The sequence below is a fragment of the Chamaea fasciata genome, unplaced genomic scaffold (genome assembly GCF_029207755.1).
Source record: "Chamaea fasciata isolate MVZ Bird 193981 ecotype frontalis unplaced genomic scaffold, bChaFas1.0.hap1 SCAF_3, whole genome shotgun sequence".
Taxonomy (NCBI): Eukaryota; Metazoa; Chordata; class Aves; order Passeriformes; family Sylviidae; genus Chamaea; species Chamaea fasciata.
This window is the reverse complement of record NW_027094088.1, coordinates 9,769,835-9,841,923: the sequence shown is the minus strand read 5'-3', so window position 1 is coordinate 9,841,923 and position 72,089 is coordinate 9,769,835. Positions and strand designations below refer to the sequence as shown.

Genomic DNA, 72,089 nt, shown 5'->3' with positions numbered 1-72,089 from the left:
GGGAGCTGCTGCCCTCAGGCCTTGGGCTCCCTGCAGAGCGGGTTCAGGCCTCAGGTGGGCATGAGGAGAAGGATTGATCCTGAGAGCCACCTCCCGGCTGGATAGGCTGCAGTGGGGTGACCATCAGCCTGCTGGGGGTCAGGCTGGAGAGAAGGGTCGGTGCTGGATGAGGATCACCCATGGGACTGTGAAGGGTGCCAGCACTGGGCATCGGCTGCAGGGTGCTCTGAGGAGAGTCCAGTGCTCACAGCTGGTTCCACAGCAGCGGGCCTGTCCAGCTCCAGAGGCTGTGAGAGCCTGCAGAACTGAGCCCTTTTGAGTGCTTGACCTGTGGGAACCCTCCTACAGCACATGGTGTCCTGTCCTCATGAACAGTGTCAACTCTAACAAACAAGGAAGACCCCACATTCAGTACAGGAGTTAGAGGAATGTTCTGTGGGATGTGCTGTGAGAATATCTGCTGCTCGTACACGTGGTAAAAAAAATACAGGGTTGAATTGGGGTTTGACAGCATTCTTATAAACAGAACTTCGGAGGAGGAGGTTTGTGACATGACCTTTGCAGCAGCCGATGGGCTGATTATCTCAGCAGCCCATCAAAGCCTCACCACCACTGCCTCCTCCACATCCTTCCCCAGGGCTTTGCTGACAGTGAGTTCTGCTGTAACTCGTGGCTTTCCACAAGCCATTTGGGGTGACAATTCAGAATCCCTTCTCTTCTCTCTGCTTGCGCCTGGCAGAGCCCGCAGAGCCTTGCACACCTTCCCCAGGCACCTCCCTGCTCCTGTGGGGCTGCAGGTGAGGCCACCTGGCACTGCCTGGGCACTGGGAGGGACACCTGGGCACCTCCTGGAGCCACGAAGCTGCCTGGCAGGAGGAAAGGGGAAGCGACATGGCTGCAGAGGGCTCACATCAGTCATCTCCATGCCCCAACACCCATGTCCATGGGAGAACAAGGGTTCTGGCACCTTGCACAGCATTAGGCAACATGAGAACATCTCTACCAGGATGAAATGTTTCCATGTTATCTAACTAGATGTGACTTAAGAAATAAGTTAGAGCAGTACAGTTATAATGCACTCATGCTGTAACTAACGATTTTTGTCAATCCGACAGGAAAAGGGGCAGTGTTGAAAGTAAGTTGCATTCCCAGCACTGCCTGTTCAGCACTCCTCCTGCACAAAAAGCCAGGAACGCCTTCTGCCAAGAGAAATGGAATCAAATAGCTCCAGACATCTGTGAGCCTTATAGTGGAGATTATTTTCCCAGAAATAAGACCATGTATTCCACAAAAAAGTATTGTGGCTTTTCACATGATAGGATACCAACAACAGAGCAGTGAAATCATAAATACAGTGATGGGGGAACTGCTTGCAGTAGAGTGTTAAATGGATTCATTTGGCCTCTTGGTTTTCCTTTGTTAATTCTTCATGAGCTGATTTGAACAAATACTACTTATTTGACTACTAATTCATGCAAAGATGTTTCTATCTATAGACTACTTGCAAATGATGCACTGCTACTGCTGCCTCACAGTGTAAACAGTCACATAAATTATATTTTATGAACTCTATTCCTAAACAGAAAATCACTGAAAACAAAGATGAAGCGCACAAGAAGTGTCACATCTCTCGTGACCAAACTCCTGACCAGGGGCTCAGTGAGAATTCTCAGTGCAGTTGTGCTCATGTATTCCCAGATTCTTGGTGCAAACACACTTTTGTATCAATACAACTGGCTGGAATGATTCCCGTTAACTTCCCAAATGATGAGGTTTTGGAGCATCACTTTCAAATAATATTACAATTGCTAATAGAATGTGAAGTTTGTGACTGCAGAATAAATCCTGCGCTATTAAAATAATATACAAAACTGACAGGATATTAAACTAGGTTTTCATGAAAACAATTCTCTGTGGTCTCCTGTGCGAGTTCCTCAGCTCAGAGCTTGATCAGACACTGCCATTGAGAGCAACCAAGAGCTAAGAGCTCACCCAGGGAGGAAAGCAAGGAGGCCAATCCAATTTCACCCCAAATGATTTTTGTTTGCTCTGTTTATTTGTGTTGTTTTTTTCCAACACTGCCAAACTCACATGACTTTGACGCAAAACTGCCAGAAGTTTTTTAATCTATGAGAGAGAAGCAGGAAAACTTAAACCAGTAAAAGGTCACAAAACCAGACACCAAAGGCTGAGTACAACCCAAAAAGGACTGGAACAGTCAACAAGCTGATCCTGTGTAGGTGATAAACTATTAGTAGATATAATAATTTAAAAGCTGGACTTCATAATTCTTCAGGTTTTGTCCCACAGACCTTTTGCAATTGCAAGGAATACTTGTGAAATACATTATCCATGGGAATATTCCATGTCTGTCTCTGTGTGGGGCTGTAATGCTTTCATCTCCTGCTGTACACAAGTAAACAAAAGAAATGAGGGCAGGTCGTGAAAGAGCAAGGAACAATCTCAGGCTTTACACTGACACATTGTTCAGACCTGTTATAAAACAGACTTCAAGAATGAGGGGGGCTTTGTAGCTGCAGCCTCCCTAAGCCCTGAACCCAGCCTTTGGAGATAAGGCAGAACCTGGGAAACTGGGATGCCCTAATTGTACTGCTGGGTGTAATTCATCCATCCTCTTAATTCACTTATATTGATGCCAGTCCCTGAGCAATAATCTCCAGACTCCACAGTCTCATATGCATAATTCAAGCACGTGATTAAGATGACTGGATATTTCCTGGGGAGAATACTTAGATTTAGTTCGGTACTGCTCAACTTTGCAACAGACAGAACTAGATTCTACCCATAATAAAACGAGTAACAAATTTTAGATTTTTTTTTTGGAGGGGGGAGCATATTCGTATCAGTATGACAGTAAAGCATTTATACTGCGGCTGATGAGGTTCTTGACCCATCAGTGAATGAACTGAATTTGAAATCTGATATAAAACATTCTTATTCTTCCTTATCCCTTTCTTTTAATAAGTGTAGAAGTTTTCCACTCCTGCTACAGTTTTGATCATCTATCTCTGTATTGCAAGGAAAATCTGTAACTTTTGCATTTGAATATTTTAATAAGCTTTTTGTCTTTTGAGAAAAGTTATTGCCTGTTTTCAACCATATTAATTCTTCATGTAAATACACCCAGGATTTCTTTTAAAATGTCCAAGAATTAAATCAATTACAGGTCTGGCCTAGGAAATTCTTTCAGGATCTGATACAGAGAGCATAGTAAACCAACAAACTTGAGAATTCTTTAAGGGGGTATAAACAACAAACTAAAAACTTGGTGGTTTATGCAACAGAGGACAGAGACACTGATGGAGAATTTCACCAACATGGTATGGTAAAAGTTATCAGCAACCCTACTGAGGGAAGCACAAAGTTAGGAGGATTCCCTTTGCAAGAATAAACAAGTGAAAATACCTATTCTATCTGTGTTTCAAGTTCTGCCTCTCACTCTGGTGGACAGGAGACATTTCCCTCTCACAGAACCTGTGAACCACAGAAAGTGCAATTTCACCATAATAAGAATTTTTAAACTATGGCAGATTCAGGCAAGAGCAGCAAATTTTCCAAAGGATTTACTTATGGAAGTCAAAGTCATTTATTTGGAGGACTGTGCATGTCTGCTCAGACTCCTGGCTGAACCTTGAGGCATTCTTTGATCTCCAGGGAAAGGCAGAAGAGGCCAGGGATCTGCACGAGCTGGGGGCTGAAGCCGTGCTGGAGCTTGGATATGTCACCCACACCCTGCACTCCTGGCAGAGCCCCTGTCACCTCCGTGGGGTCTGGGAGAGCTGGAATACAAACCTCTGCCTTACAAACTCCACCTGGGATTGCTGACTCTCCACCTGTCCCCTTGGACTGGGGGTTTTGGGTTCAACTGTTTGGTTTCCCTTACACATTGGAGTAAATCCCCACAGCACAGTGGCAGAGGTTTGTCCCTCTGCTCCGAGCCGTGCTTCACAGTTCCGCGTCATTCTGAGTCAGTAAAAGTACCAATTCACTTGAGACTTTCACAGGCGTCACGCTGACCCAAAGCAATCCCTTCAAAATTCTGTGAGCATTTGCAGCACCTTTATTATTCAGCATTTTTGAGCTGCTAAATCTGGGAACAGCTGTGGATAGATGCTTGGAGGATTAGGCTGTATTTTGCTAATAAGACCTGACTGCAGCATCTCAGGAAACAGTGAAAGTCATTCTATAAATAGTGAAGGTTTCTGTTACAAAATGCTTTTACATATATTAAATCAAGATGCTGTAATTAAAGTAACCATTTCAGAGGAACAGATAATAAGGAAAAAGTCATTATTAATCTCTTACCTCGTGTGGCTCTGGGAAAAGAATCTGATTGAGTCAAGCTAAAAATGCTCAGCAATTGAAACAAAATAGTTATATTTTCATTGGTTTAAAATAAATTACTGGTAGAGAAAATGATAAGGAAATCATACAAGTCTATTAGTAATACACACTGCTACAGGTCTTTAAGGCTTTTCTAAGCATATGACAGTGTTTTCATAATCACGATCAAAATAGCTGGTTAAGTGAGTGATGCAATTTAAATTACAGAATTAAAATGTTTCAACCATTTTCCTGAAGATTTGGAACGGCTCCTTAAAGCATCTGAAGTGTCAGTGGAGTGCCAGGATTCTCTCCAGTCAGTGATTGTCTGCTGTTTGCAATCAGTCTCCACTTTGTCACTCTGCTTCCAATAAAATATTAATGTAATCAGATGAAATTATCCCCCTTCCAGCCCCACGTGTGCTTTGGAGTCAGTGTTGTCTTTGCTACTGCTCAAAGTGGGTTCACAGGGCTCCAAGGGAAACAAGAGATGCTGAGAGATCAAAAGGTGACAATTTAAAAATGATACTCGAAGCAGCATTTTTAAATACATCATGGCATTATAAAGTACAGAGTCACTCTGTCCTAGGACACAATTCCTGAGATCCCAGAGGCTTTCTGGTGATGAAGAATATTTGAGATCCCCATTATATTGTTGCTTTTGTCCAAGCAGGGCTTCAGTTGACAGCAAAAAAGCTGGAAACCACGAACATCAGAAATCTGTAAAGAAATTAAGTTACTTTAACAGCACAGTGGTGTAATTAGTCACAATTAGTGGAGCTATAAATTGTAAGTGATTAAAAATGAGGCTTAGATAAAGACAGTGAATTTGGCTAAAAATGTTCCCGTTAGAAAGATTTGACCTTCTTACCCATTAAATCTGAACATTAATCTACAGATGAAAATCAAGTTACAATTGAACAGAGACAATTACATTTCAATTCTGGTTGACAGTAAGCTCAGGTTTCAAATCTAATACAGTTATTTTGTGACCTCGGGCACCTCATCTAAAGTCTTTTCCATCTCTAAATGAAGATAATACTTCCCTGCCTTTGTGAAGAGCTTTGAAACCTTGGCTGAATTGTTATTATTTATGCGTACAGCCCTGAAAGCATAACTCAACAGGATGGCTGTGTGTGCACATCTGAGCCTGGATGGCATTGTGAGCAAAATATTTACTCTCTCTGCACCCAAATAAATTTTGCTGGAAATACTGCAGCAGATGACTACTAACACTTCGCTTGCCTGCTTGTTTTTCCAAGAGAACCCTAAATTAAGCTCTGGATCCTTCCAAAATGTATGTATTTGACTTCCATCACAGAAATCAATCCACTGAAATCCATGGGACTGGTCACATGCTTCTGTTCAGGCTTAAGTGCACAGGAGAAGCACAATCACAACTTAAGGGAGCACCAAATATCAAATCCATTTTTAATCCATGCAAAGTCATCCCACACTCTGAAGCATTTGTCCTCACATATCCCAGTTTGTCACACTCCCACTGATGTCTTTGGATCAATGTCTGATTAACTTCATTGACAGATGAAATACACAGATTTTTCATTCACTACAGATTCTGACTGTCCTCTAAAGAATTGCCTGATCTCATCCTCTGGGCTTTTAAAGAGTTCAATAATAAGAAAAGGAATTAGGTGTTGAGTATTGGCAGGGTTTGATAGATACAAATTAGTCGTGATGACATCAGTGAATATGTTGTCTAATTAAAAAGAGAAAGAAAGAAAGATTGGAAAATAAAGATTGGAAATGTATAAGCACATAAGAAAGAGCTCTCTTTCAGCCTCTAGCCTAAGAAGTTATTAAATTACCTCCCCTCAAGCTTAGGAGCACTTCCCTGTTTCCAAGGGACAGCTCTACCTGGATTACCCTCCGTGAGTGAGGGAAGGTGATGGCAATTCAGCAGTGGAGCACAGGGAAGGAGAGCATATCCAGGGTGTCACCGGGCAGTGTGACAGTACAGTCACGGGATCAGCACATTTGTGGAGCTGCACAAACACCCGGAGAGGCCTTTTGGTGAGGCACATTCCAGTGATGGAAGGAAGTCCCTCAGCACTTTCTCTCACGCTGGAGATGGTGTGAGCAACAGCTCCAAAAATCTCGGGGACAAGCTGTGGCAAGATTAAACATGGGGGTTCTTTTCCTTTTGGATTTTCTGCTTGCACAGTCCAGGCGCTGCTTCCCACTCCAGCTACAGACATGGCTCACACAAAATCACCATTCCATGCGCCCTGCCAGGTAAACTGACTCAGCAGGTACCAGAGAGCCAGACTTGTAAAATGTGCTAATTCTCAAGCCCCTGACTCCCAGAGAAGCCAGGGAGCACAGCCCTAGTGCTGAAGTCCAGAAACACCTCTCTAGGTTGTTGTTCGCCGATACCTGCCTGAAGCTGGTGCACACTGACTTGTGTTGCAGCGGTCTGTGGTGAGACTTGTGCATTATCAGTTTTCACATTTTGGAAAGATTTTCCTGTCTCCTAAACTGCCTGTGCCATTCTGAAAACAAGTATGAGAAGGTGTGCCTGCAATATATCCTGCATCACCACTGTTTGCTTGCTGTGGCAATAAGGGTTGGCACACAAATATCAGCCATCTCTGGGAGTGAGGCATTTTTCTCACCTCCTAAGAAGGGGATGGAATATCCCCTCCTCTCATGAAAGTGTTTGTTCTTTCATATTCTTAAGCCTTCTATGTTCTGTTTTGTAGCCAGCAGCCCAAAAAATCCCAAAAGGAGTCTTCAGAAGTCAAATAAAAGCCAATGTGTATGTGAAGGTTGCGCGCACGCTCACCAGGAGCAGCTGTATTTCTGCATTGCAGCTGAAATCAAGATTATGCTTCGGGTTTCCTCTGCAAGCCCCCAGGGAGAACGTCGCTCACAGAGATGCAAAATTAGAAGTTCAAGTACAATGGATTTCTTGCTCATTGGGTACGAAGGCCACAAACAACATGACTGCACTTGCATGCAATAAATAGAAGTGTTTTCATTTAACGATGACTCTGCTGTTACCAAGAACACCTTTAAAGCTTTCAAAATATATTTGCAAGATTTCCTCTTCTGCACTGCATAAGCAAAAAGCAATGCAGAGCAAATCAGTAACTTGCTGGAGCTCAGAGTGGAGCCAACATCATCTCTGGCAGAACCTTCCATCACTTACAAGGAGTGAATGACACACAGGCAAAATTAAAAGTATTACCTAGGGGGAAAAGACCTAAAAAGTAACCCAGGACTACAGGAAAAGCCATAACTGTGTCAAAACAACAAGGCTGAAGGGAAATAAAAACATGCAATAGAAGCCCAACTCTAAAAATTGATTTTTTCAGTTTTTTCAGTTTCTTAAACTTCTCTGAAAGCTAGAGGAAAGCTGAGAGTGAAAGAGGGATGTGACGCACCTTCAGCTTTCAGTCTGAACTGCCTGCAATGTATGGCCTGCTGAATTTGCCACGTTTATCGAAAACTGGTGTTCTAAGCTCATGACAAAAATCATATGCATTATTATGAGTCTGATGGAAAATCATCAATCACATTCCAGAGGGCTATATTAAAGTATAAATATGCCTAAAAATATATATAGGTCAATGTTGGAGGTTTTTTTGGTTGTGTTTTATCCATGTGTGTGTGTGTGTGCCAATATGTGAGGAAATACATGGTCTAACTTCAGAACTATTCCATTTTTTTCAGAGCCATGACAGAATGTCCTACATGGCTTCTAGCTTTGTTTATCTGGAAGTTATAGCAACATAAATAAGACAACATTCAAAGCTTGGTAGCTGTGGCCAGATTCCAGATTTTCATCAGTTAAATGAAGGAATGCAAACTTTGCCTTTCTTTTTTTTTTTTTTTTTTTTTTTTTTTTCCCCTGGTGTTGTTTGTTCAACAGGAAATAAGATGAGAAGAGGTAGCGAAAATGGGTGCAGAACCCTGCTCTTTTCTTTTCCACAGGAAAAAAAATATTACTGAATATGCAAGTTGAATTGCATGACTCCAATTATTTGGTGTCTAAATCTCATCTATTTTCTTCTGTAGACTGATTTAATGGAAGAACAGCTCCCCTGGGATCATTCCCAGGCATCCAAATGTGTCTCTGGGTCACAGCAAAGAGCACTTAGGCAGGGTGCTTAAGTTACAGGGGCTATCATCAGGCAGAGCACTGAGAGCCTCATTCTGGCAGTCTGCTGAGATGCCGAAATCTCAAAGTTAAGCCTGTGGTGTTAAGTACATTGCAGTCCAGGACAAGCAACGCTGTGCAGCCTGAGGCACCTATAGGGAAACAACCTGATACATCTCTTTCTATGAATTTTGAGCACTGGTACGTCCTAGGCCTGTGCACTGCGGACCGTGAGAAGCAGAAATATTTGACTTTTGGGTATTTAGCAGTGAGCTAGATGGAATATTTATGCTCTGGGTAAGGCAGACATTTGCTCACAGTTGCTGAGCATATGACTGTACTTTCCACTTGTGCAGCAGGTGAATTACCTGTGAAACCAATTCAGACCAGCTCCCTGCAGCCATGCAAGAATGTCAAAGTAAGTGATGCGCAGATGTTGTTTTCTCACCCAAACACCCACTGCCCCTCATACTCTGTCTCCCTTCTCACACATAGCTTTTTTACTGTGTTTCCCTCAAAGTCTTTTATCCCAATTATCCCTGCCTCTGTCCTTTACTCTTCACAGGCTATTTGAGAACCTATTTCTATTTTAAACAGGATAACAGTTACCCAAGGTGCACCTTACCTGAGTATAATCCATGTGCTCCCATTTACTAATAGATTGCAGCTACACTCCTGCAGGAAGTAAAGAAAATACCCCAAACATCCACATAACAACGAGGAGCTTCTTTGACTGTTTCAGTCTACTGACTATTGTCAATAACATTACTGTTAGTCTTAATTTATAACTAACCTCAACTAATATAAAATTATACCATTAGAGAGACAACATCCTAAATAATAGCTATACAAAAGGTCCCACTTCATCCCTAAAATGCAGGGAGTTAGGAATATTTAAGAACCATAACAAGGATAAAACAAAAACAGGAATCTCCAAATTGTCAGGAAAAAAAAGAAAAAAGGCTGGCAGGTGATAATGTGTAAAAACTTTCTAAGGTTAACAATATAGTGAAAGAGATTTCTGGCATACTTCAAAATGTAGCAATGTTATTTGAGATGAATGAAGGTGAAAGATTGTGTTGCTTTCTCTGAAGTCACACTGTTTGTCTAAGGAGTGGTGCATTTTGTGTTCAAAGACCTCTGTAATCCCCTCCCTCCTCATGTGGCTCTGTGCAGGCCATCAGAGGCAGGGTGGCTTCTGCAGGTCAGTTGTAAAGTCTCTGACAGCAAGAGAAGACTGGAGTTCAGGTGAAGCTGTGCAGTTATGCTTTAGACCCTCTCAGCATCCACGTTTGGGTGAAACTCTGGTGTCAGGGCAGGCCCCCTCTGTGAAGCCACACAAGAAAAAGCAAACTTAGACTTAGCAAACCATTTCTGCAGAAGACTGCTTTATTTTACAGCAGCATCAGGATTCCCAGGGGATAGCACAGTGGGGCCATATGTTCAGCTGCAAAGGCATATGTTGGATACTTTATGAACATAAAGTCAGAATCCCTCAGTTGTGCCTCAGGAGAAGGGTTGCAATGGCCCAAGAAATGTATCCTGAAGTGCACTGAAATGACTCATTTATCACGTCTTTCTCCTACACCAAAATCACTCAGAAAGAAGCAGCAAACAGCAGTAAATGAAAAAAAAAACCCTGTTTCTAGAAACTGATTTTAAGCCATGGGTTCATTGCCTTTGCAGGTAAGGAGATGCTGTGTTCAGGCTGTGAATGGAAGCTCCAGGGGATTTCACAAATTATTGACAGGGGGAAGGAAGACAGAGAGCTCAGTCAGACTCAGAAATGCTCCAGGTATTTCCTGTACCAGGTATTTGTCTGGCCAAAAATAAAACAAAATGAAGCAAAACAAAGCACGAAAATAACCGGTAGGGCAACTCCCCCTCTTCAATAGAGCGTCAATGTTTTTGCCACCACAGTGAACCTGACCCTGTTTTCCCAGTCCTGCTGTCCCCAGCTATTCCATTACACACACATAACAATCCACCCAGGGGGCTGAAAATGGTGGCACACAGCTGGAAAAGCACTTCTTCTAGTATATTCTTTGCCCCTAATGCATATTTCACCTGATGGTCAGAATCCGCACTGGCCTGGCCTCGCCTAATAAGGATGAGGGAAAGGAGAGCACTGTCAGTCAAGGGCTCCTCTGGCTGGCTACCTCTGAGTGTTTATTGAAGGAATCACTAAATCTGTCTACAAGTACCTTTCCCCGAGAAATAACTGCCTGCTTGTGGTGCTCAAATAAATATCTTTTATTGCCCGTGTGCAAGTCCTGGTTTTATGGAGAATCAGGGAGATCGAGGATTAATTACAGGACCCATGGTATGTGCTTTGGAAAAACGAAGCCTCCCAAAATAAAACCAGGCCAAGCAGAGCTGCTGTGCTCAGGACTTTGCAGTTTCCATCCCAGAAATCCACCAGCCCAGCTGTCTGCACAATGTATGGAGGCACAAAGTATGGGAATCCCATGGACTGGTCACTGATAATTCCTAGCCTGGATTTGTAGGCAGCTGAGGTTTAGATCAGTTTAGCAAAACCACCAGCACATTACACTGCACAGAAGTAAGGGCTAAGATTTGAATGGCTCTGTCCAAGGAGACTTGAATAGGATGGGTATTGCAAACCAATAATTCCTCTCTGCATACACACAAATCTAATTTTTCCATGTTGGATTTAATTGAAAAAGGTTGTAATATAATCTTTAGAACAAGGCTTTATGGAATGACATGTTTACCGACATTGCCACGCTATTAAACTCTGCTCCCCTGAATGCAAAGTGAATTTTACCATTAAATTGAGAGAGACCATGATTTCACATTTGGCTCGTTTTTCATCCGTAGAGAATTTGGAGCTCACAAAAAAAGTTCTGATTTTACTCCTCTCCATTCACTACCAGTTCATTTTATGGCTATAGAAAATGGATCAAAGTCAGGTCATTAATTGCTCTTTTACAAAGAATGAAAAACCCATTAATTTTGAAATGAAGCCCACACTTTGAATGTTCTTGTGGTTTACACTAAAGATTGATCTGGTATCTATTTATTAGTGCAGTTCTATGTACTTTAACTAATGACTCTTTAGGTCTTCAGACTAATGGTTTCTTCATATGTTTCCATGCAGAAGTATTTGCCACTAACTTCAGAGAAAATTGGGTTGATGAAATAAATGTTTATCACACTGAAAGAGGAAAGTCAATGAGGAAAAAACCCTGCATAATTTAAAGGGCTCCACTAACATGAAAATACATGCTTTATCCAAATAGGTAAATAGATATTATTTCAGAAAAAAAGCTGAACATTTCTAACATTTTTGGCTGTTTAACAGATCCTTTAAATATTTTGTGTCATGCCCCATTTATCTTTTATTTTTATTTCCGGATAATCTGATATCAGTACGAGCCCCTGGCAATTGTTTCACCCTCATCCTCCCTGGCTGACCAAGTGGGCAGATGGGAAAAGTGGCAATATTTACTACATAAAAAAATGTGGCCCTGAAAATAGAAACTAAAATACCTTGGTTAACTTAAACAGAATGGTGGGAGTTGATTTCTGATTAATTGCAGTCAAGGGAATCATATCCAAGTGATGATGGATCACTGTGAATGTGGTGTGGGAACTGAGGGGGGTCACCTCCAGAGCCAGTTACTAATTTATAATATTTTAATGACTCATGTTTAGGCAATTCAACTAAAAGCAGTCAGTATATTAAACTTTTAAATGTAGATGCATTTAGGATGTGAACACACTTCAATTTCCACTTGGTGTGCACAACAACTTAATAACATCATTACACATAAAACATTGCTGTACATGAGGAGTAAGCTGTGGTACAGCAGAATTGGATTGCACATTTACCCTAATTATTTGATGAGATAACATTACACCAATTAACTATATATTTTTATTTCTCTTTCCACTGAACTGTGCTTGGAATTGAAACAACTTTGTATTGTTATCTCCTAAGCCTAACTTTCCACCAAGACAAAATAAGAGCTCCAATACAACTTGGAAAAAGACCACTTAACCACAAATCTAGCAGCTGGGATAACATGAAATTTTTCATTATCTGTGTAAAACAGTCAGAGAAAGCTATTCAGATGCTGAATGGAATTCCATTTCTTGCCTTCACGCCACCCTTAAGTCCATGGATTATCCTTTCATGAGTTCTGTGAGGCCCATTCAGTTTTTCCTCTGTTCTAAGGCCAGAGTCCAAAATGGACATGTTGAAGGACAGGTAACATTTCCATTAATCCTCTAACTCAGCCAGGTTACACTTCCTTGCCATAAAAATTGTTCTGGTTCCCTGTGGATACTAAAACAATTTGTTCGGAAGCTCATTGGAGGGTTGGTGCATCCCAGCTCTAAATGGAATGTGGCTGCACACGCTTACATGGCTGTGGGAGGCAGGAAAATGGGGGGAAAAAAGATCTGTATTTCTGTGCAATTTAGGACAGGGGAGAAATGAACACTGCCTGGTTTCATGAGGACAGAGAGGGTTTGAAGATGTTCTGTAGTTTGGCACTGTCCAGATCATCACCAACCAACCCTTCTTTTAATATGAAACCAAATTTACATGAAAATTGAAGAAACCTCACAATACTATCTTTGAAAACCAAGACAGGGTCAAATCCTATCTATAAGCACAAGCAGTATCAGTGAAGACTTTGTAGTCATTTAGTGGCTGTCTGTTATGATCAGTCAAAAACCACAGAAGAGAGTGTAATAGATGCATTGTATAAATTTGCGCATTAAAGTTGTATGTGGAAAATTATACACTGAAATCAAAAACCTGGAGTCTTGGAGACAATCCTAGGGCGTCTCCAAAATTCCAAAGTCTTCTTTGGTTTAGAGGTGCGACCACGACCTTTGCAACATAAAGAGTGGAGATAACGTTAAGATGGCTCATTAATCAAGGGTGGGCCACATTTTCACAGCTAGTCAAAAATCTGATATCGATCGAGATGGAAATCTAGCAGATGACTTCATCAAGTGCCCCAAAAGAAGATTCAGTGACTCTTTTTGGACTTCTTTTCAATTCTTCAGGAAATCCTTTCAAAACATCCCTTGGGGAGTGAAGAACATTGAAGCAGTCGTGCATTGCCTCCAGACAGAAAAACCGTATAAAATCTGTGCCCTGAGACTCCAAATTTGTGGGCAATACCAGAGAGCACCCTTGTTGCTGCCTGGTTATCCACCCAGCATTCAATTGATGTTGTCCTGATTTATCGTGGCGTTTCAAAATTGATTTTTGAAATTGCCAAATAAATCTTTGGATTTTGAATTGGCTCTTGATCACTTATGGCAAGAGAAAGGCATGATTTTAATCTTAGAGACATCTTTATACATTTCTTTAACAGATTTAAATATATTCTCCATTTCCACTGTAGCTTCATCTCTGCTTTCCTAATTTTTCCTTTCTTTGCTGAAAATCATCCCTCTGTTGCTGAGTGAAATCCTCACCTGCCTCAGCGAAATTCCCAACCATAATGCCTTAAACTCAGTCAATAAAAGTGAGTTTTACAGAAAATTTGGAGTAATGAGGTGCTGATAAAAATTCAGTGGTTTCAGTTTCCATGCAAATGGGCTCTAATATGCTGTACTACAGGTACAATCCTTCTGGCACTAATGAGGAGAGCTGGCCTGAATGCTAAATGGTCACACTGCACTTTGGGGCGGTTCCTGCCACTTTCCACAGCTGACTGCCACGATCATCCCATACAGCCAAGAACATCTTCTGGAAATTATGAAAATAGAGATGTTCCCAGCAAAACTGACCTCTGAGCCCTGGTTACTACAGGGACATGGAGCTGTTGGAGTGAACCCAGAAGAGATCACCAAGTTGATCAGAGGGATGGATCACCTCTGCTGTGAGGAAAGGCTGGGAAAATTAAGATCTTTTGGCCTGGAGAACAGAAGCTTTGTGGTGATCTAATTGCCCCTTCAAGTACCTGAAAGGAACTTACAGGAAAGATGGGGCAAGATATTTACAACAGCTTGAGTGACAGGAAAAGGGAGAATGGGTTCAAATTGAAAGAAAGTAGGTTTAGACCAGATTTTAGGAATTTTTTTTCCTGTGAGGGTGGTGAGGCCCTGGCACAGGTTTCCCAGAGAAGGTGTGGCTGCCCCAGTCCTGGAAGTGTCCAAGGCCAGGTTGGAACTGGATTATCTTCAAGGTCCCTTCCCACCCAAACTCTTCTGGGATTCTGTGACTCTGCTACTTACTGTTCAATAAGCTTTGGCAGCAGCAACAACAAATACAGCCAAGAAACGTCCTTTGGTCCTTACTGCTGTAAGTTATGTAGCTCTGCAAACAACAGAGGACAGAGTTTTCTCCCCAGACTGCACTATCCTTTACTCATCATACCCTGGAAATGTAACAGCACAGAAAAGCCATTCCTCTACTTGACTAGACTACAACATCTCTGCAGAGGAAAATGTCCTGCCCACAGAAACCAGCACCCAATGGTTATTCTCTACAGGGGTTGTGGGGAAGGTTTCACAGCCCATATCAACCCCCAAACTAATGCACACCTGCTTTTATTTTTTATTTATTTATTTTATTTTATTTTATTTTTTTTTTGGCTGCTTCATTTATCATTCTGGAATGGCCTTTTCCCTGGCTGCACTGAGGCTGGTGCCCACTCAGCAGTCAGACCTCCCCAAATATCTTTAAGTATATGAAGCCCAAACCCAACCACAGCTCTCTGCCTGCCTTTTGACACAGGATCAGTTAGAGGTATTAATATTCATTGACAAGAAAAAATAATTTAACTGGAATAATTACTTTAAAAATACCTTTTAGCAGAGCAGAATCATCTGTGGACCCTGCTTAACGTGACCATTTACCTTGCAGGTAATTTCTCATTAATAAAAAATAGATCTAATTGATATTTAATGGGAATTCTGGCAATGCTATTTGAAAGATACTTTTACCCACTGTTTTGCATTTAAAAGCACCCTGTTGCCAAACTCGTCTTTGATAGTCACTGATGGAATAAATCTTTTCAAATTCACTTTTTATCCCCTGGTTACACGGGAATGGACACAGGATGATGGCTGTGCACAGCTCAGCTGTACTTGCAGGCTTTGATGCTGTACTTTGGCTCAGATTTTTGATCTTTGATTCTCACTCCTGTTTTTTTCCCTGACTGCTTGTTAACAGCAGTGCCTGGGACAGTTTCTCTCGCTGGGGAAATCCACCCTGATGGAATGCTGCCTCTTCATTTGTGCTCTCCGTCCTTCAATCTGACCCTTTCCCATCTCACACTACAGAGAGTGTGTTGCCAGAATTGGCCTTCCAAAACCTGAAGTGATTTAATGTAGCATACAAAATGTGATCTATACAATTACATGTAAAATGGCGAAAATATTCAAGCACAGAGAATTTGCCTTGGAAGAGTTCCACAGAAAGAATTTTCTTTTAAAAACACTGGTTTTATTGCACCCAGGGGTAGCACAGGGGGGTTCCTGCTTCCCATTTCTTATGATGTGAGAGTTCTTCACACTGGGCTGCTGAGTTTCTGCAAGGCACTCGACAAAGCAACAGACGGAGAAAGGAAAAGAAAAGGTCTGAGACTTCTGGGGTGAATTTTACACCAAAGACAATCACAGGAGTGGATTTTGCTTAGCTGGGTTTTAGGCTGAATTTATAACGCCCTGAGTAACAACAGCCTGCTATGAATGGATATATCACATATTCACATTTCTTGGGAAAGGGAAGACATTAAGGTAGTTGCTGCTTCCTTCATAGTAATTTCCTATTTGAGATTGGGTCAACAGGCAGTATTAGAGATGGGGAAACGAGAAAACAAAACAAACACTCCCCCCCCTCCCCACCCAATTCACTGCCTGATTTTCCAAAACATCTACAAGGACCCAAGTCATCTGTTGTCCTGTTGACTACAAATTTAAATGGTATCATGAAGCTGACTGTCTCCAGGGAAATAAAAGGATGAAGGCTCAGCAGAATATGTGATGGTCTGAGCAAGATTCAGGCCAGCCAAACCCAAAGAATAAGAACAATCTCAATCTACCAACATCTGCAACTGCTGCTGTAAAAGGTAAAGTAATCTCTATGCCAAACAGGTGAGAAAAGGAAGGCAACCATCAGACAAAAATTCTGTGTGGCACTGCTTCTCCTCGGAGAAAAGCATGGAAAGGTGTGTTAGAGATGTTTCAACACCACCAAGATAAGGAGACATCAATGAGTTGCTTCTTCAAGTGTGGTCAAATGAACTAAGACATTTAAAGGAATCACAATTAACTTGTAAGCCATTAAGGAGAAAAATTTTCAATACTTTTGTTCTTCTAATGCTCCTCAAAGAAAATTTCCCTTTTTCTGTTGTTACTAAGGAAAGACATTTGGACTTGCTTTCAGGGCTTTCAGTGACTGAAGGAGCAGGAAAAGAAGCGGAATGGGAAGGATAACAAAAAGCAGGAATTCTGGACTTGGCGCCTCAGCCTTTGCCATCAAGGCAGCACCTGCCAGCACAGTGCTAATCCGTGTGTCAGGCCATGTCCTGGCTGCTGCTCTTCTCCCTGGTGACAAATGTCTTTACCCAGACAATTTCACAGCCATCTGTTAATTGGGCCAACACCACCACTCCACATGCCAAGGGAAGCCTCCACCTGGGTGTTCCAGGCCAAAGGATAATCGAGATGCCATTCCAAAGACATACCCCAAACAAGCCGGGTTTGAGAAGGGTGAGCCCTTCCGAGATCAGTTCCCCCAAACAGCACTAATGATCTTCTGAATAATGAATCAGGGCAGAGCAGCAGCTGGTGCAGAACCAGGAGTGAGTGGGAACAGTCAGTCTGGCTGCCGAATTAAAACCAACACGAACAAATCAACCAGCACCTTTTAAAAGGGTATGTTCTGCTTATGCTGATAGAGCTTCATGGCAAATGCCTGTTTTGGTTGTATCTAATAATTGCCTTGTGTAAGAGAAATATTTCTCTCTTATTTCATCTTTTAATGGCTGAAATATTACTATAAAGGTCCCAAAAAATCTGAAAAAGTAATTAGTGTTGGCTTTTGTTAGTTTTTTGTTAATTCTGGTGAAAATCTGATTGTATCACACTAAGAAAATGATGAAACATCCAGTCCAGCTTCTCGCAGGTCTCATAGCATGGGTGAGGCAAATATAGACTTGGATAAACCCACCAGAAGGGCTGAGGCACAACCCTTTCCATTAAATGTCATTTAGCCCAGGTCTGCTGCTTAGAAAGTCCTGTCTGGAACAAAGCAAGAGCATTTCCTCAATTTATATACCCAGGGAAGTTATCCTGAAAGTTAAGCACTGGGAATGGAGTCGGAGGTGTTCAGTATTTTTCTTACAGCTTCAGTTAGGGAAGACATCTCCAACCAAGCTTAAACACATTGAAATATTTCCCCCACCTAAATGGGATTCTGGGATTAATGCCTTTTGGGCTGTGTGCTCTCAGTAACACTGGGACTTTAAGCCAGAAAACACGGAATAGAGTGATGAGCTCAATGCTGCAAGAGCTCCCAGATCTCTGGTGCTTTGCAGCCATATGCTTTTTGTTCTGCTGCTGGTTGGGCAGAAGAATCACAGGAATTACTTGAAGGAAATTCACCTCTGGCACTCAAGGGGATCCTTTTAAAGCCAGCAGAAGGTGTCCCTGTGAGCTCAGTGCCTCTCTCAAGTTCTGAGAAGTCAGGAAAGGTGAGCAAGAGACTCCCTGGTTCTCCTGTACTGGGTTCAGCCAGAAGCCCAGAGCAGTGCTCAGGCAAGCACTGACCCACAGACCTCACTGAAAGTATTCACGCCTTTGCAAATTGAACATCATGAGAATATGTAGGTAAAAGTGCAATTTCTGACTACGGCCTGAGAGAAAAAAGAAAAACCCAAAATAAATAAAGATAGAATTTTCCTCTCCTTTGGCAAAAGTTTGAAAAACTCAAAACTTTAGATGTGCATTTTCCACTTCCAGATGCAAAAATGAATCTGCATGGTGCAAGCCCAACTCTGTGAGCTGAGTAAGAAGTTTCTTTATCTAAGGCAAGGTAAACAGAGTTTCTGTTGTCCATTCATTTATTCAGCTCTTATTCCCTGGGGCTAAACTACACCATCTCTCTTCTGTGCACAGCCCTGCTTCTTATTTTAGCAATTTGCTTATTGTTAGGCCCTGTACTGAGTTAACTCCTGGGAATCTGGAATTTTAGACCTCAGAAGATGCCATCATTCATTAGCCTTGATATCATCCACTAATCCAAACCCTATCTTTCATCTGCCTACAGGCGAGCCTAATACCACTCCATCACACCTTATCTACCTGAGTCCTATTTCCACTTTCACTGCAGCCAGAGTTGTACATGTCCTGCAGATAATGCCCTGTTTTCATTTAGAAGAATGAAAAATAGGATGAGGTGGAGGATGAAGATGCAGAGAGAATTACCATGAGGAGTTTGTGCTCTCCCTCATCATACCTTGGAGATTACAGGTGAGTGTGGAAGTGCCAAATGTTTGACACTCTTCCCTTTTGGAAGCAAGGTATTAAGCACATTTGTCATGTGCCATTAAGAAAAGCACCTAATTCAACTGCAGTGATGGAATGCAAATTGTTTTAGCGGCCACAGCCTCCCTGGAGTGGAGAAATGGCCCTGCAGGGGCCTCTTGCACCAAGTGCTCAGGAGGGCTCTGTCAAAGGAGGTTTACCTCCCCATCTGATGCTGTGTTGAGCTGACTTTTGAGTTAATATAAATTATTCATGGCCCTTTAATCAGTTGTTTATCCGACTTTGTCCTCTGCTTGATTTTGGTTCCAGCTTCCAGATTGCCTGGTGTCCCTCCAGTATAAATGATAAACTGATATTCCAGACATATTTGTCGTTATTTGAGTTCTGCTAACAAATTCATACATTTCAGCATTTTAGAATTAATATATCCCAGGGTTAAATTACAGGAATTACAATGGTTGTTTTATCATCTCAAAGAATACTCTGAATTCTTTGTGCTCCATTGGAGTTGTGAAATTATTTTGACATTTTTAAGTCCCAAGAGTTATTTCCAAGATACAATGAAATTGTTCGGTGGCTTCCTTTTGCCTTTTCTTTAGCTTTGCAGTTAGCAATAATTCTCTTTACTAAGTAATGCCCATTAGCTACATGCATAAACTCCTGAAAAGTATCCAAAAGAGAGTACAATCCACTGTTATAATCCTATCACAGCAAAAGTGTTTGGGAGTTCCTTTGCAAAATGCCTTAAAAAATTGTGTGCACAAGAATTTTCTGAGAGGCTTTAGGCAAAACGACTCCTCAAAGTATTCAATTCCTTTAAAAAAACCCAATTTAAAAATATTGTGAAATTATCCTACTTAATTAGATTTATTAGGCACAGAACCTAAGCACAAAGGAAGCATTTTCCAGGCAACTACAGAGAGCAGACCCCATTCCTCTTTGGAGTTTCCCTATCACAAAGGAGTTCAATGAACATGGATGGAGCTGTGACACCTGTACTACCCAAGGATCTGTCCCCAAAACATTACAGACGAATCCCTGACCCACACAGTTCTGCAGTTTAACACCCCACATTAACAGCTTCTGCTGCTTCCAAAGATTAGAAATGCCCAGAGAAAGTACCCGTGGTATGCATTAATCCCTGTGCTGCTCTCTAATCCCATCACAACTGCACTGCAATGTTGGAGTGGTTAATTGAGCAGTTACGGAGCGTGGAGTACAGTTAAATGAATAGGAGATGAAGAGATGAGAGAGTCCAGGAGTGCCACAGGGAAACAAAATAGATTGAGAGAGACACTGGGAGCTGCCGTGGTTAAGATTCATAAACCTTCAAATCTAGGCTGAGATGTCAGTTCTGAGGAAAAGGTAAACCCCAGAATAAGGGGGGTTTATCCTGATTATTTAACCCCACTGTGACATCCAGTTTAAAATGACCATCAGCCTAAGACATCCACCAAGAAGGTGAGGGGGAAAAGCACCAAGACACAGGAAAATCAATTGTGCTGAACCTCCTCCCTTATGACACCAAGCTTGGAACTCCCACATGCAGCAAAGCTGAATTTCTGTCTCCTGTTGTCCTGGGTTTGCCCAGAGGTCCTGACTGACAGAGAGGCACAGATTTCAAAGCAGTAGCTGGCAACTGGAAATGTCAGGAGAGAAGAACAGAAGAAAGAAGACAAGTTCCCAAATCAGAAAGCACTCTCAAGAGAGAAGACTCAAGAAATGAGTCATGGCTGGTTTTTGGCAATGAAGACAAGGAACATGTTAAAACCAAGCTGGAGACTGCTCCTTTCAGGGGGCACCTGACCCTGTCGGTTTGCACATGCCCTCACCACATCTCACTGACTGTCCTGCTGCAGAACAGAATCTGGGGAGGAGCAGAAAGCTGGAAGAAAAAGCAACCAAAACCTGGGAACTGCAACAGCCACAATGAACAGCTTCAGCAAAGCAACTAAAGCAAATGTTTACTTCCGTAAGTAAACCTAAGAGATTAAATGCTCTTGTTTCTTCCTCTGTCAGCCTGCTTTATACATTTCTCATGTAACACCTGACACTTGAGCAACAGTGAATTTAGTAACTAGCTCTCTTTGTTGATAGCTGTATCAGTCTGGATATGCAAATCATACATCATAATATTGAAATAGTCCCAGCATTTGTTACAACACCACTAAATGCAGGGCAATTCTCTCCTGTGCAGTCAGTCAAGCACAGCAGGGACGTGTTCAACAGCAGCCTGAGATGAGAATATGTGACTACAGGCAGCACTGCCTCAAGAGTTGAACCAGAGTCAGGTACCAGTGCCTGCTGCTGACACAGGGCAACCTCCAGTCAAGAACTTCGCCCTCTGGGTTTGAGCTCTTCCAGAAGTGCCTCAACAGTCACAGCTGCTTACAGGAAGAACATGCCAGGATTATGAAACTGGGCCTTCCTTCACCTTGGCCTCCCAGCCAGCCTAGTGTAAGACACAGGCTCCTCACACAGGTCAGGACCCTCACAAACCCCAGCATTTTTTTCTGAAATGAAAGTGTCAGAGCAAGACTTAGAAAAACTGTGCCCTTTGGTGCTCTTTGATCCTATCGAGAGTGAGACCTGCTCCAACCCTCTTCAGGAAGCTTCATCAACATGCAAGAAGAAATATGAGCTTTATTTCTCCATTTATAACACATTCCTTCACCAGAAACTCAAGGAATGAAAGCGAAGTGGAAAAATGTCTCCTGTGCACACCTCAATGTGTTTCTATCCGAACAGATGTCCTCCCTTTCTATCACCAAGCAAACACACTCTGGCATGACTCAACTAATGCACAAACATGATAAAACCTACTGGAAGCAAAACAATTGTGCTTTTCTTTGCTGATATTATTACATCTGCCAGATAGATGATAATGTTGAATGCAATGCTTTATTAATAAAAGCTGAGGTGGTGGCCTTTTTCAGTCATTAAAATTTCATGTTTGCAGCTGCTGATCACCTAACACTATCTTTCATGTTTTGCATTTTCCTTATATTTGACAATTCATTAGGCATTTGCCTGTGCTATTTCCCCAAGAATATTATGCATCAATTTTTGAAGTACTACAGATACATAACTGTATACATATAAAGTTTCTTGCCTATGAGTGATCTTGCTTTGATGGACATATTTAATCAAGACATTTTTACTTCCGCAGAACTGTGCACCCTAGAATTTCTCACATCACAGATATACTTTTATCACTCAGGCAAACATCCCCGACATGATACAGCACAGACTTCGAACTCCACTCAACACAGAGACACAAAATGGTCACCAGCGTCCTCTTCTCAACTGATTGAACAACCCCCAAATATTTAAAGCCATTATCCAGCCTGCAAGCCAGAAGTTTTCCTAATGGGGAAATCCTCCAGTTTCTTTCTCAAGATGACGTGTATTTTATGTATTGCGTTCATAAAAGGGCAGGTTTTAAAGGGATCTCAGGAATCCAAGGACAAGTGCTCCAGCACCAAATACAGCTCTCAATATATACTGCAGTATTGTACAATACTACACATTCACTCTCCAGTGGAAATTCCTGTCACTTCCACATCAGATATATTCCAAAAACTTCCCTATAAAACTAATCTGAATTCTAAGACAAAAACTAAATTAATTTTGCTTTTTATTACTTATTCTAAACTGATGGGGTTGGGGGACAAGCTTTTGCAAAGCTGCCACATCCAAAAAATGATCACTGAAATCCCATTTATGATAATTGTACAAGCAAAGGTGATTAGAATGTATGAAAACAAAGACTTTTGGGACCTGCCTCTTGTGCCAGGTCACCAGTAGCATGGTATCAGCACAGATTCATTGTCCAGCCCCTGCAGTAGCCAGAGAAGTAAGAGCAGCAATTACCTCCACAACACACACAGTTTCTTTCCCAAAATTGCACTGTCTCACTCAGTCCCTGCCTTAAAACTCAAGCAACTGTGCATGTAAGACCAGAGCAGGGTTTGTTGAAAGAATTAGAGCATCCTCCAGAGTGATGACTTCACTCTGACCTCTATGCAAAAATATCTTCCAAGAAAAGCCACAAAACCTGAACACCATTAAATTTATCAAGCACAGCCAATGAACCCATGAGGAAGAACAAGTACATTGGATAAAACTATCAGACATTAACGAGATGACAGTCCTTGTTTTGCTCTTGTGCCCTACAAAATATTTTGCAAAATACTATTTTTCCTCCTGAAAGTTGTCTGAAGGTAAAGTTAGAAGCCATCTCGGGCTATTCTCAAGTGATGTTCGAGAATAATCCTATTTGTTTTCAGCATCTGAACATGAACACACCTTCAATTAATCTGCTGTCCATACAGCCGGGTGAGGGGGTTTCAGCCCCTGTGTTTTAGGGGGCAAATACGCCTCTGGGTCACTTCTGAAGGATTCCACATCCCATCCAACATAGAGCACAACGTGCCAGGCATTCAGAGATTGCTCACTCCTGATTTTTCTTTTTGAAAGAATTAACAATTTCTTCTGTGCTCAATCAAACACTGCAATGCAGAATTGGAAGGAATGTCCTGGGTTCTGTGTGCTGCTATCATAATGATCTCATCACATCATATTTCTCCTCAGGGCATCACGTTAAAAATCACAAGGAACAGCTTTAAATGCTGAAACATTTTCTGAATATTAAATATTTTTAATACAATTTAAATTGTTTCTGAGATCCCTATAAATACATTTTTCCTTTTTAAAAAAATCCACCTGTTAATATCTGAGTGTTAAAGGCCAGGACTTCACAAGCAATTTAAGCTCTTGAATAACTGAAAGATTTCTCTATTAAATATTGAAAATTCCTTCCAAAGTACAAAATTGCAGACATTGTGAATTAGGATGGTAGAAGTAATACCCTCTCTTCCAAATTATCCTATTTTCCTTGTTCAGATGGTGCAATTTATTATGGAGTGAATAATTCATGAGTACTGTGAGACCTTGGCCAACCCTGCACAAAATCAGCTGTGAACAACACACTGTTTGAACCTTTGGCCCCTTTGCTGTGGTCGCCTTCGCTTCCCAGAATCCCTAGTTTACAGGCAGGCATGCTCTTCTCAAAGCCTAAATCACCAAAATTTGCGCAAGAACCTGCCTCCACACATTTGGCCCAGTAAAATAAGAATATATAACAGAAGCTATGCTCTGAGCTTTTAAAATGAATTATAGCTACTATTTCAAATATCTTGAAGGCACAAGAATCATTTTATCACTGGAAATTAGTGAGATGTAGATGTTCACTCCGAGGTTTTGTGCTTCCCCCCTCCCCCCCCCCCCCCCCCCCGCCAAATACCTTACTTTACAGAAAAATATTAAATACTTAAAAACATCCCACAAACCCTAATCCTCATACTCTGGTTTCAGGAATTCAGTGTATCTTTTTAACTCCTTAGAAAATAACAGCTCAAAGATACTTAATTCCCTGTACCTTAATCTTCGTTTTAGTCCAGAGGTAAGACAGGGAAAGGGCAAAAGGTGTGGAAGAACTTAAGACATTAATCACAATGGCAGCAACCACCTGAGTTCCACTCCAAGTCAAGAGAAATCTCACATATACCTCACATTTCTGACTCCTGACTGTGAGAAGCAAGCTAGATGGAGGAATGGAAAGCATGTGACTAAGGGAATACAGATTCATTTCAGACAGTGGTCTGAGAGATGTGAGGGAGCTAATCCATTGCTGCCTCCTTTTCCTAATATCAACATTAATTCCTAAATTTATCAGTGACTTTGGGAGTAATTTTTCTCTTTTCCACATGCTAGACCTCAGCAATGAAAAGCTGTAGCCATAGTAACCCTGATGCCAGGGAGAACTGTACATCCACTCAGGAAAAAAAAAAAAAAAAGTGGGTTTAAAATGAAACATCAGCACTGAAATGGCAAGGGCAGGGGAAAGGTATTTGCGGTGTGTTGCAAAAGCAAATGCATCCAAAGACCAATTCAGCATCGGTGCCAATAAAATGAGCACGTTGTGACATTCTGTGCTGCTGGCTTTTTATTTTTTCTATTTTTTAACAACTCAGGCAGTTATGGCAAAGAGGCCAAATGACCAAGAACATCACCTGTGATATCCTACCCCTGCTGACAACAGTGGTCCATCTCTGGGTGACTTTGTAGGGACAGGATTTGTCCACATTTTACCTCTGGAGAGAGTTTCTGAGCAGGATCAAGATGTCAGGACACTGAAAAAGCATCTACGGCAGTGCAAACTTCCTGTACCTCCATCCAGAGTGTATTCTGGATGTAGGAGACACAGCCATGCCACAGCTGTGATCCTAAATACTACCATCCTAAATTTGTTGTAGGAGAACCTTTCAAAATCACCTGGTAATAACAGTGTGGGTGAAGACCACAGCAACACTTCTCTCCTCCATGGGGTCCCTTTGGAAAGCAATGTCTGTGCATTTGGCATTTCAGTGAACTGACTGTGTTTTCTCACCTCATCACTGAGGTTTAACAGCACTAAACCCCAACTACAGAGTGACAGCAGCATTAGACATTTATTGGACAAGTCCTCCTCTACCCACTTTCCACACCATCGTGCCCAGCAGAGGAGATGCAGAAGAGAGGCCCCAGTTATGTGAGGAATTCCATTATGCACACAATTTCCCACAACGCCCATAAACTCAGGTACTTCCTGGGGAAAGCTCTGAGTTGGCAGCAAGAGCAACATCAGTGTCTGGGTGTTCTCACAGGGAAGGGAAGCACAAGCTGGTGAGGCACAGAGGCACAGAGCCACTTAGCAGCTTCTCCAGTGGCACCAGTGACCCGACAAGAGCGGCTTCGGGAGCTCATCCATGCCATGAAGAGCCACATCTGAACCTGATTTGTCAAGAGCCCATACAGATGGAACTGCTCACGGCTGCCATCCAAATTCAGCATGGCTTTTCAACCAGCAACCCCAAAATCAAAATCAAAGCTCAGGGACACCTGCAGTGATGCCCAGCGTGGCACTGGCTTCTCCCTGCCTTTATCTTAGAGTTCTTGAGAATATATCCGGATTTCTTTTACAGCATTTCTTTTGCATATTCCCTGCTGGAGCAAATGATAGCACTATAAATGCCTCAAAAAGCATTTAATTTAGATTTAATAGGGCAGTAAAAAAATCTATGGGTTCTAAAAGAACACTTAGATCAGTTTAATGAGTACATGGGATAAATCTGGGCAAGAAATATTCCATCAAGACAACACAGTGCCAGGTTTGGAGTTCATTACCTGGGAGATATACTTGCTTACTTTACATTTGTAATTACATTTGCAATAAAAGTTGCAGCCTAACTGAATCTCAAACCCCTGTTTTTTGATGTGATTTAGCAAATGGAAATGAAGAAAACCCAGGAGCACTTCATCAGCTTGTAGTCATCGTGGACATTTAGTGAAAATCAGCCCCTGAAGCTCCTGCTCTTGGCACAGCCGGAATGCTCCCGCTCGCCAGAGTCATTTCCAGGAGTTGCCCCATTGAGGATGAGCTTTTATCAGCAACCCAACCATGCAAAACCTACCCTGGCTCTGTCTCCCCCTCCACCTCCCTTTTCCTTTTGTTTTTATAGCACTCTTCCTTTTTAACCCATCTGCAGTAATCACAGCTCTGGATCAACTCAGCTTTTAATCTGGCTTTTATTCAGCTTGGAGGTGTCTTCAATGCCCCTTTCTTGATCCTGGGGGCTGCGTCTGGGCCTCATCCATCCCACCCGTTTGTGCAGGGGTGCAGCCAAACCTTCTCTCTCTCCTTTGCAACAGAGCTGAGCAAACAAGGGCAATGACAAAAAAGATTCTAAAGCCTCACACCCTCAATCCTTCCAGGAAAGAGAATGGATGGAGCAGCACAGAAAGATGGGAGCAGGGTCAGACAAGCCTTGCCTTCTCTCATCTGAGGCAGCAATAGGCCCCCTCTCAAGACTGCACTTGAAAATTCTTCTTTTAAACTGTGCTTGCTGACACAGCTAATGAATGCATTAAGGGCCTTATTAGGGAAGATGGATTTTGAAATGTACACCTTTGCATGTGGTTACTTTGCCTATGAAGTTCAATTAGCAGTACCTACTTCAGAGAGACCATGGAAGGTGCATTTATAATTAATTTATGTCCTGCATTTTAAGGTACTCAGAGGAAAGGTATCCTAGGGGCACAGTATTACTATTACTGGCATGTTTCTGCACTGGCTTGTAAATATCTGTCCTACTTCTCTTTACTTTTCCTTTATTTTCAATGAAATTATCATAGTTTGGAAAAAATCAAATGCTAATTGTACGGAACCTTTGGAAAGAAAATAAATAAGCTTGGAAATTAGATTTTGTATCATAATTGAGCATATTTATTTCAGGCAATAGTACATTTAAGGCAGAAGAAAATGGGAATATAAAAATATTTATGTGGATGTCTGCCACATAACAGTTACTTGCAAGAAGAGGAACAATAAATATTTAATAGAAATGCAAATATAAAGCCATCCAAGAAGCAACTTTTGCCACAATTTTACAGGGAAAGACCAAGTGGAGCTGGGATAACACCCTAAACTTCCTCCAAGGATCTGGGCCTTCAGCATTTCACCCCCCTTACCTAGAAAGGATTGAGCTGAATTACATATGTTTTGGAAAACTTCAGCAGTCTTCATCCATCAGTTCACCACAGGAGATGCAGTTACTGCCTGTTGCTCCAGCCAGTGCTGCCTGAAAAGCTCTCCTCACATGGGAAATCCAATAGTATGGCTCCTGCTTCCAGCTCCAGGAATTCTCTGCTTGGCCATCTGGGTGCTGGCAGGTGGTGGCACCTGCAGGAAGCAGAGCCTGGCACAGTGGCACCAGCAGGGACAGAAAATTGGGTTGTTGCCTCAGACTCTGGCAGCAGCTCTGGAGGAGTTGTACCCAACAGCAGCTGAAAGGACCTCAAGACTATGTCACATTGTTTTCTTATCTCTTGGATGTGTTTGGATACATGTGATCCAAATGAATGGGTTCTCTGTAATAACTAGATATTGCAACCTACTTAACTGATCCTATCACCAAGCACCTAACAGGAAGCATAAATCATTTTACTCCCTGCTTTCTTAGTAAAACAAACCCGCTTTTTCTTGTTTAGATCCATAGAGAATCTTCAGTTAGAGAAATCTGCATGAAACACCAATTAGGATTTGTTCTGGGATGCCTCATCTTCCTGTGCTGTAGCAGCACCTTTCTTCTAGAAATGAAGATTAATACAGTGTAACTTGGTAGGCAAAGCCAGAGCCATCAGCCTGTGGTCATTTGCTCAGACTGCAGGATTAAAGTCGAAAAAATGATTTAAACACATCTGGCTGGGAGTACTGGATTGTTAGGGTTCCAACTGCTTGGCTGAACCACTGTTGTGAGGAGCAAAGGTGGGCAGGGCTCATCCTCATTCACAAAGTTACTATAGGGTGGACTCAGTAGGTTTCTTTGTTTTCTTCTGGAAAAACAAATCAGAAATGGAGTTAAAACTCCTATATTTGTGGTACCATATCTCTGCCAAAGCACTGCATCTCAGAGAAGCTGTTGAAGTCCAAGACATTTATATTTATTAAACATCTACCCAAACTCCTTCATTGTTTGAAATTAGGTAGCCATGAGGATAAGAAATTTGTATTTGGACCTGATGTTGCTTCCTCTATTTGTCCTCAGTTCTCCCATATGCCCTGGAGAGAGGCAGTGCCCAAACTTGTAAATGGGGTGATCTCACCAGACAGAGGTGCTTGAGGGTGACGCTGCCACACCCAAACAGGTGTCACCTTGTGACATTTCACAGCAGGCCTATGCCTTACCCCAGTTTCCACCACGGACAGAGAGGTTTTTGTACTACAAACTTTTTTTTTTTTTCTCTGAAAAGTAACACAACCGACAAAAGTATTTTTGTATCTGGCCTTGAAAAGAAAAGGTGACTTCTCCCACTGTCAGCTCTGCAAACTCACTCTGACACCCAAAAGCAAAGCTGGGATATTTCTGGCTCTTGTACCTCTGACAGCAACAAAACCACAGCTTCTTACACTCTGCTGGAGAGCCATGGAGAACTTCAGCCTGAGGAGACTGGTGCCCTTGGACATCCTCTGCTAGGAGAGTGTGCCTGGCCATCTGCAGAGGGAGCAGGGCTTTTCCAAGGAGGAATTCAGGCTCTGTGAAACCAGTTGGATAAGGCCTTGAGCAACCTGGATTAATGGGAGGTGTCCCTGCCCATGGCAGGAGCAGTTGGGACTGGATGATCTTTAAGGGCCATTCCAACTCTTTTACATTCTATGATTCTCTATCCCTTATTTTTGGTACTCTCTCCTGTGCACTGTTTGAGCCCTGTCCCACAGGCAGCTCCTCATGGGCGTTCCTGGGGAGTTCACTGCTGTTTTTCTCATGTTCAGAACTCACTGAAGGGTTTAATACACACAACATTGCCTCCTTCACTTTATCATAGTTTAAAGAATCTTGGTTCAGTTTTGCTCCCGAGTTGTCTTGTGGTGCAGGACCACAGCATGGCCCCATTTTCCTGTGCTCGTATGATTTTCCCTTTGAGCACATTCCTGGTGGAAACCAGGGTAGGAATTCCCATCTGTTTACAAAGGCTCTGAACAGCAGCAAAGGACCAACCCCTCTGCATTAGGGACAAAACACATTTGAGCCCTTCTGTAGCTTGTGAGATTCTTCTTTGCCTGACACTAAAAGAGTTGGTGAATTTCAGGATACAAGGCAAAAATGACATCCTGCCACTTTTCTCCTTCTCTGTTCTAGTTCTGTAGAGTAGCCTCAGGGAATGTCTCCACTCTCTTTAAAAGCTGGAAGAAAGCTGAGGCACCAGCTGTGAATTTCTGCAGTGCAAAGGTACTTCAAGCCCCCTCTTTTCCTTCCTGGGCATGCCATAGCCTGGACACAGTGGTGGGACAGGATCCAATAGAGAAATACCAGGCATTCCTGCCAGCAGCAGTGTCTTTATACCTCTGGAACAGTGCAAAGAAATAATAGTGCCACCAGAGTTATATCTGCATTCAGCTTCCCCTGTTAACACCCTGCTTTGGTAGCACAACCGTGAATCTTAACGGCCTCTCACCAAAGGGTTGTATTTGGATCTTTTTTATTCATGGCTCAATAAATAATAATATTTTTCTTCATGGACTTAAATTCAAATATTCTATCCAAGATGCATACCTATAAATAGTTTCCCTGTAGGCCAACTCCTCTTTTGAGAAGGATTTGGTAACAAGTCGAATGGACTGGCTGATTCCCAGCCAATTATTTATTCAGAGAAACTTTTCCTGCTTGTGAGCAGACTGCAAAGTCCCCAGGTCTGCTTCTCACTCAGAATTATTCATGGCTTTTCTCAGTGACAGATAGTTGGTCTGCAAAAATGTGCATTTCACAATTTTTCGCCCAAAGAAAGCTCAGTCACTCAGGGATCTGAGAACGTGACAATCCATACAAGAAATACAATGCTGTACTGCACTTTGGACACTGAAAATGCAACACTGTCCTGGAAAAAGAGCTAAAGATTATCAGATTCTAGGAAAACGTTGGGTTTTTTACTCTTTACCTAGATAGCTTTGTTCTGTATTTCTGTAAGGGAAATGTCAGCAGGATTGTTCCAAGATCTAGAGTTTTTAGATGTAGATAGTTAGTCCCAGTACCCCAAACAGCAGATATCTGACACATTTTTGGCTGTGGAGGGCGATGAACTATCAAGAAGAAAACTGAATTTCTTCTCCAAAGACAACCTCTGACCCAAGACCTGTTGCTTGTTTCATATGTGTCATCTCATTAACCATAAACATGAATTACATTGTTCTTTTCCTTTAAAAGGTACTGCAAGATCCCTATCTCAGTGAAGTCCATTGGAAATCTACCGTACAGTCCCTCCAGGTAATAATATTTTTCTTACTCAAAAGTGGACCATAAACACTACCATCTATTATATGGTACCTCTTCTACAAATTTATCCTGCACATTTTTATTTCTCAGCAATAAACATTTGGAGTTTGTCTTTATAAACTGCTATTTTATCAAGCAAATTATGTATATTTACTCAGACATAATTTGCCAGTCCCTTTGTTCACTGACATCATCCAATTATCCTCTGAACTCCTTCACAGAGCACTTAATTTCTCACTTTGGCAATTCCTACTGTACTTCAGTGAACCTTTGTGCCTGAGCTGTCCAGGGTCTGTTAATAGCTCTGGCTTTTCAGAACTGCAGACCACTGACAATTCCCACCACCTGTGTCCCTTCCCTGAGGCACCAGGGCCTTCCTGCCCAGCTGGGCACTTGTCTTCCTAACCTGGCTTCTGCTGTATCCCCCCCTTTCCTAACTCAAGAGTTTTTCTTGCTCTCCATTATTCTGCCCCTCATGTAGTATCTGATTCAGTCGTGTTTGTTGCTGCCTGGTGCCCTCTGCAAACCTTTACATTTTCCTTCCTACAAATGCTGGGCTACAGTAACACATTCCTTGTAACCATGAGTTAACATTCAGTCTATTTTTATTTTGCAGGAATGCTAGCACTGACTCGGAATTGCTCTTGCTTCAGCACCAGGGGAGGAGGGAGAGAGAGGATGATTTTGCAATTAGTGATGCCCAGCTCTGCTCCTCCTCAGGAGCTGACCAGCTGCTGCTGCAGCAGGCCAGTGCTCAACATTTGGAAAACCTCCCTGGATTTTCTTCACTATCCTTATAACAAGTATAACTGGATACAGAATGATTTCCAAACAACTTCATTGTGTTACCCTTGAGTAAACAAGTAATATTTCAGATAGTGATTAATATTTTGAGGAGAAAAAAAAAAAAATCCCAACCCCCTAAAAAAATCAACATAAAACCCCTACCAACTACTTCGATTAGGATAGGGAAGATTTCATTTATGTGAGGCCCCAGTATGTTGTGAACTTGTCCTTAACAAATGGATCCAGCTCTAAGTATTAATCGACTTTTTTTAAACTACTCGTCAAGTGTTTTGAGTCCGTTTTATACACGCCCCTCTCAGCCCCCCCCAAGAGCACCTGTTTCACGCTGGCTGGGATGATGTAAGGCAAGATCCATATGTTAAATGCGAGGGTGTCCTCTAGTGGTGGCAGAGCTGGATCTTTTCCATGGGACACGGGAAATCCACGAGGAAAGGATCCAGGAACGCTGATCCCTGTACATTTAGTGCCACCCCAAACACAGGCGTTTGATCTTTATGCAAAGCTTTTGCTTTCCACTTGCACCGATAGTTTCTTTTCTTTCCTACTTGCTTCATTACCTCCCGTGGGATTTCTTTTTCAGCCCATAACATCCATGCAGAAATAGCAACTACAACTTTCCCTAGACAGTGGTGGGTTTAGGAGTTGGTGAAGTGATTCGAAAACATCAAAAGTCAAAGTGGAATAATTTAATTTTGAAATCGGATGCTAATTTTACCAGAAATCTACACTTTAATTTTCACCAGTGCAGAGTAAGTAATTAATTCATAGCGTTCAGTACCAAACTGCAAACCCTGCAGCTTTCTGTCCTTTCCTTCAATTCAGCTACGGGTCAGCAGCACAACACTGGGGGCTCAGGACACAGAAAATTCCACTCTCAATATCCTGAACAGCATTTTCCAGAATGCCTGAGCCCTCCTGAAACTAATTTCACACGGCAGGTGGCACTAGGTTGTTCCACTCATTAATTTTTGTTGATGATTAAATTATTATTTTTAATATAATTAATTAAGCTTTGGTAGCATGGGTTTAGTTCTGTCCTCAAATGATTTACCTTGTGAAAACCTTGCAGCCATTCTCACAAAGATTGATGGCCCTGTTTGTGTGTCTGTATGGGAATATAAAAGGATTGTCAGGTGCTCTTTTTGTGCTCTGCCATCCTGTGGATTTGTTGGCATTTAATCAAAAGGAAAAGATTTTTTTCTATATGTTGTTACAAAATAGCAAGAGGTGGTACACAGTAATTACAGTCAAGAGACTGAGCAGAGCAAAAGGCAGAAGAAATGCATCTCCGTTCTTTGCCCTGTTCTGCTTTTTCTTTCCAGGAAGAGAGTTAAAGGAAAATTTAATTTGGTTTCTTTGGGGCAGAAAAGACCAGAAATCCTGCACACAAATCAAGATGCAAATGTGCTCATCAATGTTGCAGTGCTGCCAGGGAAGGAAAGGAAAGCACTGGATTTCCAGGGAGAGCAAGGACACCCCCAGGAGTACCCTGGCAGGCGATGCCAGAGGTCATGTTCAGGGTGCCCACACACCCTCAAGCAAACACATCAAACCACAGCACCTGGAAATTTTTGTTTTCTGAACTCGGTCTGAAAATACCCTGGGAACCACGAGAGTTTGGGAAATTTTCCATCCTGCCAGTTCTTCCCCTGCAGTATAATGCTCTTGCTGCCAATCTACAGTCTACAGAAAACACATTTGTTTTAACCTAAGGCTGTTTTTCAAACCCCTGGATGACTTCAGGTCACCTGAATGAACTGTGAGGTTTTGTGTGAAGTTTCATTTTTCTTGCTCCAAACAAACTGATGGAAAATACAAAGATGGGTAGAGCAGGCACAGAAATTGATGGACACAGCCGTAGTGCGATGAAAGCTCGGTGATGTGGGAACAAGACTGTGAGGAAACAAGTTTGAATGATGTGTTTGGGTGTCAGCCTCCAGCAGGTTACAAAGCCCAGCAGTAAATGTGATTCTTTTCACTTCTGACAGTTTGGGGATAACAAAGGTCAAAAGTTACCTACTGTTTTGGATACTAGAATAGCTCCAAGTGGAACACCAGATATTAATGATATTAGTGTTTTCACCTGATTCAAGTCTTCCACCTCTGCTAAGGAAGCATCTGCTGGTGTCACAAAGTGTAACTGAGGTTATTGATCCATGACTCAGTTGTGAACAGTGGGAGCTTCCTTCACGCTTATGAGGCTTGAAGGATATTGGGAGCCAATGGCTCCAGCCCCACACTTTTCTCCCAAAGGATCTGCCAGGGCTGACACAAGCAGGGAACTGCCCAACTACACTGCCTGATTCGAGCTGACTTTCCATCGGGCACATTTCCATTTCTGACTTAAACCCTCTAGGCACAATGATGTCCCCATGCCAGCACATCTCACTCACTCCATCTACATGTTCATCCTTCCCTTCTGATTATTTCCAGGTTCTCTGGGACTGTTTCCAATGGAGATAATTGTTAGTATTACATGCTAATCCTGAAAGTATATTGTTCTTCCTAATATTCTTAGTCCTTAAAACACAGGGTATTTAAAAGAGAAGAAACACAGTTTGAGATCTATATTCTTATACTTCAGGACTTTTGTAGAAAATCTCTTATTTCCAGTCTCTCATGACAATGTGCATTGCGAGTGAAATGTAGAATACTTTTTTAATATAACAGTAATAAATATTGTAGGACTTAGTTATGCTAAAAAAATTAAGTTACCTCAGTTATATGACTTCAGGTAGAGTCATAACAGAAATACTTTTGATAACCAGGTTTTACAGTGCAAGCCAAGAAAATGTTCTATATAAACAGAGATACAAAAATTATTTATTACTGTCACTGGCCAATGTTACGTGAACCTTTCTGCATTCTTCGTACCACCTAAGAACAAGCACAATTCTCCTTTGCCTCATACCAAGTGATCTCACATGGTAGTCATGCTGAATTATGAGCCTAAACAGGCATCAATCACTGTGGAATTCCACAACTCATTAGCTTAAAGGTGAGTAAAATGCTTTTAAGAAAGAAAGTGTGAGGGAGGGCATACAGAAAACAAATGAGAAATGTGATGTTATATAATTACATCAAAATTGCTCATACATATCTTGTTATAGCTCAACATCAGCAAGACTGGTAGAACCATCCTCTTAAAAAAAAAATTAAAATGTTTATACTTAGTAATTCCCATTCATTAATGTTAAGTAGCTTGAAACAGTTCCCAGTACCCAGCATAGCATTGTTGGCAAAGCACCTTCCAGTGCTGTGAAAATGTTCTATTTCTGTAATGCAATTTAATTGGTAATAATTCACTTCTTATCCACTGGAAGGCCGTAATCACCAGAAATAATCTCGGTATTCATAGAGGAGCAGTGTGTATAATTCCATCAGAAATGCACTGCACTCCAGGATTTGGGATAGTGTAGCTAAAGGCCTCCAAAAATCTGTCCCATTACACTCCAATGTCTGTCTTCCAGAGCTTTCTGACTCATCTATACTTATCTAGTTTAAGGCAAAGCTTGAGGAAATATTTTTATTATTAAATGACTAAAAGCTCTATTTTTCAGTAAAGTACTATCCACCAATATAGTTATTTCCCTCTTGTTAAGTCAAATGTTCAACTTAATTAAAGAAATTCTCCAGGAAAATCTGATTTCTGTCAGCCAGTGGCAGGCACACAGGCTCAGAGAAAACAGCTGCTCTTTAACAAAAAATCAAGGCATTTTGCAAGCATTTAACTGTGGCTTTATGCTTCATTTTGCTCTAGCAATCCAGTTTCATTAAAAAATGAAAGCGGAGATGTACCGAGGTGCAAAATAAACTTGAGCCAAAACGGAAAAAAAAAACGGAAAGAGAAATGAACACCTTCTTGTCTCAATGCAAGTCCTCAAAGGGCTCCTTCCGTGTGCTATTTGCTTTATTTTTGCTAAAACCCCTGGCCTCTCCTCACTTGAAAGCTGCTGAAGTTTTCACCTATTGAGCTTCACCCTTAAACAAGGCCTTCACCAGTCACCTATGAAAAATTCATATTTCTGACAAACATAATTTTGGTCTCACTTCACCAACAAAAGAGAATGTCTCTACAGGAAGAGCAACGTTAACAACTAATCTTCATTAAAGCCCTTCACTGAGAAACACAATGGAAAACTTGCATCTGAGCCTGCAATTGGTCACTGCCAATTATTTTTTCCCAAAAAAACCCCTCTCATTTCATTAATGGTGAAGCTGCCCTCATTTTTGTGTCATCTTCTATTTTCAGGTGCAGGGGGCAGCACAGAAAAGCCCACAGCTCTCACCTAGCGCCCCCAAAAAAGCCCAAGGAGAATTTTGCACTGTGCCAGGATGGCTCTGAGATGATCCCTGGGATGCACAGGGTGTCACTCGAGGCCCAGCAGAGCAGGGGCCCTGGGAACTCATCCTCACAGGAAAACTCAAGGACGTGCAGGAACCTCTGTTGCCATTCAGCAGTTTGCACATTCCTTGGGGCTGGGCAGAGCTGTCTCCCCCTGCACACTGTTACAGTTGGGTCTGTCAGAGCCTCCCTCACACCTTTTTCCTCCCCATTTTTGGAACTAAGCACTTCTTTCAAACACAGCCACCAGCACCTCCCTTGTTATGTGACAGCTCTGTGATAAATCTGCCATGAGGCTGACATGAAGGCATGCAAGGTTTTGCAACTCCCTAACCCATCTAAGAGGTTTCAGCTCCATTTTTTCACCTCTAAGGGAAAATGCCTGAGTGGCATCTGCATGAGAAAAGGGGAAAGGGGAGCTGAGAGTTCCACTCCATCCTGAAAAAACCAAACCCACAACCCTCAGAATCTATGAGGAGCAGAGAATATGTGTGTAAAACCTGCTAAGCCAGTGATCAGGACATTCTCCTAGGAGAAGGATTTATGTGTCTTTTATAGAAAGCCATGGCTGAATAAAATAAACTAGTCCCTGGAGATGGCACTGAAAAGTCAGTGTTTCCTGCCAGATGGTACAGCACACACACAGGGCCTGTGGGAGCTCCTCCAGCAGAGCTCCATGCCCCCAGGACACCTGGGATACCAGGGAAAAGCACGCAAGCACAGCAAGGGCTTCTGTCCTGGGCAGCACTTGGGCAGATCACCGAAGAGCCTCTGCCTCCATCACAAACACTTCTTGATGTGAAACCAATTGCTGCATCTACCCCTCAACCTTCAGAGAGACCAAGATACAGATCTGATTCTGTTTTTATTTTTATAGGCCAGCACAAAATGAAGTGTGAGGAGGCTGATAAATGCACTGGTGCCATGGTTACCAGTGACATTAGATCCCTGGCTGAGCAAACTGCTGCAGGAATGATTTCTGTATAAACAGAATTATTCAATTATGTCAGCTGTGTATCTATAAAACGTGATGCAATTGGATTTCATGGATGCAGGAGGTGGTTGGTGTTTGCTCAGCCTGCGTGGAGACGCCTCAACGAACTCTTTTGCTCTGCTCAGTGGTGGCCACTGCTGCCACTCTGACTACACCAGCTCTGCCCTGACTCCCAAGAAATGGACTGGCACTGAGCTGGCTGAAACTGTGGCTCTGCCATATCATTGCAAGCAAAATAAAATATGCCAAAAGGAGTTTAATTTTTCTCTCTCTCACGGAAAATACACAATTTACCTTGCATGACATGGTAGAGATGAAACAAAGCTCTGAAATTCTGGAAACCTGAGTCATTCCTGTCTCTGAAATTGCAAGCATAGTGTGATACTTGTTGCAGTTAGCCTGGCCTAACCATGAGCCAAAGGCAGAGCAGGTTCCTGGGGCTGGTCCAGCTGAGCTGTGACTACATCCAAGGATGGAGATTGCCCTGGGCCCCTCTTCCATGTTTTCCCAAGCTCACTGAAGCACGATTCCATGAGGTACATTTGTAAGATTAAATAAAGCCTCATCATCTTGTTTTGCTTCTGTTTTTGCTACTGCAAAGCAGAAATAGTATTATAATCATCTTTTTTAAAGTGGTCAGAGAGCTATTGATGAGAAGCATGACAATTGTCATTTCCACTTACAAATTCAAACTGAAGTCTGAGAACAGCAACAAGTTTAAATGCAGGGATGCAAAAGCTGTTTTTTCCCAGAAGTATCAGGAAAAGGAATTTATTATGTTCCCAGATCTGATGCTCAGACCTGTGCTGCATGTAGCTTCTGCTCAAAGAGAAGAGACATCAGTTTGGACTTGGGAGATTTGGCACCAGTGACATGATCCCAGGAATGAGAATTCGAGAGATTGCAATAGAAAGATATCCCTCTAATGGGATAGACGTTTCTTTCAGCAAACAGAAAAATGATCACTGGGGTAACAGCTGAGAGACAAAAATTATTGATGATATTTGATAATGCAGCAACAAAATAGATCCTTTAGGATTACAAGGTGGAGGCATGATCCTGCTGTGAGTCAAGCACGTACTCTTGTCTTGGATGCAGGATGATAGGAAGTGAGACTGCAAGCTAGTCATAGGTACGTGAACGCTAAACTGCTCCATAAAGCTTTGACTTTAGGCACGAATAGAACAGAGCAGCTCAACTTCCAACAGCAGCCCAAAGTGCTGAGACCTGACTCTGGCTCTCAGCAAAGATCAACAGGACAAGCTGAGCCCTTGGAAAATACTGTCCTGAAAGGAAAAACTCATCTTCTGTGTGCTTGTGTTAAAGCTACACAACTCACACTTAACCCGGGAATGTGGGGAGCTCCCCTTCCTTGGTGCCCACAAAGAAATGTGGGACACAACGTTACCTTGGGGATGAGCAGGCACACATCTAACAGGTTTGTTCAGTTTGTATCACACCCAAACAGCAGCACTGCTGTGAGTAGCTATTGACAGTACCAGCATTGCGGTGGCATGGATTTTACAAATTACTCAATTGGCTTTAAGCCCTCCTTCATGCCAACACGGCATCACAAATTACAGGAGACACATCCATCAACAGCTTGTCATTAGCACAATCAAATACGTTGCTCTTATGAGATGATGACAGAAATTGTGTTTGAACTCAGGAGTAAAAAACCAAAGGGTTTTTTTTTTTCTGAGATTCTGCCTTAGAAAAGTAACTCTTGATGGTCTCAGGCTAACCCAAATACAGTTGATAAGTACCATTTGGTGGGTTTTTACAACTAGTACTCTTTCATATTTCAGCTCAAATCTCTTTACGATCCTTATCCCTTAAAAGCCTTTGATTGATGCTGTGAGAGAAAATCTCTGGAATCCTCACTTTCTCCTGGCTACTTTCAGCCATTCACTGTCAGATACCCACTGCCAATGGCACTCTCAAGCTTCAGATGCTGGTCACAAATTCTGGAAATAGACAAGTTCCAGTCTCCCTGCCCCTGCAGCCAACACACAGAATTTACCATTTACTTCCCTGTTCCCTTGGCACATATAAACACAACTTGTGTTTAGTCCTCCCTTGCCCCATAGTCACAGCAAACAGCTTCTGCATTTCTTTGTCCTGGGACTGCTGGATATAGACAATGGCAGATTTATGGGATGAGTTTTTTTGAGAAAACAATTACTTGTCACGTATTTGAAATTTTCTTATGTTGTTTTCATCACTGAGCTAAATATGGTGGTGTAAGAAAGAGGGCCAGTTCAGCTCATGAGGATTTATAAGGAAAGATATGAAGGGGAACTGATATTCTTTCAGTAAATTCTATCTATTTAAACACAATTTCAGGTCTGTGAGTGGATGTCAGGGAAGCAGAACAGAACACAAAAGGGGTCACAGGAGAGCAGGGCTGACCTGCACAATCTCAAACACCACTGCCAAACCAACAAATCACCGAGGCACTCAGGTCTTAAACAAAATGGTTCACAGTCCTGCAACACTGAGGTGAGACTTGGAAACCAAAACACACAATTATTTCATTCATGCTTTCATCATCCTTTTATAGGCCATTCCCAGTGCCTTGAAGAGTGAATTAAGGAGGGGAGGATTAAAGATAGAAGAATAATAAGGGATGAAAAAAAGGCAAAACATGAAAGGATAACAATGACACAAATACTCTAATTTCACCTCTCAGTAACAACTTTCATTTTTAATCCTTCACTGACTGGAAAAGGACTATGTGATTGAAGAAAGTGCTCATTTACAATTTGTGACTATTCTAATTAATTTTTTAAAAGCCTAACAACGGGGAATTTCTACCAAGTTATATTGAACGTTCAAATTAAACTGAGAAAACTCAAAGTCTTACTGTGTCTGCATCATTATCTGGTTTTTTATCTGAATGGCAAAAAGCTGCAATTAATCCCTGATTTATTTTTCTTTTCCATTCTGTATGTACCAATGAGATTTAATAGCCCGGTTTTACTCCCATGCACACCATCTTTTTTATAAAAGTGCTCCTACCTGCAAGTCCCTCAGTGAGCACAATGCTTATTCCCATGGGTGCTACCCCAAAATCTCTAGCTCCCTGTAATGATGAGATACATTCTGTTCTTGCAGAGTACTGTAACTGCAAAATCAGAGTGTTGAGTTTTCATTGGTGTCCTTGGTAACCCCCACAAGTGATTTCTGAAGTAAACTGTAATGGACAAAGCTGACAGGCACTTGGCACATTCCTGGTAAGTCAGAAAAGGGCTCAGCAAGTATCCCCAAAATGATGACTCTGTAGACAAATTCTCCTGTGAGGGAGGAGGCAGCCCATCACTGGGATTAGCTCCTGACCACACTGATTTGGAACATCCCAAACAAGATAAAACAACTTCTTTCCCTCGTTTCTAGCACCGTCTGATTTATGTGAGTCAAGCACCTATTAACTTGGACATGTACAAGGATATGCACATGGAAAAGGATTTAGAAAAGCACACACAACGTTTTATCTTCTGAAGAATAAAACAGAATGTGTGTGTAAACAAATTCATCTGCACTGACATCCTTCTTGCTTTATACCTGCAAATCATGGGAGAGGGAGAGCCACAAATGTTGCTTTATCTTTCATTCCACATGGGAAGCAGTTCATGCATGTTTCTAAATACTTTTTATTTAAGACAATCATACCCTATACTAGCACCAGTCCTCTAAAACAGGCATTTCAGCAACCACGTGTAAGATGTTCTGTTCTAAGGATAAGGGCAGTAACAACAGGATTTGAGGTGTCAGGATTCAAGATAATCTCCTGGCAGAACATCAGGAGGGAGTTGTAGGAAACCACCCTATAAATCTGGCTGAGGTGCTAAGACATTTTAAATAGTGAATCTACTTGATCAAGGTAGCAATTGTGTCATCTCTGTTTTCCCCTTTGCTTATTTAGGGATTTCTAATGCACTCGCATAGTTGCACTTAAGTGCTAGACAGTAATTGTGTATAGGATTAAGTGTGAAAAGTGATGATTTCACAACTACTTCTAATGTAGCTAAAAGCCGCATATTAAAGAAAGTGGCAAAATAAATGCTTAAAGCTCCTAATACAATTCAAGAAAGAAAAGGAAAAAATAAAGGGAAAAACCACCAGATGCTGTGAGACAAAGAAGTTGAAATTAAAGCCGCCAGGTAGGTGTTGGTTAGAAGGCACTGTGGAGGCACCAAAACATCACCCAGCATAGAAAGAACATGGCAAGGACTTGAAAAAGAAGATGCAGAAGATCCATTTTCTCACTCATATTTTACCACAACAAAATAATGGCTCCTACTTGCACAACCTACATAAACTACAAGCATGCTTTTCATTGAAGAACAGAGAATTAAGGAGAAAGGGACATTTTTCTGGGCTGATCAAAATCAGAGTTTGAAACCAGACACTTATTGAAACAGCATATCCTCAGTTTAGAAGAAATAGGTAAGTGGTGCTGCCTTTAGTCCTCTCTCATATCCCATGAGTAACAATTCAGAGTTCTGAAGTGTGGAAAAGAAGATAGTTCCATCATTACTCTCACTGTTCTACAGACAGGATGGAGAAAGTTCCAGTAACTTTCTAGAAAAAAAAATAGGATTTCATATTAACATTTCTCTGAGAGAAGCATTTACAATCATTTACAATGCCAGCTCTTGTTGGGTGAAAAAGTACATTTGTTTCTTTAGGACTTGCTGCATTTCTTTGTGGAAGCTGTTCATTGTCCCTCTTCACTGCACACCTGGCACACCCTCTTCGGATTTTTCTCCAGAACTGGATCCTGGCAGCTCAACAAGGAAGAAAAGCCATGGCCTACTGTAGTGTTTGGTAACTGGAGACATCCAAAGTCCATCCCCATTTTCCATCCAAAATGTCACAGTTCTTCCCAAAAACCCCACAGAAACAGAGCACTGAGTTTTAAGCACAGAAAACCAAGATTTACTCCTATAAAATCCAGGCACTGAGCAGAGACAGAGCCCCTGGGGAAGCAAAAGGTTTCACTTTAAACACACAAGTATTCCTCAGCTGGTGAAGATCTGCAAGAGCAGCTCTGGATTTCAGGGTGCAGCTGTTGTGTGACAGTCGCAGCACCAGGAAATCCAGCCCATTTTCACAGCCAGATAACCTCAAACATGGAGCAGCTGGAAGGGTTGGCCACAAAGCAAACCCCCTTCCAGAGAATCGGAGACTACACAGGGAATGTCCCTGCTGTTATTTCGAATATTCCAAGGAAGCTATCCAAGAAAATCATCAGGGCTTTTACATTTGTTCTACTGTGCCCCAGGAGGAGCAGCACCACCTGCACCACCCAAACAGGAATTTGCAAAGCTGATTCTCAGTGAGTTTTTCTCTTTTTGAAAGAAAAAAAAAAAGGTTAATTTTCAGAAAGAAGAATCAGGAACCTCATATAAAACACAATTAAAAGTTTGTTATTTTTAAAATTTCTATTTATTTTTTTCCATTTAAAAACAAATCTATGCTCTGTAATGTTTTGGACTTCTGAAGTTTTCACTGGGATAAAACCCAAACTAATTACTTGATGATCTCCAAGCCTCAAGATCACATTTCCTTGCACATGCACAGTGAAAAATATTGAGTAAAGCTTCTAATAAATGTTTCATTGCTGGGTACTTAGCAAAATTGATTGAAATTCAGATTTTTTTTGCCCACTGGCAAATTCTGATAGCTTAGTATCTATTTGCATTCCAAATCAACATGAAAAATTGAAATATTCATAGATTCTGTAAAACAAAATGCACTTAACAATTTCACCATAGAGAAAATTGACTTTTCAAAGCCATTTAAGTGCTATTTTTCCTTTCTTGGATATACCTTCTCCTGGAAGTCAGTGTGAGGACTTGTAGGCCTGATTTTCCCCAGTGAGATATCATATGCATTAGGGATTTTTTCCCACCACCTATTCATGTGCTATTTTCGTCAAAAGAAAAAAAAATAAAAGCAGGGGTTGCTTAAACCTGGAGCTTTTCCTGGCAGCATGTTGCTACTTTTTTAAATTAAGCCCTTAGGTATCAAATGAAGTTTGAAGATGAAAAGAAAAATATTTACACCCCAAAGTAGCCAAGTGACCATTGATCATTAAAGTGAAAATCACCTCAAACCCAGATTTAAGTTATTACATTAGAGACTTGAAGCTAAATCTTTCCTCTCTCTCACTACAACACTATTGCTTAGTGCAGGCTCTTTCCTTAGTTTTTTCCTAGGAAAAAATCCAAAGTAAATGCAATTTTTTACCTAAAGCAAAGCAGGAACAAACCCAAGTCTCATGTGGTTCGTGGAATGGGAAAAACCTCCCCCTTTTTATCTTTTAAATATATTTTTAAGCCAAGTTCATTGGGACAAGCTGCAAGTTCCAAAAAATCTCAAAGTGCCTCCACAGTCCTGTATTTCACACTACAGCTTATGCACCCGTGTTGTCCAAAAGCCTGGCTGTGTAAAACTCTGTATTATCCTCAGGTAACTGGAATAATGGGAGAAAAGAAGGAACTGACTCACACTTGAACCTATGAACTAAGCAGAAGGTGTTTAATATTAAACTTAGTTGCAACACTCAGCTGTGTTTAACCAAGTCAAATGATCCTGGTCTCTCTGTTGGGGTGACTGGGAATCCAACAGCCAAAGCCACAGAAAACTATCAGCACCACCAGTATAATGGGAATTGCTGCTGGAGGCACCCCAGTGCCATCTTTCCCTCTGCCATACACTAGGATGTTTTGAATATGCACATGGACATCAATTACCAATGACTCACAACCCCAAGTGACCCTGCTCTCGTGGCTACACAGAGCAGGCACACGTGTCCTCACAGCAATAGCCTTCCTGCACCACACACTGATCTGTGTTTGGAATGACACTTCTAACGTGCAAAAATGAGGAAAAAGGATTTGAGCCTTTTTAAGGATTTTTTTTTTCCCTAAGAGGCCATCAGAGAAGTGGGTGTAGCACGAGCTTCAGAGCCTACAGTGCAGCCCCTTAGCCAAGCAGAATTAATGACCCTAATTAGCGCTGCTGGGGGCAGCAGTATGAGGCATTTATTTATACACATGGGAAAGCTCAGTTGTGCTAGAGGTTCTCCCTGGCACAAAACAGGAGGTTACCTGTGATAAGCACACAGTAATGGCAAACTGCCTTTAGAGATGCTTTATATTAGCAGCAAATAGTGATTCTCACAGCAGGGCCATTTTTTAAACTATCTGAAAGTGCATTATGATTAAAAGCACTGTGAGACACTCAGAAGAGGCTGTTAGGCTGTGCCTAGGACAAACAAAATGGAAAGCAGACACTCTAGGTTGACTGCCATCATATCTGGTCTCCTTCAAAAGCCAGAAATTACCTATATTTATCCCATTTGCATCATACACATCAGTTAATGTATAAATAGAGATGAGTGTACGGGATCTTGTGCTGAACGACACCAGTGAGTCACCAGAGAGGGGGAAGGATAATCTTTTCTCTTGCCTGTATAGGCAAGCTGGTATTTATCAGCAAGTAAAAGGCAAGGTTGGGGTATAGGAATTTCTGATGAGAGAGAGACAAGGCTGGTGAAACACAGACAGAGGCCCAGATAAGCCATGGGATCCCCTTAAATTCGGCTGGACAAGGCCCTGAGCAAACTGACTGAACTGAAAGCTGGCACTGATTTAAGCACAGACTTGGAGTAGAGGCCTCTAGAAATCTTTAAAAGTTTAAGTATTCTGTGATTCTAAGAGGCAACATGGCCCAAAAGAGAGGCAGTTCTGGGAATCCACTGCATCTGAGCATCTACTTGGAACTGTGCTCAGAGTATTTGTTTTTCTTTGAGACGCAGCAATCTTTGTTTTCTTGCTAGGGAGACAGTTTTTATGATGCTCTGAGTGACAGAAGTAACATAACTATAAATCTCTCTCAGACTTGAGGAAAGTTGGGTTGTACAGGGACTGCAGAATATTGCACTAGAAGCCTCACAGGGGGTTTAGGGAATAGAGGTGTTAGGGAAAGGGAAAATGCATCTCACTGGTAGCAACATCATTTAAATCCAGTTCTGGTGTTTGCATTTATCTCCACAGTGCTTTCTATCATAAATCAGGCATTATTTTCCTTCTGCACAACAATACACAATACAATCAGCAGCAACATCTGGGCTCTGCTTTTCTTAATAGCACCTTCATGAAGTTATAATGTAAAATACAAGAACTGGAATTGGAAATAAAACAGAAATGGTAATTTGACACTTGGAACTTTATCACAGCTGCACAATTTAAAGTAATTTTAAATGTAGACTTTTGCTGTTAGGTTAGATTTTTCAGTTACACCTTTTTCATCCAGAGGTGTTTTCTTAATCATCATCACTTTTGTTTTGGATGGTTTAGAGCTATTTTTCCTGTTCTTTTTTTACAGAAGGCAATGGCTCATTTTGAGCCAACATTTCACTTTCTGCAGTTAGCGCTCCCTGCCATATTTCAGGATGAACAGAGCTTCCTCCCAGTGAGGTACAGACTGACCTGCAGGGTCCCCGCCATCTTTGCTTGATCTTTGACATCAGGCACTTGTAATAAGACAGGTCAGAAGTTTAGGCATGGCACCAACATTTTAACTGTATTACTTTCTACTTAGGTGACCACGTTTAGAAAGGACACAGGCTGAAAACCCCTCATTTTATCATCCCTCCTAATGCTCCTGTGACACTGGTGCTGGCCTCTCAATGTCTGTGCAATATTTCAAGTAACACTTCTGTAAACTGCCCCTCAGTGATAAAAATGCAACAGCATCCAAAACACTAAGGGGGAAAAGTATAAACCTGCCCTGATGTCAGCTTTGTCTCCCAGACCTTTGGAAAACCAGAGAGCAAAAGGCACTTGACCTGATCTGTAATTTAACTGCAAATGCAGCTATGAATGTATGGTAGTGCTTAAAGTGTTCCTTGCAGAGTAAATTCTTTCTTTACATATCAGTTTACACCATTTTTACCTCTGGGAACATCAACTAACCTCTGATTTCCTTTAGCTTAACATTACATTGACCCACAAAGACCTTTGGGAATGCTCCCCCTTCTCATTATATTTTTATTTTCCTGGAGAGAGAGAAGGGTTTATGGTCATAGATAAACAGTGCCTTGAGTTTCCCTTCCAACCCCACCTTAGCAGTCCATGCAAACACCTTCCAGGGTTCCTGCAGCCGGTGCTGCTGAGTGCAAACGCCTCCAGCACCACGGAGCTGAGGGAGTGGCTGGAGAGGGGCCAGCACTGTCCACTGACTCATCCCCTGTCACTGCTGCTCTCCAGTCAAGCTGGAAAAAGCCTGAGGCTTCTGTTCTTGTTGATTTGCCAGTCTCCCCCAAGAAACCTTCTAGTGTGTTCCTTGGGAGCCCCTTGAAACCCTAGTGTCACAGTGGTTACAGTAACACAGTTTACAATAATTCAGAGCAAGGTAATTAACTAGAAATATATGCAAAATTCACTTACCACATCACTGAGATTTGTGAAATGTTTGCATCCAGGCTCCTATTTTCCTATTCCTTGTTCTGCCTGATTAACACGCGATGCTTTTTCTTCTGTCTTTAGGTTAGATGTCTGAAGCTTTTCCACAGTAAATTACAAACAATTCACATTTCTTGAGTTAATATTCATTGCTTCACTAGAAAGAAAAGAAACAACAAACATTTCGTAAGTCTCAGGTCTTTTATTTCCCATGAAATCAATCAATCACCAGTATAGGCTAATCCCAAAATCTCATGTACTTCCATGCACTTGAAGAAATTATTTAAGAAATGTTGGTCAAATGCTGTCTTAAGATTAATAAGTGATTTACTGTTGACCTTGGGTAGCCAGAATTCTATTTCATATCTCTACCAGTTTAGCAAATTTGAAACAATCCCCATCTGCCATACACCAGCTAATTATGCCTCTTTTTGCTACCATCAGTTAATATTAACTATAAATTGGAAATATGTCCATTTAGCTTTATTTACATAATTTGGAAAAATTATTTGTAGCAGGGAAATAAAACCAGAAAGGGACCAAAGGAACAAGGAGGGAACAGGAGGAATTCACTGAGGGTCACCAATTTCATGACACCACTGGGCACCTTCTCTGCACCACTCCCTACACCAGGAACTAAGTGCAGCTAATGCTGCTTATGAATAAAGATGGACAACACTCAGCACTCTATCAGGGGTGAAAAAATAGGTCTGTGATGTCCTCATATGCACTATACAGACATGGATTTCTGAATGGGAATTCTGAGAGGAAATCAGGCAGCTATGCTCAAACCCAAGCTCAGTATCACACTTGGATCTAAACTCTGAATGTGAGCTGTACCCAAAATGTTGCCCATATGTTACTTATTCACCAAGGGATTTGAGAGAAAGGAGGTTAAGTAGCACATTCAGACAAGCTCTGATAATTCATGTGTGGAACAGACACAAAACGAGCTGCATGGCTGGAGGCAAAGGGGAGACAGAAAAATGGAAAGAGGGAAGCAAGAAATCTACAGCTGAATCATGCCCCGTCTCCCCATCTTTTTTTTAAGAGAATCCTTGGATGTGGAAAAACAGTTTAATTTGCCAGTTTGTCATTAAGTTCCAGTATGTGCCAATAACTACTACACAGAGCAGGTAACTTTCAACAGTTCTTACAAAAGGCAGCAAAAACATTGCTGACAATATCTCATACATCTCCATCAACTGATTTTATGATACCTTCTCTTCCCATGCTGTCTTGGGTTTTGTAACCGAAAAAAAATGTTTATTCTATTCCATCTATTGAAACCCGGTTGGAGAGATTTTTCTTTATCTGTGTTAACTCCAGAAGGAAAAGGGTAACTGCCTTCTCTGATAACAAGCCAGCTGTTAAAAACCGAGTGGAGCAGTGCTGCTTATCAGATGGGTCAGTGTTGCTTATCTCTGTTCATTGTTCCACTACCCCCATGGGAATATCTTCTGTTGATGGACCATTAAAGCTTATCAATGACATGACACAGCACATCATACCATTGTAAGATGCTCTACCCAGGGAGGAGGAGCCAAACCATCTTCACCTAGATAAAAGGAGCCACAGGTGTCACCAGTCATTCCTGTTTTTCACTGGATTCCTGGACAAAGACCAGACCCACCTCACCATTACTGGACCCTTTTTCTACAGGACCATCTCTACTCCAACAGAACCACATCTGCCACTCCAGGAAGACTTACTCTGGACTGCTCCCAACACCCTGACCAACAGGGTGTCAGGTTGTATTTCTGACTCTGTCAGAGTTTTCTGGGATTTCTTGTTTGTTTGCTTGCCTATTCTTCTGTGCTACAACATTTGTATTTTTTATATCCTTAATAAGGAACGGCTATACCTATTCCCAAAATCTTTGCCTGACAGCCTTTTAATTGCAAATTGATAATAGTTTGGAAAGGGGAGGAGAAGCTAACAATCCAGGAGAGACTCCAATCTTCCCTGGCAGATACCTGTCTATCTAAACCAAGACACATGCCCACTCCCCAAAATGAAATAAATTAGAAAAAAAAAATCTAACTATATTTAAAATGTCTAACAAGCTAACAAGCCATCCTTGATTTACTATTTTTCTGACTGACCCTAAACCTCCAGCTGCTCATGTTCTGTTCCATCCACACAGGTGGGAAGCCACTGTGACACTTCATTCAGGGTGGAATCACATCAGTTTAGAACAACTGAGGATCATAAATATGATGCTAATTAAATGGGTGGGGAGCGGGGCTGACACCACACAAAAACACCACAAAACCCCACTGATTTCTGTGAATAAACGCCCAAAATTCAAATTCCACAGCTGGCAAATGCAGAGAAGCTCCTCTGACTCCCTGCAGATTTCTTTTCAGCAGGAAGATTAATTAAGGTGGGTTGTTTTTCTTTTCTTTGCACACAGGAAATTCCCTCTGCATCTGCCACACAGAATGATTCTTTCATTTTCAGGAACAGGAATTCAAAGGAATCCCTGAAGCATATCAGAGTTGGGCTTGTGCTAAGTATCCACCGTACTTATATTTTAAAAGATGTTATTTGTCTTATTTGAAACATGAACACTAATTCAAGGCTTGCTATCATTTTGCCTCTGCATTGCTACGACAACTAAAGAAGTTAATGGAATACATAAAATACTGCAATAAACCCAAATTTGCCCTACAGCATTTCAAGTTCCCTTTCTAAATTAGTTCAGGGAAGCAGCAATTGGGTCACTCATTTTAGATCTCCCAGCAGCAAAAAGGCAGATTTCTCTGGTTTTTGAAAAGAAGCCCAAATTTTTAGTTAATTAACAAAGCCATTTAACTTTAGAAATCAATCAAGTCCCAGAAGTGAATGTCAAGGTTACCTTGAGTCAAGAGCACTGTAAAGGAATAAAACAAGGTTTTATCAATATCACATGCCGCAAACATATAGAAGAAAGCAGGGCTTTACCCAGAACACGGAAGAAAGAATTTCAAAGGGTAAGAGTTAAAAGTGGTATTGGCACTACCTTCAGATCAGTCATGATCAGGGCCACAGTGATTACGTTTTCTCTCCCAGTCACAGAGGGGGAAGATAAAACACACCTCTGATTATTGTAATTTTTGTTTTTAAATAAAAGAAGGGTTATTCGGGTTGAAAGCTGAACAGCTGGTTAGAAGCAGTACAAACATCGGCCACAAAGGAGGACAAGCTTAAACAGAGTCACAGGGTCTCACACAGTGATGTCAATAAAACCTTGCTGCTTTGTAGCACCCATGAGAGCAAAACCAGCCAGATACCTGAGGAATGCACAAATCCAAGGAGCAAACTGGAGTGTGCAAGGAAGGGACACAAAACCTCCATGGACAGCTCTGCTGGGGCTGCTGAAGGGCTGAATGTCTCACCAAAGTACTGCTTTTCCCTGGACAATCTTACCAAAAAAGATAATACTGAAAGTGCTCACCAGCACAACCCACCCAGGTGCGCCAAAGGACTCCACAAATATTGTGATCTGGGGGATAATAAACAATAATTTTAGGACACACAGAAACACACAGCCCTTTCTATACAATACTTCTAGATTTGCTAAAGACAATTTTGTTAAAAATTCCTCCATATCCACCAGTGCTCTTCTGAGTGTACAATTAACACCCGTGTTGTTTTGGGGTTTTGTTGTTATTTTTACACGAACCTCCTCAGAGGACTAAGTGGGCTCAGGGGGTTGAAATAAAAAAATCATTAAACCATTTGTATTTCTTTTTTTTTTTTTTAACTAAAGAAATTTTAAGTCCTATGACAACAGAAGGTAACACGTTCTCAAGCACCGTGACAGGGGAAGGGTATGAACATCCCCAACTCACCTGACACGCCAGGCAGACATCGATTCCCCCTCACAGGAACATTCCCACCCTGCTTTCCCTGCAGCTCTGAGGGGAAAACTTGCAGCCCAGTTTCCAGGGTCTCTGGTGGTCCAAGAATCAAGCTCAATTCCTACAATATTGGCAGTACAAGCAGCAGGGGCTGTGGGCACCATGAGGGGAGCCAGCTCTGGGCATGGCTCTGGCGGCCCCTCGGCCTCACCACAGGGGTAAAATGGAACCCTGCCCTGAGGGAAACCTTCAAAGACGTAAACTTAAGAGTCTTGCACACACTGTTTTATAGGGAAAACACGTTTCCCTGGGATTTGGCAGCAAAACCTAACTGGCTGATGTGGGTGGGATGGTTTGCGTACCCTTGCCACCCTCATGGCAGGGAGGACTGCAGCCCCCTTACCCCAAGGCCCATCCTTTCCACAACAAAACAGCAACTGCGGGCAATGGCTAGAAAAGTGAAAAATCCAAAAGTCATCCACACAACAAATCCAGATACACAAGGAATTTTAAACAAATAACCTGTGAGTGCACGCACCAAGAAAAACGTCAGAGGAAGATCCTATTAAGTGCCATATTGATGAGCTTTCTCTAGCTTCCATTCCACAAATCCTTCTGCTGAGGACGTCACATCCTGAGCAATATCAAGATATCATTTAAAATGTGCAATGTTTATCCCTTCTGATACATTATACATACAGCTCAGCCGTCTCTAATGCAGGAGCAATCCAAGCACAGCATTTTCAATACAAAAATTCATTCCAAAACACTCCTGGCCTCAACCAAAACAGGCCATTTTTCCTTCCTTTTGGATTTCAGAAATAACCTTATGCAAAAAAAAAAACAAAAACGTGATTACAGTTGCAATGTCAAAAAATGAGGGGAAAATGGCAGTAAATAATGTAGTGTCTTTTCTGAGCACATCAAGGGTTTTGGAGCTTCAATATATGAAGGGTCCTTTAACCTCAGTGAGCTGGGTAATATAAGGTGTCTGAATGTAGAGAAAAAGAAAATATCATCTGTCACTGCCATAACAGCAAGAAGATAAAATTATTTCTATAGGCTGAAAACAGAAGTGCTCCTCAAAGAAATCATTGCTGGAGAATTATTTTTGGAATAGTATTCATCGAAAGTTTAAGGGGGGGAAAGAAAAAAATGTGCATTGGGGGAAAGAAACAGAACAAGAGAAATAAAATATTTCAAATGCCTACCGAAATACAATTTCTAAACTGAATTAAAATTTTAGGAAGTTTTACACAATTTATCTGTCACATTTTTCCTTTTCCCTGTTGTGTGGGAACATAAAACATACAAACAATGTACTAAGAGAGAGATGTTATACTGACCAATATTAATTCCTTTTTTTTTTAAATTTTATTTTAATGCCATGTAAACCAAGACTTGAGAACAACTTAGGGCCAAAAGACATGATATGGGCTGTAACTGTTCTGATCAAGCCATGCCAGCAGACTGGTTTGATATTCCCTGTTTTCCGAACAGAATCAAGGCTGCTTCTTTCCCCTTTTGCACCACTGTGCCTGCACCTTCTTTCCCATCCAGCTCAGGACTGCGATTTTGGGCAATTTGAGAATCAGATCAAAGCATTCAGCAAAGCTGTAAGATGTCTATATGAAATCTGAAAGTGCCTTAGAGACTGTGTGGAGAATTCCATTCAGCTTTCTGAATGCAATCAAGGGCTCTGCTCTCTGACCATGATTCTTTTTTCAGGTTTGAAAAGTAATGCCGAGTTTTCTGAGAAAGCTTCAAATGATTAATTTGTTTGCTGCAAAATTATTATGTATATTATAAAGGAAAATTAGGGAGATAAATTATTATTTAAAAGTTAGTTTTCTTTAACTTGGGGTTTGATAATTTTGCCTTTTACACCTCCTGCCTTCCTTCCTAAAGCACTGTTAGTCTAAAGAAACCTGATCAAAGATAGGTGGTCTCCACTTTTCAGCGGCTGGAAAACCTTTCTTCCTTTAAATTCTTTCACTGGTAAAAAAGGATTGAAGTAATTTTGCCTGACATTCCTGAGAACATTCCATCAGGCTGAAGTCAAATAGGAGAGATTTCAGCTCCAACAATGAATGCTGAATGTGCAAATCATACATTAATCATTAATGGTTTTTAATCAGTTCTGCCTTGACAAAAATGCTCCAGCATGCACCAGGCACTCAGAGCAGCCTCTTCTCTTCCAGTGCTCCATACTGAGATGTGGGAAACGGCACCCCATGCTCCCAAAGAAAATGAGAAACACTGGGTATATTGAATGTCAGTGTGATCAAAGGGATCAGCTAAAACATTCATTGCATGATCTTTCCGCTTAAATACTTTTTTGTCCATATAACTCTCAGACAGGATTTCATCTCAATTTGCAGAGAGCATTTATATTTATCTAGCCAATTCAAACTGCAGATATCATTAATAGAAATGCACTAATACTTTGCCATCATCCTGACAAATACCGAGGGAATGTAAATGCCTCACAAAATCCTTTTAGATTAAACCCAAGGTAGGTCACTAAAGAAATCTGGCTGAAGATTCAAGCTCATGACATCACCCAAACTCGTAGCAGCCATGTGATGAAAGGCTGCACAACACTCTGTGATAAATGTGCAGACTTTCCAAGACAGGTTTAATGACTGCTTACCTAGACAACCTTCTGGGAGATGGACATGAGTGTGCAAAGACAAGTCAAATGAGGGAAAACCCTCCAAAAAAACCCCAGGAAATCCAGCCCTGAAGCATCAGAACACTTGAGCTTCACATTCAGTTTGCTCTGTATCAGTTCTATTTTAAACCAGGCTATGTGCTTGCATTACCAGCCAGGGTGCAAAACCCAAACAGGGTTGGAAAGAGGATCCAAGATAGCAGTGACTCTCCAGAGCTACAAGACGGCTTCAGAAAATGCACCAGTCTCCAAGAAAAGCTTTAGGACAGGCACCAGCTACTTCCCTCCTGCGACAGGAGGCAGATGGATAAATAATAATTAGGTTTTGTCACTGAGTTCTGCTTTCCACAGGAACTCATTTTGTCTTTCCTTGCTTTTGAGAATGGAACAGAACCATGACTGAACCTGCTTCAGAGTTCAGGGATGCAGAGGATCACTGCCACCTGAAACCAAACTGTTCTGTGTTTTCTCATCTACAGAAGTGTTTGAAGAATTTAAAAATAACCCCCCTTTTGTCTTATCAATACAAAGGCTTTTTTTCAGCAAAAAGCATTTTTGCCAGCAGCAGCCAATCCCTGAGACTGCTACATTTAGCATCAGCAGAGATGGAAACTGGCAGCAGTTTGTACAGCCCCTTCTTAAAGAAGATTCACACTAGAGACCAAAAAGGCTCTTGGTTACTAAACCTACACAGATTACTTCATTCATGCCAAGACTCCCTTTCAACACAGGATCACCCAAAGATTTCTATCTTGATAACATTTACTGATGAGAGCTACCCGCACTCTCCCATGCTGCCCTGATCTCACACAGTAGGCTGGGCTTTAGGACACGTTCAGGATAAGTTGATATATGTAGGCATTATTTTGCCTTAGCTGCCCTTTATTCTGCCTACTCCCTTCCAAATGGATTTCTTCTTTTTAAAAATCAACCCCAAACACTCCAGATTTCTCTCTTGTTTCTAAATCTGGAGCCAAACCTGGAACTGCCATCTGCAAGTTGAAACATTACTTCAAGCAAGGAATTGTCATTCATTTTCACCTGAGTTCCCAGACATTCCATGATAATCCCGAGTTTTAAAAGAATTAGTAATACGCCCATAAATCAACCCAAACTGCAAAGCAGGAAAACAAGTGAAGTTGTGTACTATCCTGCTTTCTTTTAAAGGATAAATTTATCCTTTAAAATGCTATTTCCAATGCATATGCTGCCAATGCACTATTTCCTTGGATTTGAGATCTGGGCTGTCCACACCCTTGATGTGGAGTATTTTAGAAAGGGATGAAGAGCTCAGCACTGCATTTGAACCACCTGGAAAGGGGAGTTTATCCTGGAGGTGCTGAAAATTCTGGGCTGAAGGGGCAGCAGCAAGTGCCGCTGTCGGCAGTGCTGAATGCAGAGGTCCAAAATTAATTTTTATCTGAGACAAAGGCCAAGATATTCAGCTGTAGAAATGAACCTCCAAATGTAAACTATTTCCACTTCAAGAGCAGCCTTACTCAATTAAAACCTGCAGTATCAGCTTCAAGTGAAGAGATCAGACAGAGGTCCCCAAGCAATTACATGAAACAAAGTCACCCTTGCAGCAGCCTCTGTAATAAAACCAGGGCTCCATTTCACACTGTTTTATTCTCCAGAGATATTTGCTAACTAGGTTTCAAAAGGAATTCAACTATTGCAATTCACAAGCCCAGATTAAGAAATCCAGTCCATAGGTCAAAGATGCAATTACCTCTGTTTCACATAAATCTCCTTCCCTCACAGAAAAGCTGATGGCTTTTTTTCCAAGAGCAAGTGAAAAGAATCATAGAACTGATGTATGAATATTTTCTCATTGTCTGCGACTCCCCTCCTAATTTGCCAGAAGCTTCAGTTTTCTGAAATTTAACATTATACTTACAAAAAACAAAACGAAGAAACCCAAACTGTGAAGAATGTACTTGTACATAGCTTGATGGAGATAACAAAACCCAAATTGTTGCTTTGAAAAAATATTTGTTAAAACCAATTTGAAAACCTCACTTTTTTTTTTTTTTTCATTTTCCAATCTGAAATTCCTGGATTTTTCCTCAGTTGCTCTGTTCAGTGACATTTCCTACCTTCTGAAGTGATCTAATGAAGTCCTTCAGCAGCTTTAGAGACTAAAATCCTGCAGTTACTTCAGTCTGCTCAGGTAGGCTTTTACCTTATTCTCTCTAACAGTTTTAAACCAAGTTTGTTGCCTTGTCTGCAGCCATATTCTATAATTCTTGCTGAATTTTACAGTCATCATCAATTTATCCATGGACTTAATTTAAACACTCACACAGGTATAAATCACAAACAAATAAAATAAAGCACTGCATGTGAAGCTGATTAATGTTTCTCTTAACACCTATTCGAACTCTTACCTAACTTGTACATTGATGCAAAACTCTAATTTTTCCCTTTGCTGCAAGGGAGCAAAGGGATTAACTGGGCAACACCCCCTTTACAACTTTATTTATTGGAATTAACATGTGGAACAGCACAGGAAATGTTTCAGTTCTATTTAAAACAGATTAAAAACTCTCCCTGGCCAGAAAAATCACCTTCTTCTTACAAACCACAACTATAAACAAGAATGAAAAGGACAAGCTGCTCATCCAACTTTATTACTAAATCAACTGCTGAAATACTGGTAAACCTCTAAATCTGGAGGAGGCATCAAAAAAATCTGAAAGCTACAATAGCTTAATATCAAAATTTATTTTTTCCTTTAACATTAATGAAGTAGCAGTGCCTTTCTGTAGCCTTTCACACACAGTACAGCAAACCCGTGGCTGGTGACGGTGATACTAACAGAGAAAGATCTACCAAGCAGGTTCAAAGAAAATGCAACATTTCATTCAGAAATCAAACTCTTGGGTGTGCACTGAGGAGAGACAAGATGTCAACGCAACATCTTTATGTCCTGGGCTTTTCTGGTGTCTGACAGATGGACCTAACTGAGCCTCTGAAGCACTAATGTGCTAAACAATAAAATAAGGAACCAAATGCCTCCACAGCCCAGCACTGCATTTGAACAATGTGTTTAAGAGCTATGGTTAAAGCAGCAGAAAATAGATGAATAGCATGAAGGGTCTGAGTCACTCCTGAAGCTCAGATTTTTAGAGCATCCTACGTCCCACTGATGGCACGGTGATAAGGGATGAGCACAAACACGCGTAAGGCAAGGCTGGAAATTACTCTAAACATACCAGGGGCAAATATCATTCCTACATGAAAAGCAATGCTAAACTATCTGCTAGTTTATAAGCACAGTGTGCAAAAACAGCACAAGAGCACAGTGTAACCATGGTTTAAAGAACACAGTGCAAGGAAATGGCCATTTTCTGGGGAAACTAAAGGGAAAGAGAGAAAGAGAACTTGTTGGAGCAAGTACTCGCATTTTAATCAGCACTACAGCTCTTGGTGACGATCAACAACCTCATCAAGGCACACAGCAGCCCAAAGCAGCAGTGTCTGACTGCTGCTCTGGCAAAGAGTTTGGCACCTCATCCTGCCGAAGAATTTCATCCTTGGCAGCAGCAGCTGGACCCTTTCCTCTGACAGCCCTTCGGGGAAACTCAGGGAACTGTTTAGGAACAAGTTTGGGCTCTTAAGGCTCCCAAATCCTCCTGCTCTTTAAGGCCCCAGCAATGTTAAGTTCTGGGGTCAAGCTTCAAGGAATTGTTTGGCACTTGGGTTCAGTGAGAAAGTAGTTTCTTCTGTGCATTAATGAAGAAGAAAGAGGAGCATGGTCCCCCACAGATCCAATCAATCATCCACAGAAATCAACTTCAGACACCTCTACATGTTAAAAGCCAGCACTATCTGTTTGTGTCTTACCTGTCACCTCTCCACACCTAAAACCCAACTGCTAAGCAGCAAACTGCATTTCAGGTGGCATTTTTTGCCACAACAGCATCACTGATTCAGATTTCTGACTGTAAGCAAAGCTTCTGACTAAATATAAGACACACTTGCTGCTGTCACCAAGGGGGTGGCAAGGGGAGCACTGTCCCTTTTGCTCTGCAGATGAGGACTGGTTTTTCCTGTTCCAGGTTTGCAGCTACAACAGTAGGTGTAGTAGGTGACAACAGGGAGCAGGCAGTGCTGCAGAGTTCAGGCATCTTGCACCAAGCAACCCACCAAGGGACTGCATGTGACCACTCCCTTCCAGCCTCTCCAGCCCAGAGGGAGGGACCTTTACAAGGGGAATGGATGAAATCCAACTGACCTTTGCATGAGCCAAGAGCTCCCTGTCTTGTAGCCCTGTACTGCTGGAACAGTGGGGATGTGCCTCTGGAGCCCCTCAGGTCACTTTAGGTCTTACAAAAAGACAAACGCTAGAACTATGATGGATCAAAATGCTTTAGATCACTTCCAACTTTTTTTAAACATTGTCGGGTTATATAATGACATGTCACACTGACAGCTTATGAAAACATTTACTGTTATTTTTTGAGCAGGCTCAATTCATTAATTAATGATACATCCAAACCAAAATAACTGACAGAAGCCTCCTGCCTCACCCAGTGTTATGTGACCTTTATTTATAAATGTATCACTTCCACTTAGAAGTAGTTCAGAAAACATGTGAAGAGGGAGGCAAGAGAAATTGCTCCCCTAGTGCCAGATTCAGTCCTAAATAAGGCAAGGCGGTGTGTGGATCCAAGCAGGAGAGGTGGTCTTTGAACCCAGCTTTTCCAGGCAGCCAGGAATAGTCTGGCAGTGGGAGTGAGAGATTGTAACACAAGCTCCATGAGTACTAAAAAAAAGCCTACTATGGTATAGGAAACCTTGAGATGTGCATACACAACCAGGAGTATTTAAGCACATATTCTAGGAAATGGACTGAAACAATCATTCTCATTTCTTCTGTTCAACCAGTCAGTATCTGCTATGGTCCAATGAACACCTGGGAACACCATCCTGATGCATTTAGTGCTAGAAGAGGCATTGAGCGGAATTACGAATATCTCAGATGTATTCCGTTTGTGCCTGACATGACTTGGTTCAGCTGCAGCACTTTCAGATACCATTCCTATTCCTCTACCTACAAAGAACTCTGAAATAATTCTTTATTTGGAGTTACAGAGAGTTTAACACTCTTCATAAAATAACATGCAAAAATCATTATCAAGTGTGACCCTTTTTGACACATTCAAAAACCTAAATGCTAAAATCAAGATATTTCAACCTTGTACGTGCTATTAATGAAAACCCCCAGGGTTCTCAGAGAGTCCTGTGTGTTTCACAGAGTTATAGCCATCAACAATTTTATTTTTTCAGTGTAGGAATGCATCAGTGCACATCTGAAAGTGCAGACCAGCTTTGGGGGCAGAAAGGATGTGCCATTCCCACAAAAGCCTTTACTGGCTCTCAATCAGCAGTATTTTTTCCCCTGACACTGTAATGCCTGTTTTCCCCAACCAGAGAGCATCCATTTGACCAAGGGAATCAAGCAGAAAACATGACATTTGTAAAGACATTTTTAAGAGCTACCATTGCCACATTACAATTCGGCCTCCTGCAGGCCACTGACTGTGCAGCAGAGGTTGATTGCCTAAATAGATTCATTTATTTTAAAGGCAGCCAGCTTCCCACGTACCTCTGTATAAAATGGACTGTGATACTGCTTATCCATTACCAACACCTCTGGCACATACATTTAGAATTATTCCTCACTTATCCCCACTGCTATCTGTATTTTAGATCAAATATTCAATCACCCGCTGTTATTTTGGTTAATTAAAATGACCTTGGGAAAGCAGACCAGCCACAAATACTTAATGCTACCCTGCTGATCCCTGAATAAGTGGAGTGACTGATCTATCAAAAGCAGATACTAACTTCATTAACATCAACTTCCAACAATAGCACCTGAAATTCTGTAACAGCTTCCAGCACCGTTTCTTAACTACCGTGACTTGTAAGATTAATATTTATTATTATTATTTCCCATCTTAACATACTTAATACTGTTAAATTTAAACCCATAAAACCCACTTTAATCTCAAGGGCTTTGATGCCATCCCTTAAAGATTTGCGGAGCCCAGAGAAGCATTTCTGCTCTTAAGGATATTTGAGTAGCTATTGGTATTTTTACAGTAAATATTGAAACTGCTGCCACAGACTGCCCATTCATCCCTCTCACTGCTTCTTGGCTGTTTTCTTACCTCCAGGAACTTCACTGAGGGGTCCAGGGCTGACAAGAGGGAGAGGTTAAACTCAGCAGGCTCCAGTGAAAAGAGTTAAATGGCTTCACCTGGACCCTGTGAGATCTCCATGAGATCACAGCAAACCGGAACACCATCACAATATTTGCAAACAGAAACCCGTGGCAATTATGTTTATCAGCAACAGGATTGTTTGTTCCAAAGCAAATCATTTATCCTCAAATTCGATGGGAAACCCTGGAAACTTTGCTGGGACTATTCATCACACTCAAATTATTCCCAAAAAAAACCATTTCCAAACCCTAAAGGGCTACATTAAGAAATAAGATTTGTGAGCAATTGTACTTGCAGTAGAAGCCCTGGTCCTGTGGCAGGCCATTTAGGAGGAGTGGTTTGATTAAAATATTAGTGATTTGGGCATTGAAGCTTAAATAATTAAGGATGAGATTGGTTTTCTTGCCAGTGTGTTCTAGTAACAAATTGAAGATTATATATCCCTTTGTTACTTGAAAAATGCTGTAAAATTATTTTCTGTCTGGAAAATTCTTTTGGAAATGAAGTCCATGCACAATAATTGTTATTGATAAACATTTTCACCTCAGAACTATGTTCAGGACTGGATGTACACAATCTAATCAAATCTGCAATAATTGTTTAGAAATAAACTTTCCACAGAAACTATTTTGCTTTCACACTCTGAAAATTGACTTGGTTAATTAATCATGAGGCTTTTAACGAGTATTTAGACTTCTCCAAGGGCAGGGCAGAGACTGAATATGACAAGATAGAAATCTGCCCAAAAAGGCTGAGCTATTCAGCAAGGCATCAAGCAAGCATGAAGGCTCAGTTTCTAGGGGCCATTTCACTGAATTTTAACAATAATAGAAATATTTCAGAATGTTCCCAAGGCACCATGTACCCCTTGGATTACGTACAAAGAACAACTGACAGGACAAAACAAGAAACACAGATAGAGGTGGACATGTATCAGCAGCAAGGGAAAGTATTTGTACCTCAAGGTGTTTATCTGTCACCAATCTTTCAGTGGGACCCAAAGAAAAACAGAAGTCTGAAGTATTCACTGCAGATTGGGGGCTTCCAATAGTGCCTCACATATGGAAAAGCACTGTGAAAACCTGGAAGTGAGGGATAGAGAGCACACCACCAGCATTTGGAAAGCAGGAGACAACCCTGCTATGAAATAGTGATCAAAGGGAACCAGCCAGCTCCCATAGAATGCGTTTCTCTTGGGGTCTCCTCGGTGGGAAGAAATGCAGGGAGAAGCTGAAGCACCTCTTGAACCAGTGTGAGTGAGAAAGACCCCTGTGGTGCAAGAGATAAAGTTGGGAGGTGATGCAGAAAGAAGAACGTGCTTGGGCTGGTAAGTCAGGAGCAGGTCTGGAAGCAGCTCTGTGGGGGGGGAAAGGCCAGAGGAGAAGAACCATGAGATGTGTGGGATTGCCTTGGGGATTATCCCCCCTCACCCAAGCCCTGTTTGCTGTTAGTTCAAGTCAGGCAGAGCAAACAATGAAGAGACGTTTTCTGTAGGGAAACCCCCCCGTGGCATTGTCCATGCCATGTGCTGTGGGCAGCAGGAGCCAGGTGAGAACAGCGAGCCATTTCATAATGAAACTGTCCTGTCACTCACTGGCACGTGTGAGCTAAAAACACCCAGCCCATCAAACCTGGTGTCTGACAGCTCGAGGATGCAGGATGTGCCTAGAATAGCAGACTGTCTGCTCTGTGCATATGCTCATTTTTATCATGATCCCCCATTTTATTCCCTCTCCCCAGCAGGAAGCAGAACGCTATGAATGGGGTTACTAAACACCATTGATGAGCTGCAATGTCAGAAGGTGGGGGCCAAACAAAACGTGGGGTGAAACAAGCAGATAATGGGTCATGAATATTTTTATGCATTTTGAAATATTACCAAGAATTTGCCTTTTGAGCCAGAGAGATCTCAGGCAGGTGGCAGGAGCGCTCTGTGCCATCCACTGCCTTCGCATCCCCTCCAAAGATGGAACTTTTTTCCTCGAAGAAAATCAAGTAATAACAAATAGGAAGAATGACTGTAACATGAGGAAGCAAAACAGCAGGAGCAAACCTCGGGCTTTTCTATTCCTGTTTTATATAGAACCGAAGCTTTTGTTAGCTGGGGATTCTGGTTCCAAAAAATGAAACATCACTGCCCCCTTCTGTAATCCAAGCCAGCTCTATCCTACTAAAAATGTGAGTGAAGCACTGGGTAGTTACATGCCAGCTGACACTGACATAATGAACTTGCCCAAAATGTGAAGCAAAAAAATATTAGTTAATTTTTCTGTAATTATTTCCATGTCTGTATCAGTCTTCAAGAGCCTGGTAAATATCTAGCCCCAAAGAGAAGAAATATTTAATAAATCCACTGGAATTTATTGATTCAACAGTTTGTGTATGAGACAGAATCATGTCCACTTCTGAATTTATTAAAAAGCTGTCAGAAATTGCCAGCATTCATTGAACTGTCAGCTGGGCCTCTTCTCTAAAATGAGCAAAATTTTTCCCACAGTTTTAAAAGACATTATGTACAAAGTTGATGTTAAAATGCCCTACGCTCCAGGGAAAGTGGGAAATCACTGCCTGGATAACGTTTCCAGAAGGAACCTGGAGATGCTCATCCACACCGACTGCAAATGTTACCCTGCCAGCCCATGGTATCCTGATTTAGCCTCCCTCTTTGCAATGCTCAGAATTCTGGGGCATATTCAATCTGGTCCTGCTCAACCACTGTGTAAACCAGCAATTCCCTCACGCTGCCCACATTCTGCATCCAAACTTTCCCATTTCCGAGAACCTTTCCTACGACCTTTTCCATACAGCAACACCTCTGAGCATCCACTCCAGCTTTAAGCCTTCCTCTTTAATATTTTTTTCAGCTACAACCAGCACACTCTCAAGGTTCTTGTCTCCTGAAAGCCAAAAAATCAAAAGTGAGCTCACCAAACTGAAGGCTCCCTCATGCAAGTTTAAAATAGACTTGAAATCTAAAAATATTTTATTTATTGAAAGCAAGCAGCAGCCTTTAACTGCGTAGGCTGGAACTTGGGATTGTGGATGTTCCTGCAGTGCCGAGGCTGATTATTTCTTGGGGAGAAATCTGACCTGCTGGCGGGTTTGAAAAGATTTTACACATCTTTCGCCTTACAATGGAAAGTTCACCTTCACTCCTATGCTGCTGGAAAGGATATGTAACACTAAATTGTTCATAGAATAGGTTGAAAATGAAAAGGCAGGAGAAAGTAAACTTCACGTACACACAGCTGATCAGAAACTTGAAAGAGCTCCTCCTCTTCTCATGAGTATCCCTGCGGGAAAAGGTGCAAGCCAGCACTCTGTTGAATTGTACACAAATGCAGATATCCTGCAGAACAGGGCAAGTTTCGAATTCTGCTGACTTGCCCTCTCCAGGCAGAGCATTCTTTATAGTGCTGCAGTGCAGTGAAGAGAAATCCCTATTAATGTTTATGAATTGCTAAGCCAAGACAGGGAAACCATCTGAATTATGAGGTTCTTATACACAAAAATACAAGGAGTTATAGATTTCTTTTGCCACATTAAATAAACACACCAGGACTGCAAGAGTCCCTGTTTAGAGCCATTCCTCATCCAACCCTGTGAGCCACAGCTGATTTATGCTGCAGGGAAGATAAACATTAGGTCTGTTTTGAAAGCTGAGCCAGGGCCCTCACACTTTAATTGCTTTGAACTGCTCTTTGATTTTTTATTTCATTTCAGTCCACAACAGTGACACAGAGAGGCACTGAAAGTATAACACAAATATAATTATCTTAGTGTCAGCTTGATTCAGTGGGGTGTGAGTAGCTCTGTTTCAGTCATTACTGCTGGCAAGACCAGAGAGACTGTAATTTTTACAAAAACAACTGTAGTCTGATTCTGGAAATGCTGCCAACCAAGTGTGTGCATCTCAGACCAGCAGCACTGGGGAAGGGATCAGGAGGTTGAGTGCTGCACTGGGACTGGGGACAACAGTGAAATATGAGAGAAATAATGGTCAAGAAAGTAAAACTGGGACAGGAGTGGTGTGCACGAGGCATGGATGGCTCCCACCATGTGTGCCTGCAATGTCAGGCAATAGAAGTTGATAAGAACTCTTTCTATCCCTACACAAGGTGGAAGGAGATAATTGATAATGCCACCATCAGCTGATGAAGAGGCACAGAGAATCCTTTTCTCCCCTTACAAAACCGCAGACCACAGCAAAGGAGCACACCTGGACACTCACAGGCCCACTGACACATGGAGCTGTGTCCACACTGAGGAACCCGCCGAACTCACTCCAACATTCAGAGAACAAAACATCCAGCAGTGCAAAGCTCTTTATAACCCTGTTAAAACCAAACCAAACCAAACCAAACCAAACCAAACCAAACCAAACCAAACCAAACCAAACCAAACCAAACCAAACCAAACCAAACTAAACCAAACCAAACCAAACCAAAAACCAACCTGAGAATGCCTGAGAAAACATTTAGTGTTTAGACACACAGTGTGAATTTGTGAAGGTGGTCTGCTTGGACTGACTGGGTGACTGCTATTAAAATCTGCACTGGTTCTTGGCCAAGTTCCTCCTCACTCTCACTTCAACAACACGCTCCTGAAGTCATTTTTTCCTGGCTGCTTGTAAAACACTGCAAAATGAGGTCTACATCATGATGCAGTTTTCTCTGCAACCAGTGCTGCAGCTGATTTCACAAGGCAGCTGCTCCCAGGCACTGTTTCATTTAGGGCAAAGAGTGAGCTCCCAGCTCAGTCTGCTAATGATGTGAGGTGAATTTAATACCTGAGAGTCCCTCAGTACAATCCAACAGCAGCTTTGAGGTGCGTTTCCCCCATCTTTTTATGAAAGTGTCTCGGAAATTATTCCCTGTGTTCCAGACTGTATCATTAGGGACCACCAAGGGCTGAGGAACTTTCCTGCTGTGCAAAAATACAATCCCAGTAAAGCAGCTATACCATCTGGGCAAGTATTGTGGCTCAGATGGGTTCCAGCAAGGAATGGCTTTTGCAGTCCAGAAATGCCACCATACCATGGCTCCCTGAGCAGTCAGGGTGTCCATGTGCTGACACAGTGCCTTGTCAAATATTAAAATTTTGCTATGTGCAGGCCAAACTCACTTCTAGGTGAACTTCAAACTTTGTATTTTTGATCTGAAGAAACCCAGATAGTTTCATGTCACTGTTTAAAAAAAGAATAGCCTTGGTTTTATTTTAGTCTAAAACACAAATAAATCTGGAAATCGTGAGAGCTGCTGCAAAGCAGAATTGTTATTTCTTCTGCCAACTACGATATCAAAGGCAGGCAGCCACGGATCACTGAGTAGTTTTCACTTTTCCCATAAATCCTTATTACACTGATCTTCTCACAAATACTGACTCTGTTTCAGGAATGCACTTAAATATGTTCTTTTGAAGTCAGCATCACAGAGCTGAACTCCTCTGGAGAGGCACGAGCAGCGGGCTGGGGAAGTGTGAAGGGCAGGCACCGAGGCTTTGTCAGCCCCGTGAGCTCATTTCCCCTCCCAGAGGATGATGCAGAAAGGGCAGGTCAGGAATCCCCAGATTTAACAGCACTCATTGCCCTTCTTTTCCTGCATAAGACTGAAGCGCCTACAATGGTTTCAAAGCACTTGGCGCAGGATGCATACTCCCAGCTGGTTTAAAATGTTCTGACATATCTGCAAATGGTTGATTATTTTCCTGATTCGAGGACACTACATATTGCAATGAACGTCTCGTGTCTGTGCACATCCCTCAGGACTGATTCTGACCTGAAAGCTGCCTTGGTGTGCTAGCATCATCAGAGACGTGCCAAGTGTCAGCCAAAAATACTGTTTCACAGACAGTTCATGCCAAATTCCACTCCTTTCAAATGGAGGTTCAGACGAAGAATGGAGAAAAAAGCATTTTTTAACTGGAATAATTAGGAAAGACACTGTTCCCATTGAAGTTCGACATTTTGCAGAGAAGGATGTTTGGGTTTCTGGATCAGCAGATCTTCATAAAATGATGCTGGTTGTTTTGACATAAAGTTGCAGTGCCCGTGTCAAGGTATTTTCATTTCTAAAGTTCAGCACGAAATCCTTGAAATTCATCAATTCATAGTTTCCTTCCTTGGAAACCTCTAGGAATGCTAAGTGCTGTCCTTTCTTTCTTGGAAGAAGTTCCCATTCCCTGGATCCCAGTGAAAGTGTTGCCACCACAGCAGAACAGCAGGAGATGGCACTGCTCTATGGAGAGGGAGAAATCAGAAATACAGGCATTTGGAGATAGGGGAGGTTTGATGCTCACTGTCAGCAGCTGCTAAAATTCTTGCCATGAACTGTGACAGGAACATCGATGGTTTTGCTGTATAATTCCCACCATTCAGGCCAACTTGCAGCTAAGTCATTTAAGCTTTTTAAACATATCCCAACTCAAGATACAAGCAGTATTGAAATATTTCTGCTGGGTTCCTTTATGCATTCTTTGCATTGTGCTAAATAGGGCAGGGATAAGAAATCGAACAAAAGAAAAGATTATTTTTTATTTCACCACAGACTTCAAAGGCAGTGGATGTGTTGTGTCTAGAAAAATGTACAAATGCACTCTCAAATGGAAGAAATTGGATAAACAGAAGTTTTCATCAAGAAACATCGATAGAAAATGATGTAGTCTGGGCTGTAACACCTGTTTTCTAAAGAAAGTACCTCATTCAGTGTTTTCAGTATTCAAAATTGATTCTCAGGAGGAGGGCTGTTTGTGTTTCTTGTGCCATTCTTCTGTAAAACCCCACATATAATCAGAGATTTCCAGAATGTCCAGGAAAATCTTGTAAAAATTACAGATCGCAAAAATCTAAGACAAATGTTTCACAAGTTCATGATATTTCCTTTTTTTTTTTTCACAGACTGCCAGACAGATGGATTTTTTGAAAAGCATTAAAACACTGCATCAATAGCTATCAAACCATTCCTACTGAAATAATTTCTAAATTGCCTTCCAAAATCATAGTAGAAGACTAAGCAGGGCCCAAGCAAATGAATAGGCAACCAGCAGAGCATCTCCTACAATCCCAGTCACTCAAGAACCCTTTTCTCCTTTCACCTCATCTGTCACTCTCAAGAGCAGGGGCTATTGCCACCCTGGCCTCTTTTCTTGTCTAAAGCCTTGCGTGAAGTAGAAAATACTGGAATGTTCTCAAAATGCAAAGTATCTGTTTTTTTGGTGGTTTTTTTTGTTTGTTTGTTTGTTTTTGTTAAAAAAGAAAAAAAAATAAGGAAAAAAAAAAGAAGGAAAAAAAAAAGAGTAAGTTGATGAGAGTAGAGAATTCCAGTGTGTCACTTGATTACAAAATAAACCCAGCCATTAGCAGGTTTTCTGAGGGCTTTCTGCTTGTGCTCACTTGAGCAAACACTGAGCACTCCCTGTTAGAGCCATGAACCCAGGGGCAATTTGTCCTTTTCCATGGAGCTGACTCCATCCTTTTGCACTGATGGACTCAAACCCTACACGAATGCCTGAGCCCCTTCAGCTGCCCCGGCTGGGCTGTGCTGCCACTGAAAAGCCAAGAGAGGCCAGGTGCCCCCTGGCAGTTTTCACTTGACTGCAATTAGACAATTTTCAGTGCTGGGTGGGCAGTGGCCAACCAGCTGCTGGATAAACAGCCTTGGGGATTGACAGCAGAACCTCGGTTGGTCTTGGAAAACACATATTGGAAAAAAAAAAAAACCCAAATAATGCCTCTGAATCACAGTCATTTCTATTGTCTGCCCTCAACGGAGAGATGACCTGCTTTATTTTTGTTCCTTTTCTTCAAAATTGCTGCAGGGAACCCTTTCTGTTGAAAAGTGATTTGAAAGTCTCTGGAGCGAATCCACATCCAGTGCACCTTTCAGGATGGGAAAGTTCTCTGTAAGAGTCCAATGGGAAAAGTTGGGGGAAAAATTTTAAAAATCATTAAACTCTGAAAGCTTATGAAACTTCTTTTTTTATATCAACTGGTATCTTGAAAGCCCAGAATCATAGAAGGAGTTGTGCTGGCCAGAAGTGAAGACAGAATATTGTCTCAAATATTCACGCAGAGGGATGGACAGAGCTGCAGACATTGCTTTTGTTTTAAAGGCTGCAGAGCACAAAGAACATTTTCTGCAGGGAATTCCTCATCATTTGGATGCACTTCTGATAAACGGGTGGCCAATGCTCCCTGGTTACTCTGTAAATGATATATTTGTGCAAACGAATGGATTTCTCTGCTCTGTAAAAATATATGTTTAAGACAGCTGCAAGACCTGATTCCAGAGCACTGCTAAAAAGAAGGAAAGCAGAGTCCTCTAGTGGCCCCCGTTTGCCATAACAGTTAAAGCCCTCAACATTTTCGGGGAGAAAGTGCATGATCTGAAATGTGACCTCACAAGGAACAAATCTTAGTCCAAAGCTAATACTAATTAGAGAAAATTTCCCCCATGGACGTCCATGAACTGTATCGGACATTGGAAAAGATCAAAGGATCACAGACATAGAAACAAGTGGGGAAAACAATGTACGTAAACTTCCCAAGAAAACAACGGGAGGATGAGGGAGCTTTGCCGAAGTACCTATTAAAGGAGCTAATGAAAACACGGCAAGGGAGCGAGGGGGAAAGAGGGATCCTGGGGCAAGCAAACACGACACAGTGCACAGGGGTGCTGGCAGGGAGGCCTGCTTGCTGCCCACACCACCTTCACAAGATTAGAGCTCTTCACATAAAAAATAATGTAAATAATTTGGCACAGGGGACAGGTGAAATAGCCATGCATGTGTTGGTGAAATAGGTATGTATGTGCTCGTGCCAGCTTTTTAGCTGTTTTTATTCAAACCAAGAATTCACCTTTCTGTTAAAAAAAAAAAAAAAAAAATTAAAAAGAATGTTCATGCATTCATTTCAGTCGGAATTCTGAGTAACTGCTTATGACTGCAATAAATTAATAGAATGAAGTTTTGTAAAATAACCATCTCTTCAGAGAAAGAGACAGCATTCCTAAATTACACAGTGAATATCTTGACATCTGCTCCGTGCACACCCAGATCTTAAGCAATCCCTTGGCAGAGACACATAACCAGCCCTAAAAACCTGGCCAACAGCAGTTTCTGAGGAAGGTCTGTGTGGTCCTCGTACCAGACAGTTCCCAGCACCGTCTTTAAAACCTTATCTCAGGGAAGCACTTGGAAAAATCTGTTCTCTCTTTAAAGAAGAACTTCATCAGTCAGAGCCGAGGGGTCATCTGTCAGGACCATCAGCATCCCCCACTCCAGCATCTCCAGCTCCACCTCTGCACCAAGAGTTAGAGCATGAAAAGTTAAGTTCCACAAGTAAAAAATCCAGGGTCAAACCTCTCCCGTCTCTATTTGCAGATGCATCTTCTAACTTCTACCCCTACACCTGATTTTTCCTCTCAGTGCTGGCCTGGCTTTTATCAGCTTTACTGCTTGTAGTTCATACTCCTACCACAAAAGCGTTGCTTAACTTACACACAGACATAAAATAAAGTTTGAAAAGATCCCATCTTTCATCCAGCAGGGGAAATGATTCCCTTCGAGCAGGCTGTCAGCCTCAAACAGGATAAGGGATTGGTGCAGAGTGCTCAAACCAGTATTTTGTTTTGTATTTTGACATGTGCTTTCAAAACATGGAAAGCTGCTGTGCCTGAACCAATGCGGAGCTGCAAACCCAACAAGCCGGTAGAGATACAGCTTGGGAGGGAATTTCAATGTCCAACAGGAAAAGGTGTGCAATAACCTGGGACAAAAAGTATCAGGAAAAAGATCGACCCACGAGCTAACAAACACAGGAATGCAAATTAATTTCCATAAGGGCTGTTTTTGTAGTGGGTGTGACCACCCCAGTGCCAAACATAGGCTCCTTTTCCTCCTAAATGGGAAAGGAGTTTGTGTTTGGAAGTATAAAATTCTGAATGCTGTTGTGCTGCCACCACCACCACCCCCACAAGCTCCCCGAGGGACACAGTAAATTGCGATTATTTCCTCAGACTCAGTAAGAGAGTTATTATCTGCAATGACAGCTTTTGGTGCAGCGTTGCAGAGGAACTCCTGCTCGTGAGGCAGCGATGTCAGAGCAGGGGGCAGAGGAGAAACTCTTTATTTACCGGTCTGCCAGGGCTTCATTCAAAGAGCAAGAGATGGCTTTTATGGCCTCTGAGTCCAGTGGGAACAACGGAGATCACAGAATCACGCAATGACTGAGGTTGTCAGGGATCTCTGGAGGTTACCTTGTCCAACCCCCTGCTCAAGCAGGGCCACCTGGAGCAGGTTACCCCAGTGATAAATGAAACTTACTCATGGCTGGAAAAATCACCGTAATTTCAGCCAGCACTGTTCCCATTGGAAAGAAACCTCCGTCAGTAACAGTCCTATTTTTTATTAATAGCAACAGCTGTGCTGGACCTCAGCTCTTATGAACAAAGGTGAGCCCAAAGGTAAAGATGGGACATTCTCTACAACCCTGCAGGGCCTCTGCCTACAGTCACTCAGTAAATATGATCCAGGTGCCAGTCACATTTCCACTGACATTTCCAACAACAGGGACAGATTTTATATTCAGTTCTGCTGCTTTCCTACGGACAAGTCTCAGCACTCCTCCCAACCATTAGCACACATTCTCTTCTTCTGAGGAGAGTCAGGAAGGACTATAGGATCTTACAGCATAGCCCCTGCTCAGAGTAAGAAAAAGAATGGATTTCTAGCTGTGACACTGAAAAGGCATGACTGGAAATGTCAAGTGTGTTTTACTCACTGATGGCTATAAAGATACACTCAGTGCTCCATGAAATCCAATTGCTATTTGCATTATCCAAACATAGTTATTTTCCAGCCAAAGTTTCTACAGCTTCAGGTCCTGGTTGTGTAAACACCTCCCTAATACCGCAAGTGCAGAGAAGCCTTTTTATGTCTCCCTGCAATTCAAAGAATAACCTTTGTCTGCCCTGGTTATATTTGCACGTCCAGTCCCTGTGTCCCACAGTTCTGCCTGCTCTCAGTACAGGCAGAAGTGGGTGACATCTCTCTCAGTCCCTGGAGAAGCTGCCCCATCAGCATGGTCCCTGAATGTCCACCCATGACCCCCATGGGTTCTTCCCCATCCCATATCCTAATCATTCTGAGGAAAGCAATGAGTTCTTCCAAGTTCTAATGAGGTCTTCTCATAGTCTTAATTGAGATAGTGGGCGTAATCCAAATGCAGGTCATAACCATAACAATTTAATTAGAATTATTAAATCCAAAGAGCCAGAAGTACTTAATTAAATAAACAGCTTGGTTTGTGAGCAGAGACACACTTCAGATCACTGCAGTCATGAAATTCTCACCGTGCAAAATTATGAGTTGCTGTTTGATAACAATGAATAGAAGAGACCGTTGAATAAATATCTTCTGACTTGTTTTCCAAACCATCATATTGGTCCCAGTAGTTTGCCCTACAGATATAAATAATGGTGCAATTGTGTTTCCAGTCTTGCTGTTATTGGTATCTAAATAACCCCTGACATGACTAGACAAAAAGAGAAGACAGGTAGTCTGTCAAATCTCACAGGTCATTGGCACTGTAACCTCGTGCAGGGCTGGGGCTGCCAGGGCTCCTGTCCTTGGCACTTGTGTTCACAGGGAGGCCTTTTGGTCTGAGGTTTGGAGAAATACATGGACATGGAACAGATGGATGTGTCCCACAGAGACTGCACTGCTGCACAGGGCCAAGGAGTGAAAATATCTAAAATACAGAATCGTAGAATAGCCTGAGTTGAGAGGGACCCACAAGGATCATCAAAGTCCTGTTGTGGCCCTGCTCAGAACAGCCCCAGGAATCCCACCCTCTGGCTGAGGGGGTTGTCCAAATGCTTCTTGAGCCCAAGATATGGAGAAGGAGAGGGATAAAAGATATGGGAAAATTCCATCATGCATTTACAAATTATTACTAGAGATGACAGGCTAGGAATCCAAAGCACATATTATAGACAGGGCATTGTAAATCTCTTACAGGTCTCAGTCTGATTACTGGCTTTGGTTATTCCTTCCCTGAGGTAAAACTGTCCCCATTCACCTGCAATAGAACCAGAACTCCCTTCCTATGGCTGGACTTAATTCTGAGCTCTTCAGAAATGTCCAGGCGACAAGGAGCCAGATGAGCCTTTTCCTTGACCCGGAACATTTTCAGTACATTTGGGATGAGGAACCGTTGCACAAGACATGGAATTTCCATCTGCTGTTCTCTGGCCCCACAGCTTCCTTTCTGCCTTTATCCACGTGGTGCCTCAGCCTCCTTTGCGAGCCGGGCCGCCCCAAATACACCCCACACACGTATGACGTCTGCGAATATCCATAACACACACCGCAGCCTCACAAAGCCGAAATCCTGGAGGAAATCTTCCTGCAGCCTCCTTCCCAGCTATTCTCCCTGCGAGCAGCAGATGGCATCGCCATTGCCATCGCCGCGTCCTGCTACAGAGCTCACCCTGCTCGGCAGCTGCTGCTCTCGTCAGGCGCCAAAGCCTGCACGAATCCTGTCCTTGCCCACTTCTGGGTTTTTGGAGCTACTCATCACCGCAGGGAGCTGCCAGGGAAGATCAGCGTGCCAGTGACTCTGCTGTGGGCCGGGAGATTTTCACCCTTTTCCCCAGCGTAATGCCAGTGACTCCTTGAGTTTGGTTAAATTCCTGCCCATGGTGAAAGTCTGGCTATAAAATCAGTGTGGGTAGACAGGCATTTGTGGCACTGCTGCTTCCTGGGCTGAACAAAGAGTGGACAGAGAAAGAGGTTCACAGCCCTGTAAAAAAGGCTGTTTGCAACAAGAATTATCCCAAGCCCAGTGATTTCAGTACTGCAGGGCTTCTGGCTCACTCACTTGGAATTTAACTGTATGATTT

General features: G+C 42.0%; 1 long non-coding RNA gene across 1 annotated transcript; it reads right to left on the bottom strand.

Annotated features, from left to right (window-relative positions):
* Positions 1 to 41,179: 41,179 nt before the first annotated feature.
* LOC136287586 (uncharacterized) lies at positions 41,180 to 59,216 on the bottom strand. The gene is made up of 3 exons (XR_010720183.1): positions 59,137 to 59,216; positions 46,421 to 46,592; positions 41,180 to 41,749 (listed from the first exon to the last, which is right to left on the bottom strand). It is a non-coding gene; the product is annotated as an uncharacterized lncRNA (long non-coding RNA).
* Positions 59,217 to 72,089: the final 12,873 nt, after the last annotated feature.